This window comes from Haemaphysalis longicornis, unplaced genomic scaffold (assembly GCF_048455015.1).
Source record: "Haemaphysalis longicornis isolate Haplotype H1 unplaced genomic scaffold, Haemaphysalis longicornis Haplotype H1 scaffold_10, whole genome shotgun sequence".
NCBI classification, from domain to species: Eukaryota; Metazoa; Arthropoda; class Arachnida; order Ixodida; family Ixodidae; genus Haemaphysalis; species Haemaphysalis longicornis.
The window spans coordinates 31,537,323-31,609,411 of NW_027526204.1; the positions used below are offsets into that span (position 1 = coordinate 31,537,323).

Here is a 72,089-nt window from a genome sequence, read left to right on the forward strand (position 1 = left end):
TTTTGTTCTGTGAAGGTACTGCGCATCGAGTAATAATTTTTGGTACGGGCTTGGCAACGATTGTAAATGATAGTTTGTGTTGCTTGCCGATTACACAGTAAAGTGTAAGCAATGGCTCTTGCTGGAACACACCAAGAGAATGGATGGCAACCTTGGTCCTTTCTTGGAGGCATTACCAAAGACCCGGACGGATTATCAAATAGGCCTCGAAAAACTGAAGTCGACATGGGCGTTTGATCTTGGATCCGGATTCGTATATGAATGCCCTAGTCTGGTCTTGTGGATATGTTAATACCCTATCAAGCGTTCATAGTAGCTTATTCAGTTTTGTAGGTGACACATTTTAGGACATCGCCAACGTGGTACTACTACAAAGGGAGAGCCTAAGGGTGGCCATCATTGCGAAAAATATCGGGACAGCAACCAAGCGAAAAGGCAACATTATTTCCGCATCAACTGCGTGATTTAATAATTAAACCTTTCAGTAAAACGTGGAGAGCCATCGAACAAGGACGACAGAAGGACGACAGACAGGCGCTCACTCGCAAATAGTTTTTATAGGGATCATATCCTATATATGCACACAATATTTCCCGGAGCATGCGCAAAAGAATCCCCCAAAAACACTGGTGAGATAGCTGCAATCAGACAGCAGCTTCCAAAAAATGAAATTCGCTCACACGCAGTAATACTGATGTCTCACTAACGCATGGGTCGCTTTCTTCTTGATAGAAAAGGCTTCTAAAAGCTGCCTGGCAATTGTGTTTTCACTTCTGCCTAGAATAGTAATCGTCTCTAGGAAAGGTCTGCATTTCGACTGCAAAGGACTGAATGAGCTGAACTTATCACAATGCGCGGATAAATGCGCCCCCGTATTTTTTTCCAGTGACGAATTGTGCTCGCATACCGTATCATTGACGCATCAGCCCATCTGGCCTGTGGCCTCCCCGCATTAAAGCGGTATCTCGTACATCACTCCTGCGACCAGGGCACAATTCGCTTGCCGCGCTTGTTTTCGCACTTTTTCTTTTTTTGTTTGCCGTATATTTGCACACAATAATCACCAGGTTTGTGTGGAGCGGAAAACACCACAGGCACTTTGTGCCGTTCTGCCACCTTCTTCAGGTTGTGCATGACCCTATGCATAGAGGCCAGGACAATTGTCTTCGCCTCAGGCTGTTTTGACAGCTTTTGGTGAGCTTGGCCTTTGGCTTTTCTCAGCAAAGCCTTGTATCTGTCCTAGGGAAAAAGGACCGAAGTTCAGTCAAGAACGTAAGATACCCGCCCACAAGTTTCTCTCCTTCAATAGACAAATTGCATAAAAAGCAGGGGTTAAATATCAGGAAAGGTATCTTCGAGACGGTGTTGACAGCCTCCGCAGGACTTTCCGGAGCAGCAACGTCAGTGTTCACCGTTGAAGACAAAGTCCGCTGTAGAATACTTCAACGACTACGGGTTTCGCCTTCTTCTGAGCGAATTTGAGTGTGGTTTTGTCGCCATGCCTTCTGGAATTTACAATGTGAAGGCAATGCAAGCGATGTTGAAGAAATTCAAACGTCACAAGGCAAGTTCCGGAATATCAAAAGCAATATCTCCGGACTTGTCGGGAGCTTGAGTTACCCAACTTAGCAAAACCTGTGTACTAGCTAAAGTGATTTCCTGAGTGTGTTTTTACAGCAAAAACCATAAGACCTGGTGCCTTTTCGGTGTATTGTTAGCCAGTGGGGATCCCCGCAGTCACATAGTAGCATGTTTTACAAAAGCATCCAGATCACCTTATCATCAATCACCAATTTTTCACTAAGAGCTCACCGGATGTAATTGATTTTATTAAAAATGACAACTCGGTAAGGTATGCCTTTTCGGTTTATGTTCAAGATTTGATTGATTCAGTGCTTCATTCGGAGTTTTTCGCCTCTTTCAGGCAGTGCATTTACGCGAATTATGTGATAAACGTCCTGAATACATGCGGTTTGTCGGTGAATAGCTTCATGAATTTGTTAGAGTTTTACGTGGATGCTACCCAGAAACAAGGCAATTGTATCGGTTCCTGTGTCGTGTCAGTTTTGTGCGATATTTTTCTCGCGTGTGTTGATCGGGACTTCGTTTTCAAATTTGACAATAAGGATGTCCTTCGTGTTTTTAGATATGTGGACGATTTTTAGTTGTTTTAAAGAAACATTTTTCGCCTAACTTCACTGTGTCCGGCCAAACTAATTTTAGATTTTTGGAGGGCTCGGGAAGGGTGTTGCATTTACGCATGGATTGCCTTGCCATAACTCCATGCAGTTCTTAGATATCAATTTAGCATTTTCTTACGCCCATCTTTGTTAGATTTATTGCCCACGTGCCCGCAAACAGCTTCTACTATAAGCAACTGCCCACTCAAAGACAATAAAAAGGGCGATAGCGTCTTCCGTTCTGGAATCCGCACTGAAGAAGTCGGGGGTTCATACAGTATCTGAGAGCTTTGACTCTCAGCTACACATAATTCTGTCAATATGCTCCCGACCAGGGTGTAGGTTGGTGTTTCCGAGGCTTTGCTGACAACAGCCAAAGGCCAAACTTGCCAAAAGCTGTCAAAACAGCCTGAGGGGAAGCCAGTTGGCCTACCCTATATGCATAGGGTCATGCATAACCCGAAGAAGGTGGCAGAAAGGCACAAAGTGCCTGTGCTGTTTTCCGCTCCACACACACTCGGTCGCCTATGTGTGCAAATATCTGGCAAGCAAACAAAGAACAAGTGCGAAAACAAGCACTCTAAGTGAATTGTGCTCTGTGACGTAATAGTGCTGTACGAGATACCACTTTCATGAGGGGAGGCCTGGACAGGTTAGACGGGCTGTTGCGTCAATGATAGGGCACGCGATTATAAGTTTTCAGTAGACAAAAATACGGGCGTGCTTTTACCAGCGCATCGTGATAAGTGCAGGCAGTTCAGTCCTTTTCGGTCGAAATGCAGACCTTTCCTAAAGAAGATTACTATTCTAGGTAGAAGTGGAACAGAATGGCCAGGGAGCTTTTAGAAATCTCATATCAAGAAGAAACGGTACCAGTGCGTGAGTGAGACATCGGTATTACTGCATGCGAGTGAGTTTATTTTGTAGAAGCTGGTCCCTGATTGCAGCTTTTTCAGAAGTGATTTTCTTGGTGTTCTTGAGCGCATGCTGAGGGAAATTTTGTGTGTATCTACATGAGACGATGCCTCAAATAGAACTAGTTGTGAGTGAGTGCTTGTGCCTGTCGTCTTTCTGTCGACCTTGTTCAGTTGTGCTCTAACATTTACCAATTCGCACCAACTTTCCTAACATGCTATGCCAATAGGCTATGCCAGGATATACGTAGCGTGAGCTAAGGTTTAGCTGGTTATTCTGAGCTTTCCTGGTTGTCGAGGATTAGCGGATTAGCACGCTTACTGCTGCTTATCAAACAGTCAAAATCCTATCTAATCCTATCTAATCCCAACGCAATGCAAGCCCAGGCAAGTCAAGCCATTCTAATCCAATCCAATGCAATCCAATCCAATCCAATCCGATCCTCGCACTGAAATGTGGCAGTGGAACGCCGGCACGTGCGGGGAGAAAAGCAGAAAGAGAACAAAATTCCCGCTGGCGCTGTTTCAAGCAGGGGGCGCGCGAGCACTGCGAAGGCGGGAAATTTGACTAGCATGGGCTGGTAGCAGTAAGCGGATAACGGCGGTACTGCGCAATATGGCGAATCACTGCTCGGCACTTCGGACAGCTTTCACAATGAGTGGAACGGCTTTAATTTTTTTTCATGCTGCACGGTTTTCTCAAAATTTTCTAAACCAAATATTCGGCCCCAAAAAAGCGCCGTACCGAAGTGAACTTTCCTCCATTACCTGCCGTATCGTTCCAAATACCTGGCAACTTCCGTCGGTCCTTGATTATTGCATCCGACGACGATACAAAACCAGTGACATCTATATCCGTTTTCATCTTAGCTAAGTTCGTTGAAAGTATTGTAGGGAAACACTACAGAGCAAAAATACTGACCTCTGGAGAAATCCTTGTAGAAGTAAACTTCCCGGCACGATAAAAAAGCTCATTGAACAAACGCGTATCGGTGACCTGAAAATCATATTAACTCACCTTCGAGCACTCATTACGTCACAAAGTTTATTTACGCAGGCAATTGTTAGGCCTGTAGAAAGCACAGAACCCTGCTGAGTAAATGGCTGGTGCTTAGACGCTTTGTTGGCCTTTGCTACTAGTCTATAAGTGAACGATAAAAGAAAAGTCTAGAGTGAACGAGCCATTGTTGACCACCTACTGGATTACGTTTTGTGACAGGAGCAATGTGTGTCATTGTCCACCAGCAAATGGCCTCACAGCTGCATCTGCAGGGCGACCATAGTGTTTTTGTGGGGCTACGAGCTATATACAAATTTATATACCAATAAAATACAACTAGGCGACAATACAATGCAGTGAATGTTGTAGAAGTTTCGCAGAATATCTGTTTCACAGTTTCACTCCTCTGGAAATCAGAAAATTCTTGTTGCGTGGCTGCGCCAGCTACCGCTCATTCTCACGCCAGGATACCGGTGTGACTCCTTATAGAAGTTTTTTTTGCCTGTGTCGAAAAGCTTTCCCAAATTTATTTTGGCTCGTGTTGCTCCGTTGGACCATTACGGATAGCGGCAGGAGTACAGCGGCTGTCAGGAATAGTAAAGCGACCAACGCTCTGTCCTAGGGCTAGTACATCGGTCACAATAAGTACGCATCATCCTTGGCACTGCCGCCACTCTGTGTCAACCTACACATAACATAACAGTAAAGTTTTACTGGAGCAAAAACTTGCATATGATAATTGAGAACGCTGTACTCGTAACTTGTGTAAATTTTTTCCGAAAGTCCGTTCTTCAGAGGAGGCGTTCGCTACCCCACAGACCACGCTATCTCGGTCACCGTGTTCCGGCTCGGGTCGGTTTCATCGTCCTGCACTTTTTTACTGTGTCAATATATTTGGTACACCTTGCTGAGTTCGACAAAACCTAGAGCCTCCGAAATGGGAGGCAAGCCGCGAACACCTAAAACACTGAACCACGACGCTACACTTTGAATGCACAAATCAATAAAACTAGCTTGCTAAACTTTTGCAGCCTTTCACATAAGTAATGCGTGTTAGAGATGCGTTTTAGTACTAAATGAACAGTGGTAGCATGGTAATTACGCAAGTATCATTTTGGTTTCTATGATGGTATGTTCCGGCTCATAACTAATGTCTAGGTTAACAAGCACGATTATCCAAGCCTTAATACAGCACACGCTAGAAGAAGACAAGGACACATATACTAAACAGATAATAAAAACTGCTAGAAGATTACAAGTACCTAAATACTAAAAAGATAATAAACATGTGCTCCTTTAGACACGCGTTTGTGCAGGCACCACATATATAGTGCTTATACTGAGCGTGCTGCCTTCAGCTCGACACTTTTTCTACAAATTTTATCTGCATTGCATATGCAGATCGGCCATGTATATCCGAAATTCTACTCCGTCGTGACTGTTGCGGCTGCGACCAGTACGGTCCATTCAGCCGAGAGTAATTTCACGCGAGGACAACTATGAGGCTATTGGTACATACCGCTTTGCTCTCAATATCGAGGACGAAAAAGAAAAGTGCGTGCAATCGACAGCGGCACTGTGATAGCTGCCGTGTAAGCAGTGCCAATAGATCAATTATCGTTTTTATCCATTGCTCGTCTGAGCTTTGCCTTGTCGCCAAGTAACAATATAATATAACTAAATACCTCCGCAGGAAAACTGCAGAATTAAAAACGCCCGACAGCCGAACAATACGGGTCTACATGCATACGGGTCTACATATAAACCAACACTCCATCTTACTGTGTGTTCTCAGCTTTTAAAGTAAACTTGATAAAAGTGTGACTATTCGCAAAGCTTTCGAATCTTTCCACGCCTCGATTGACTGAGGACGTGGGCAACTTCCTTGGTTTGTGCTCAAATTTCTACCTTATAATCAAACGTAAGCAAACACCACGCGTCCCATCACGGGACTGCTACGCAAACATTGCTGATTTTTTGAAGCCGTTCCCAGTAGGAGTCATTTACTACACTTCTAGAGTCTGCATTAATGTCACGCATTGCACAGTTTAGACCTATTATCCCCAAAACTAATTCCATATTCCCGACTATTTCTTCGATATTCTTCAAGAGATATTGCCAACTCAAAATGGTGACATAGGAACCCAACAATACCCTCACAAAGCACAAGCTTGCTACTCTTGTGAGGGCATAGCAATGTTTTGTTGGTTTTCTTTTCATGTTTGATAAGTATTTTTGTTCCCAACTTAACTTGCTCCGGTAGACTATTCGGAGTGCCCCAGTGTGTTCAATAGGTTTTTCACTTGCATATTTATGCTGCAAAGTTATTCTAACATTTCTAATGTCCATGAACGCGATTGAGCATATATGCAATCTATAGAAATAACAGTTGCTGCCATTGCATACCCTATAAACAATCCAGAATTGACAATAATTCAACTACAGAAAGGAAGCGCTTTGCAGGCAACTAAATACCTATACCATCCCTTCCGCCAATCTTTAGTGTTGGGTCAGTTACCATCCGATTAGAAAATTAGGATAATACCTGTTAGTCAGGTGGCAAGAAGGACACGCCTAACAACTTTCTCCCCACATCTTTAGGCTACGTATACTGCAAAATGCTCTGACATAAAATTGCATCACACATTTTCACCCATCTCGAATCAAACCATTTCTTCGACGTTAACCAACATGGCTATAGGAAGGGTTCATCGTGCGACACCGACTTGTATGAAATCAATTTTGGTCTTCAACTTAACCTGGACAATACCTTTGAAACGACTTGTGTCTTTCTAAATTTGCGAAGGCATTGGACCGTGTAGCCCCTTGACGTGTAATATCCGCATTGTCAATTCTTTGCCTAAACTCCCAAACATTCTCTTGTCTTCGCTACTTCGTCATGTTTCGTCAGCACTTAGCTGTGGTCAGCAATGTTTCTTCTACACTTTTGGACGTAACATCTGGGGTGCCAAAAGGGAGCTTTTCAGGTTCTCTGCTCTTTCTAATATTCATCAACGACTCGGCAAATATTCTAACATCAATCCTGAGAGTATTTGCTGATGGTTACATCATTTACGAAAAAATTACTATATCTGGCGGCCACCTGGCCTATAAAAACATCTCTATGTAATTTCAACTTGGCGTGATACCGGGCTCATGTAAGGAAATTTGGATAAAGGTCAACTCAGGACTTTTAGCCGCAAACAGCTTAACTCGAATTTTCCGTATACTTTAAAAGATAACGCTCTAATGCGAACTTCGCCGCAGTACGATTTAGGCGTCATTTTCACTGGCAGTTTATCTTGGTCGATGCACATAATTAGCTTTGGCGTGAAAGCATCCAGCTCACTCGGTTGTTTGCGACGCAACTTCCGTGATTCACCGCCTACTCTCCGGTAACTTGTTTTTCTATCATTCGTTTCCACTCAACTAGAATTTGCTTCTTCTAAATGCCTCCGCATCAAAGCTGTTTTATTGACTAGACCGAATCGATTCAAACCCGTGCTGCCGGTTTCGTATCTAGCAGCTGAACTCAAGCACTACCAAGATAAAAAAGGAACACTATGCAATGCCTCCATACACGTCGCTCTTCGTGACTTTTATGCCTATTTCATAAGAATGTTTACCCCACGACTCTATCCTCGTTCAATCTTCGGCCCCAATTTACCACGCCACGTAAGCTGTACAGCTCCTTATCACACAATAATGGTTCCACAAGTTCTTGCAATTCTTCTGCCCTCCCAGGTGCAATTCGCTTCCGGAATGACCTCCCCGACGAAATCGCATCTGTTTTATCTTCTGAAACTTTTCGACGTCTCGTGTCTAATTATTACGCCCCATAATCTTTCTCACAGCTTCAATTTTTACGCAATTGTCATTATAATTTGTTTCTGGCTTTTGATAATATGTGCTATCACTTAACTGCCCATGTAGGCTTAGCGTGTATTTATGAAATTTTCTAATTTGCATATATACCTACACATATACCGCAGTTTTGATACCATGATTTCTTGCTTCATTTGGTGTTCATCAACTCCTGCTTTTTTGTTTTCTTTTTCATAGCGTTTGCTGCATTTTGTCTCCTTTTGTGTTATTTTCTGCGTTCTTGTACACTTTCTATTTCTGTTTTTGCTTTTTTGTTATCCCTTCACTTTGTAATTGCTGTGTTCCGCCTTACTCTATGCCATACCACGGCCTTAAATGGTCCCATGTATAAAAATATAGTGTTGTCCCAATCATTCTGGCCACGCCGAAATAGCAAAAAAACTAGGACTAAGGGTATATTGGGCAAGCGTATTTTTGTACGGTTCTGTACGAGCAGAAAACAATGAATTACACTGAGCTCCGCTGCTGGACCATCTGGGCACACGTACTAGTTCTGACATCTCATTTTGCGGCAAGTACTGACAGATCGATTAAATGCTTCACAACATTTAATAAGGTTGTCAAGATACCTTTCTATAAAATAAGGCTGGGATGGATTTTTAATTTCAGAGAGCCGAGGGAACAGAAAATAGCGAATTTTTGGAGCAGGTGCGTCGTGCCCTCACAGGATATCTATTACGTTTGAACTTTGTAGCGTCATGGAACGATAACTTGAACTGAAAAAAACAATGTGAGGAGAAATGCAGAAGTAGAACTGGCACCTTTTTTTGTACTGAAGACGAAATTTCCAAAAAATTCTATATGCACGAGAGCCGGCTTTAGTGTGAAATTTTGTGGCATTGTTTTGAAAGTTGTAGTTATACAGGGTGTCCCAGCTATCATGCACCAAGCTAAAAAAAAGAGCAATGGCGTTACTCGAAAAAAACCTAGTGCGTAACGTTTGCAGTAATGTGGAGAAGCGGGCAGTAATTTTTTCGTTAATGATACTTCACTAATTAATTGTAATTAATTTTTTAACTCGAGAAGTACTGTCCTAATCACTGAAGTGTCAAAGAGGCATTTGTAGGTACCCACGAAGGGCATCTAACTGCGGTATTTTCAGCGACGAACTAATTGCGTACTTATTTATTCGGACTGATAAAGAAAACCCGCGAAATATGAAAAATACCACGTGACGGAGCCTCCGCGCGCATTAGCGCGCATCGTAAAGCAATGCCCTCAAACAGGCGGCCTCCGAGTTAACCAGAATGAAATAAACAAAAGAAAGAAAGAAGAAATCGCGACCGAATTCGTGCCTTATCTACACACGTGCCCCGCGAATCTTGCTGTTGCTACTCTTTCGATGCATGCCATTATCAAGTTTATGCGCTGTCTCTTCAGGCGGGTGACAGGCGAAGCAGTTGCTTCCAATCAGCTTATTTGGGGACGCTGCTTTACAATGCGCGCGGAAGCGCCGTCAGGTGGTATTTTTCGTAATTCGCGGGTTTTCTTTATCAGTCAGAATAAATGAGTACACCGAAGTTAGATGCCCCTCGTGGGTACCTACAGGTGCCTCTTTGACACTTCAGTGATTGGGACAGTACTTCTCGAGTTAGATAATTAATTGTAATTAATTAGTGAAGTATCATTAACAAAAAAATTACTCTCCGCTTCTCCACAGTACTGCAAACATTACGCACTAGGTTTTCTTTGAGTAACGCAATTGCTCTTTTTTTAAATCTTGGTGCATGATAGCTGGGACACCCTGTATATTAGTTACTGTACGAGAGTCGTTAGGATGGTTCTTTTAAACCACAACAGTAGCGGCACCTATACATGTAAAATTTAGAAATGGCAATTGATAGCTACAGACTGCAATGATGGCCACCGGATTCGTCTCTTACATCTTGAAGAAGGCACTTTTTCTTCGCTGCCATGGCGAATTATTAGCGATGTCTCTTAAAAAACTGACTATTCTCTTCACTGGACCAAGTTTGTGAAGAGAATACGACCAATAGTTTTTCATTTTGTTCGTTGACTAGAACCTACGACGCGTATCCAGGGACGTAGCCAGAGGGGGGTTCGGGGTTTCAACCCCCTCGGAACGTTTTTTTACGCAACGCGTGAACAAGCCTTAGTTCTCCTTTTGTCAAATCTCCTTCCTTCTAATCACCCGACAATCTGAAAAAAATTCTGGTTACGGCCCTGCGCATATGGTCAGGCCGAGCGTGCTTCCTAGCCCCTGCGGCTCCAAGGTGATAATTTGGAACATTTCAAAGCGCGTAAGCCACGTTCCTAAAAGACTTTCGCGATTGTCGTTTCTGCTCAACCTGCATGGCGTGTGACAAACTGGTGACTGAATGACTGGCAATAGACATGATAGTGCGAAACACACTCGACGGAAAGCATCGCATTCACACACCCGAACGCTGTCAGGTTTATTAAAACAGCAGCTTCACAGAGCGGTGTGACCGGTGAATGTTTTTGTTGAACTGATTGTTGGTGTAGCTATGTTGGGTATATTTTTGTCTTGGTGCTACAAAATGTTTTAGTGAAGTTCAGTCCTCGTACTGCCTTCGGACATACTTGTCTTGTTTAAACTGCGCTGTGACAGTGAGCTCCTTCCTGAAACGTTCAGTATATAGGGAATCAGGAAAATACCGAGTTCATACGGATGCAGTGCGCCGAGCTAAAGTAACCGAAGCAATATTTTAAGAAACAGTGAAAGCACAGGATTTCTCACAATATTATCGCTTGGTACTGTTTCCGTGTTTCTATTGTGAGTTGGCAGGGTAGTCTTAATTTCACGTACACGCGAGCCCCATGTGGGATGCGGGTGTAAGAGCAGAGTCTTCCTTAAAAAAAGTTGGCTTGACAGCTTGTTCACGAAGAGCGCAAACGTCCGTGCAAATGAACTTTATTTACCCGTAAACATCCAGGGAAAGCAGGTTTCCCCCCGACCTCTCAAAAAGAAGTAGTATAACTCTAGGTGATGGTTTCAAAAACGAATGTATTAAACGGCATAATTTAAAGTTTACCGCAGATTGCACAAGAGATGTGAAAGGTTTTTACAATTACCAAAACATTCCGCAGGGCCTGGAACACGGAGATGTTGAGCTCTTCGGAAGCGACCATTTCTACACTAGTCGAGGTAGTCAGCCTTATCTGGCAAGAACAAAAAGTGGTGCAAAATATGGCTGTTGCGACTGCAATTTTTGCGCTTTACAAACAGCAAGTAGCAATTCTCAAATCGTTCTGCTCTCTTTGGCGGCAAATAAATGCTCTAAATATTTGCATTTGTGATAAAAAGTAAGAAGGCGCGCCATGAGTCTTAGCAAAAAAAGCCTGGCACGTACGATGTGCACATTTTCGGACAAAATTTGTACGTGATCGCACAACTCTGCCTCTGTACCTCAAAATATTGTTGTATTCAAGGTGATCCTTCGCAGCAGCAATATTTCAAGATATTTACCATTGGCCTATCAATAAAACTAGTACTCAAAGTTAACCTTATAAAAAAGGAGCTGGCAGTCACACGCTTAACATAGGTTTTATTCGAAATGGTGTAACTTGCTTATCCGCAAACACGTATCTTAAATATATTCTACTGCGAAATAAAAAGAAACCCATGCTCAGTAGATGAAGAACTATTGCACGTATTCGCTTAACAAACTTGGTTCAGACGACAGATTAGTCACTTTTGAAAGAGCAACTGCTATGGCTGGAAGAGCGAGTGCCTTCGTCAAGATGTAAGACAACAATACAGTGGTCACTATTGCTGTATCCATCTATCAATTCCCATTTCAAATTTTAACTTTGAGATGAGCTAATACAGTTGTGGCTTAAAATAGCCATTTTAACGAGTATCATACAGAAAATAATATGTAACTACAACTTTCAAAACAATGCCACAAAATGTCTTACTAATACCTGCTCTCTTGCGTATAAAATGTGTCGCGATTTTTAGAGAATATAAAATATCTTGCATATAAAATTTGGTTGCACTTGTGCGTCTCACATAACATTGTTTTTTCTAGTTCAAGTTATTTTACACGACGCTACAAAGTCCAAACGTAATAGATATGTTGTGAGGGCACGACGCACGTGCCCCAAAAATTGGCTAATTTATGTTCCCTGGGTTGTCCGCAATTAAAAATCTATCCAAGCTGAATTTTATAGAACGTACCTTGACAACCTTAATAAATGGTTTGAAGCATTTAATTTATCTGTCAGCAGTCCGCGGAAATAACATGTCAGAACTAGTACGTGAGCACAGATGGCCCAGCACCGGAGATCAGTGTGATTCATCGTTTTCTGCTCGGACGGAATCGTCAAAAAATACACTTGCCCAATACACCCTTAGTCTATGTTTGTTTATTTCGGCATGCGGAGAATGTTTGGGACAACGTTATTTTCTATTGAAGATACCTTTCAGGCGTGTGGTAGATGATGGTTGGATGTTAATGGCGAAAGGCCTACTGGGGCAAATAGCACCAGAACAGTGGTTATTATGAGGGATGAAGATCTAAACAGTAAAAGCACTCAACAAGAACGAAAGTAGAATCAGTAAACGACAATAGGCATGACTGGTGTAGAAGGGCAGATTTTGATTAAGTGTGATATGAAATTGGGTCTAAATATTTTGCTTCTCCAAAATTTAAAGACACACTGGACAGAAAACATAGGATCGTCCGAGAGAAATGGGCTGGGTGTAACAGGGTGCGTAGTCTGTACACTTGTGGGAAGTGTTTCCGTCGTGTGGTGTGAAGTGCTTTGCATTGAATGAGTATGTGAACTACAGATAAGGCCTCACCGCACTTGCCACACCGAGGTCTTGAAGACCCGGCGAGCAGATACGAGTGTGTTGCATCTGTGTATCCGTAGCCTAGCAAAAACAACTTCTGTGCAACTGCTGTGTGTATAAGTGGTGTATGGTCCCAAGGGTGGTTTTATTACGTGTAGTTTGTTGTATTTCTGTTCACTCCTGTGTGTTTGCCAGGCTTTTGGAAGTTGTTTTCTGACGTGTGGCTTCATGTTGGCGTATGGTACTGTTGTTAAGTCAACTGTGCTACTAAGGGCAGCAGCAGCGGCCATTTGATCTGTGGTCTTGTTCCCTGCGATCCCAGAGTGACCTGGCACCCAGCAGACGGTCACTTCAAGGTATAACGCATATAAAGACCTAATAGGCTAATTACAAAATTGACTACATTGTTTTCAGTTTTTGGGCTGACAATGACCCCACAACTCATAAGGAATGAGTATAGATTACGGACCGTGGAATGGTAGTAGGGAGGGTACGGTTCACGGCAAGTAGTATACCTTAAAGGAGCCATGAAGAGAAAACAAACGTTTGTTTTATTCGGAAGATTAGGTGTTTCATAGTACCCCAAACGCTTTCGCGGAAGCAAATGATGCTTTATTCACTGAGAAATAAGGTAATTTAAGCCAAAAGTTTAAATCTCCCGCTAAAATTGCACATTCCGTGACGTGAACAATGGCGCCATACGAGCCGGTCCATGAAACAGATACTTAGTATGTCGACTCCATATAGCACCCACAAGCGGGAGTCGACCGAGACGGCGGCCATTTTAAAAATACTAGTAAAACCTAGTGCACCCGCAGCCCTAGTCAAGGAATCGCCTGATCCGGAGAACGAGACTCTTGCCAAGAAGCTCGGGCTTGCATTTAAGAACCTCACACCACTTGAACGCTCAATGCTTCTAAGTGCACGAGCGGCAAGCGTTGTGGGATAAGCGGTGGACGGGAAAGCGACCATTCCGCGATAGCCACAACAGACGAACGCCCTGCCGTCGGCACCGCTGCCTCGTCAGTCCCGTCGCGACGGACGAATACAGACTGGTACGTATGTGCCGTATTTTTATTACGGTTGATAATAGTTAAATATTTCAGTCTCAGTATCGCTTATGCCAATTGGCCGGTGTCGTGTACGGAAAGCCGTTCGCGCGAGTTCTCTGCTTCGACCAGAAAGATACGAGCGTCAATGCGCGGTGTTTACGGCATTTTTCCCCCAAGGTCAGAGCGCTTTGACGGCGATATGAAGAAGTCGGCGACGAGCGCCAGCATGTCCCAGGAGTGAGCTAACGTAAGGGTCCCTGCCGTAATCACTTCCTCGGAAGTGAAGCGAGCACACTCGTACTTCCTTTAGGTCTCTTTCTCCTCCTTTTGCAAAGTTCACAAAACGTAGCCACTTGCTTCGCCGAGGTTCGTCGTTGGGCAGCACATGAAAGGAGATCTCCTCACAGGGGATGTCGCTTTTCAAAGGCAACAGGCGTTTACAACAAAGCTGTACACCTGCAACCCCCCGAACAGTTTCATCTTCATTGGCAAACACACCTAGGTGCCAAGAATACCCGTAAACACTGCATGCTTCGCCCCACACCAGGTTTTATGTTAGTGGAGATGGGCCGGGATTTTTTTTCTTTTGTGCTAAGCTTCCTTTCCCTTGAAAGATTTCAGAATCTAAGACAAGTCCTTGAGGGTTTGAGGGCCTGTCCTGTTGGCCTTCTGAAAAACGAACTGAATAGCTCAATACTTACCGAATAATGGTTTTTGGTGAATACTTTAGGCGAATATTTTTCATCCGCTTATCACAATACGCCTCAGCCTTTGAATGCGCAACTTTTTTTGCCCCGTGCTTCCCAATCTTTTTTTTTTGATTCCGGTTACACAAGAAGACGTGCTCGCGCTTGGCACGCTGAAAAATAGGAACCCAGGCCTAGAGAACATTTCAATTCGCCATTTGAAGTTAGTCGCTGATTTAATCATAACCACAATTAGCCATATATAATAACCTTGTCTTTAAGTTTGGTACTTTTTCATCTTAGCCCAGGCCTCGATAACATTTCTATTCGCCATTTGTTGTTAGTTGCTTATTTAATCATAACTACACTTAGCCATATAAGAAATCCTGTATCTGTTCGGTACTTTTCCATCGGTTCTAAACAAAGCTAAAATAATCTCTGTTTTGAAAAGGGGTGACCGACTATTAATATCTAATTACCGCCCAATTTCTATTTCGTATTGTCCTGGTAAACTAATTGAATAGATAGTTTCCCAACGTCTAAACAGCTACCTCAGTAAATTTTATCTACTGAATCCAAGTAAATTCTATTTCCGTTCTGACCGTTCCACCAACCTTTCAATAACAGACTTCAATAAAAAATCAATTGACACTTGAAATATTGTGGGTTCAGTTTTTCTAGATATTACAAAGGCATTCGATACGATTAATCATAATATCTTGCTTAAAAAATAAGAAGCTAACGGCATAACCCGTCCGCCACTAACTATTTGGAAAAACTGTTTACTTAAACGACAATATACCGTATGCGTGGCTGATAGTTTTTCTGAAACAAGAACATGTAATGAAAGTGTAGCTCAATGATCTATTCTCGGTCCGTTACTTTTCATATTGTATAATATTGATCTTCCGTATCGTCTTAATTCTTCTGTCTGCGTCTTGTATGCGGACGATAGAACCATTTCTTTATCTAATAATTCCATAATTTACCTTACCGCTGACTTGAATGTAGTACTTAACAACGTTGTAAAATGGCGCCGTGTCAACCAATAATTATTAACCCAGAAAAAACTAAATTTGTGGTCGTTAGATTTCATCAGAATACCATCGGTTTTCTTTCCGAATTACATTTTGGGCCACATTTAATCATATATTGCGACCACGTTACATTTCTTGGCATTCACCTCGACTCGCACCTTACATTTAGTTCTCCCTTTTCCAATCTAAAGTAAAAGACAGCTTTTGGGATTCGAGCTTTATTCAAGGCGCGGCGCTTTTTTCCTCACCAAGCCGTGTTGTCTTTATAGTTTGCTTTTCTACACAGCCATTTTCATTATGGTATTGGTTCATGGGGCAACACTTACTCCTCTCACGTTTTATTTGTCCAACATATACAAAACCATAGTATTCGCATTACAACATTTAGCCCAGGTCGTTCCTCCGCCTCAGGACTTCTACATCAGACTAATATATTATCCATTATGGGCTGTTTCAATATAATTTAGCATTGATTTTTACAACATATTACACTGTAAACCCCGTTATGATCTCTCTGATGTTACTGTTTTACGCAGTAAACGCATAACCAGGTTTTCAAGTAATAACAATTTCTTACTGCCAACCGTTCAACCTCATTACGGTAAGAAGACTTCTTCTTGTAGAGCTTTTCAATTTTGGAATAATTGTCCTACGGCTGTCAAATCATCACGGTAACTTGCTTGCTTTAAAAAAAAGCCTCAGAGGATTTCTTTTGCTGTAATTAGGATCTTGTTCCCTGTTTTATTCTTGCGTTATACTCAAGGCTCTCGTGGGCCTTTGCTTCCTTTGTGTCATTTACGAACTGATTGTACCACTTTTTATATTATATATCTAAAATTAAAGCAACCTTTCTGAGTGTGTGTACATAAAATGTTAATTTGCTATAACACCAATGCATATTCATTAGCTGTGCTTTTTCGCCAATTTGCTGCTTCTACGCAATTTATTTCATGTGTTTGTAATCGAAGGTCCTCTTTCAGTCAATTGACTCGGGGATTGTGGTGTGCATACTTAAATGTTTGCTTTCCTTTGTTGTAGTAAACTTTCTCTTTAACAAATGGAATTATTTGCTCGTCAACCCAGTGTTTCTAAGCACGGCAGTTTCAGACAGGCCTTTCTAATTATGTCACAGCGAGGTACACCCACACCCATGCACGCACGCACACCCACACACACGCACACGAACACACACGCGCACGCACGCGCGCACGCGCACACAAATATGCAAACACACGCACACGCACACGCACAGACACAGGCACACGCGCACACGTACGCACGAACGCGACACACACATACACTAAACACACACACATCATAACAGGCACTACACAGAAATACACACAAAACACACACATACACAAAACACGAACACAGCAGAGACACACAACACATACGCACACAACACACACACACTGTCTATGACATCAAGTTTCATGGTTTTTTTTTATTATTTGGTCCTAGTGTGCAGTACGTTACACGCCGCATAACTTTCCAACGAAATGTCTTAGCAAATCAACAATGACATCAGAAGTATCTCTGTACCCAAAGTCATATATTTAAAAATATTACTGGTTTTACTAAGCCTTGTCTGGGTTGTCAGGAGGATAAGCAACATCACAAGTCTCTGTCAAAACCCATCTCAGAACCCCCCCCCCCCCCAAAGTTATCGGTCAGGACATTCTAAATTATCAAAGAATGGAGTGTGTTTTTTGTGTTGCGCTCAGCCTTAACTCACTCTTGCGACCATACTGTGGATGAGAGCTTCGAAGGTGAATGAAAGAGGCTCTAGGCGCGATGTTACTTTAGGGCAGCGCTCTGGAGCTGTGGTAACAAGTTAATGAGGTATGTAAAATCTCGTGGGCACCCCGATGAGAAAAGGAAAAAGACGGATGGAAGTAAACTGGCCGTTATACCCTATGTGTATCATACGTCGCATGGTTTGAATAATGTTGCCAGTCGGTATGGTGTCATGGTGGTTTTTTTCGTCCCACCTAAATTGTAGGGAAGGTGCGCCACAGTACAAAGAAAAGCTTCGTCGGCAGAAAGGGGAGTGAAATCAGGGTGTGGCAGAGAGCATAACCACACGTATGTGGACTGCCAAAGCGGCGTCGTGTGCGAATTCCCTCTTTCGTGCGGCGCGTCATACATAGGGCAGACTGGTAGGTGTGCTAATGTTAGATTGCGAGAGCATGCGCTCTCGTTTCACAAACGTCCCCGACCGCCTTTGCTCTCACACGGCCACACGTGCGGCTGCCAACCCGATTTTTAAGGAAGCTGATGTTGTTACCAAGCACCCGAAGCAGTTAAAACGAGAGATACTTGAAGCCTATCACATTAGCAAGAAGGGCGAGCAGTGTGTGAGCAACCCTTCAGTGGTGCTTACTGATAAAGAGGTCCAGTCATGGATAACGACAAATAAGTCATGTTCCCCTTTTTCATTTCCCTGGTTTTTTTTTGTATGCTTCTTTCACACGTGCGGCGTTGTTTTCCTTCGTTATAAATAAATGTGGCGGCTTTTCGTTAAATTCAGTTGAGAGTCCACACCTGTCCTGTTGTTATTCTACTGTCTGTCCCGACTTTCTCACTGTGATTAGGTATGAACACGTACCAACTCGCCCGACTTGCAACCGTTGTCAAATATGAGTCACAAAGACATCATTTTAAAATATGCATGCGGGAACATTTGAGGGACGAGATTCACCTTGGCATAGACATTGTCAGTTAGCGAATTCCAGTGGACCCTTGTAAAAACAATCTGACTACGTCTGAACTTTCATTTTCTCCGTCAAATGTTTTTGTGTCGACATGCGCCATAAGACCCTAAATGAAAGCATTTAATTGCGTAAAAAAGAAACAAGAAGTTTTCTTTCCTCGCGAAAATTGATCCCGCAATGCTACAGTTTCAAAGCGGCTTGCAAAAAAACACACCAAATGAATTTTCTACCGGAGTAATTTTTCCTGCTGCGGACTCATGCCTAATTGGATATCATAGATATAAAAATATAATGAGAATTCCTGGATACTTAGAAGTATGGTGTTGCCGCAGCTGGGTTTTATTCCAGCAATGAATGGGTGGAAATTGGAATGATTGCCTTCTATCACGTGTCCAGTAACAGTGCTTGTGAGTGCTTTAAAAGACGGTCACCTGAGATCTCCAGCAGTCATCCAGGCTTGGCCATTCGACGTTCAGACTTTCAGTGACGGCAACGTCTCTGCGGTAAGCTGACAAAATGTTTCTTCTGATTACTGTAATCTTGTTGTCTGTACAAAGTTCCGTGTATAGTTGTCAATGAACATTGCTTCCTATTGCAGAAGCCAACGTAAAGTTGTGAACATTTCGTGAAAATATTGGGCTTCACCAGGGCATTTTATGAAACAGTTCTTTTTTACGGGTAATTTTAGTTCAAGAAGGCACAAATACCAAGTAATTTTGATGAGACATGCAACGCCCTCGCCCCCCTCCCCCGAGGAATCAGACTGTTCTCTTCCAGGGATACAAAGAAACATGCGCTTTACAAATGCTGCCTCGTGCACTACTTCCTATATTATTGGGTGCCTATGCTAAAATTTTTTCAAGCGCTTCTTTTCTTCATTTCCCTTTTGCCTTTAAATCTGATTGCTTGCTGTAACTCTTCTTGTTTCATGACGTAAACTCCTGTCTTGGCTGTATGCTCACAGTATGAATAAATAAAAATATACATTTTTTTCTCGCTGAGGAAATAACTGAACTCTATACTAGAGAATAAGCTGTCAGTGAAATGCTAATTTAAGAGCTACAAGCAAGTATTATTTAAAAGAAATATTCACAGACATTCTATTTCATTCTCTTTACTGAAAAATGAAAGTCCAATATGTAAAAAAAATTGTTTTTTACAGATTCCGCAATTTAGAATGGGATTGTTCTCACTGGTAAGGCATTGTTTTCAATCTGATGCACGTAGCATTCCATTTTACAACTGTCTAGGTAAGGGGTAAGGCCTGGAATAGAAAAAATAATAAAATTATTCAGCAGGTAGGCTGAGCAACGCCGGGAGAATCATACTGGGAACCGAAAAATCACAACCCTTAAAATGTATACTTTATTTATTTATTTATTCCTTTATTGATACCGCAATCCCCATTACGGGGATTTTAGCAGGTTGATTACAGACAATTTTTTACTACGAATTAAGGACAGAAAGTTGGGCTAGTTGGTTAGACAATAATGGGTACGTTTTACTAGCGCAAAAGATGGACCACACGAATAAGAAAAACACCGGACGAATGCTAGTACTAGAAAGCACCACATTCAGGACGGAAAGTCGTGCAGACAATAATGGGTACATTTTACTAGCTCAAAAGACGGACCACACGAGTAAGAAAAGCACCGGATGAACATTTGTACTAGAAAGCAACGAATTAAGGACGGAACGTTGGGCTAGTTGGATAGACGATGATGGGTACCTTTTACTAGCGCAAAAGACGGACCACACGAGTAAGAAAACACACGACGAACGCTAGTACTATACAGCAACGAATTAAGGGTGGAAATTTGGGCTAGTTGGTTAGAGGATAATGGGTACATTTTACTAGCGCAAAATACAGACCACACGAGTAAGAAAAACACAGGACGAACGCTAGAACTAGAAAGCAACGAATTGAAGACGGACGAGGAGGAGGCTAAACATCTTTATTGTGTTGTCGCGACGGCGACAGAGAGATGAGAAGACACACGTCTGCACGCTACAGCGCCGTGGACCCAAACTGGAGGCCCCGCTTTATTCCACGCTCGTGCCCAGCGCGCACCGCAAGCGCGTGGTCAGCACTCGCCACTCGTGGCTCAGCCCCAGCGTCATCGTTCCTGGAGCGTTCCCGTTTGTGGCAGCAGACGACGCTAGCTGCTGGGGCGCCGCCACAGTGTAATAAATTTGCGTGACGTCTTCAGGAGGTGGACTCCTCAGTCCAGGATCCCATATGCTTTGCCAGCCCTTACAGCCCGCTCCACCAGTCGAAGCTCGTCGGACAGGCATGAGCTGGACAGGCCGCGCCTCCAGAGCTCGTGAGACTTGTACGGATTCGGTTTGGGGAGAGGGTGGGAGGGGCATCCACAAACCATATGGAAAAGAGTACAGTCTGCTCCGCAGAAGGGGCACCTAGGGGACGTATGTGTTCAGAGTAGTGGCAGACTCTTTTTGGGTGGGGAAAGGTGTTTGTTTGCAAGGCACGGTAGTGGTGTGCCTGCTCTATAGATAGGTGTTGGTGGGGTGGGGGAAAACTAGCCCAAATTTTCGTCCTTAAGTTGTTGTTTTCTAGTACTAGTGTTCGTTCGGTGTTTTTCCTAATCGTGTGATGCAGTGTTAATTAAGCGAAACGACTGCTCACTACAGCAGCGCCAAAACTGCGAGGTCAACTGCGTGGACAGTAGATTTCACTTCATGCTCTCAAAGAGTGTCAAGTTAGGTATTTACCCGAAGTTACTAAGTTGTAGAAACTTGTCAATTGCAGATTTTTCATTCGAATGCAATACAAGAAACAATACATCTGGCATGAGTTGCCTTGTTTAATGTGGTAAATACAACCAATATACACATGGCTAAGCCGAAAATGTATTTTTTGTTATGCCTAACATAGGTTATTATAATAGCAACACCATTATACCCTTACCACGCGCGGGATAGTTTTACGACGCCTGGCGTGTTAAATTAGGCCATGTTGCATTTCGTTTGCCTACCAAATATTATGTGTCTCTGGTTTTTCAAAACATAACTTTCGTAACCTCAGCGCAGATGAACAGCATCGAATGCAACACGTAACGAATATAAACCTTGCTCCAGATTTTCAGATTCCATGTCGCCATGGCATTTGTATTCCTGGCACAAATGGCTGTAGACGTTGTGGCGGGTTGTGGCGGCCAATGGGTAAGATCATTGAATAGCATGCCGAATTATGTTGTTCACTCCGGCTCTGATTACACATCGTTTATTTATATACAATGCCTTAAACTAAGATAAATGAAAAGTACAATGACATCGTTTAAAAGTTGACTTCTCCTGATTAGGAGAGACAGCTCATGCTGAAGCACTTGAAAGGGAGTAGCCAACGTTGCAATCGGAATCAGGGAGTGAGCCGTTCGTAGAATAAAGCGACATCTGCAGCATTGTGAAAAAGGAATCGCAGGGGATCACTGTCAGAAGAGTGACCAAAACTTCAAAAAAGAATGTTATGCTGTTGAATTTATGTGGATTTCTTGTACCTTCTTTCCCGTCATACTGAACTTGAAAACGTCGATAAAGTGAATTGAATTTATGACATAAACAGGTCTCCCACAAAAGTTATCCCCCTGAAAACGTTTCCGATTAGAGTACTCAAATGTCCCCAATATTAAGTGGTGTGAAGTCTCGGTTTCCTGTTAGGTTTTTTCGTGTGATAGTAGAAAGATATTTGCAGTCACTAGCTGTTTTACGATTTCTTGCACGATTTCCAAGAGAGTGTAGTGTGATACCTAAGCAGCTTGTTGATGGTATATACTCAAAGCAAGAAAAAGCTGATGCAGATGAGTTTGTCTGCGAATTAACCAACCAGAGTTCCACTGTAACTTGTGTGAAAAAGCGACAAATGCCTAAAAGGAGTGGCAATTATACAACTTCACATTTTTTGACAAGCTTAGGTATGGCAATGTATATTATAAGCACAAACACTGGGACTAGTGTGCGACACTCACGAAAAAGTGCACTGCTTCGTGGTGTTTGCGTGAGAAGTTTTGTTAAAATGATACTTTTAGCGAGGACCTCGTGTTTGTTCCTCGTCTGTGCATTGTGCGTTTTCTTGCATTTCCGGTTTCTTACGTTGGTGCAGAAACTGGTGGTACTCGAAAGCGCACTTTTCCTATTAATAATGTTTTTGTCCTTTCCTTTTCGCGTCTTTTTATTGGCTTGGTGTCATTTATTACAAAGCCGCATTCGCATCGCAAATTAGGGATAAAATCGACGGCGGCAATTTTTCGCTACTCTTCAAGGGCTGAATGTGGGATTCCTTTGCATGTCTTAAGTGGTGCAGCGTGTCCGGCCGTACCCTATGCGTTTCATCCAGCAGCGGTGCAGAGGTCCTTGTATGCCGCCGAGTGCGCAGTGACTGCTCGTTCGTGTACGCCAGCCCCCCCATACAAGCATGAAGAGTCGGCCGCCCGTGATATTCTTATTCCGGGGGGGGGGGGGGGGACGGAAAAACTAGCCAAAAGTCTCAACGAGGAGGCTTTCCAGTAGAAGGCAATTTGGGCGTACTTATTTAGCACTTTGTAGATATAATATTACCAAGGAGTAAAAAAACACTCCGCAACATTCGGAATTGAAATGCGATGGATGAGGTAACAGCGGAACTGGTAATATCCACGGGCTCTATCTCGGCTTCGATTACGTTACCTCTTTCTTAAAAAAAAGATGGTTAAAAAAGAATCTTACTCCTTACAAAATCAGTTTAAACAAACTCCACATTTTACCTCCCGAAAATCGAAATAATACTGCCAAAATGAGTAGCCAAAGCCCACTTGAACTCCTTGAAAGTCCAAAGTCAACAACCACGCTACAAACTGAAGAGAACTGCGGTTTGCCCCGAATCTGCTCTTTGCGCCACCGAATAGACACCGGTTTCATAATGTTGTGTCTTAGTAGACGGAGGTGTAGACAGCAGGATGGCGATGTACCTTTTTACTAGGCGTAGCGCTACACCGAAGAGTACAGGCAGCACGGCGAGTCTCAGCGAAGATGGCTGAATCAGTCTGGCCCGCGAGCGGTGGACCCACACATCTACGTCGTCGTCTTCGAACACCTGGCTGGCCGAGAAGCAGGGAACGTAGCACTCTTGCGGATTGAACTCTGCACGGCGAACGCACACACCGTAAGCAGGGAATCGCGACTTGACAAATATCCACGTGACAATGAGTCTAGAGATGCAGGTCCAATTCCGACCACGGGAAGCATTTTTTTTCTTTGAAGCGCGCTGTCCACAAACCTGCTCGTGGGCTTCTGGCCTCCTCGCCACTTTCCCTTGCACTTTTTGCCCTAGCATTTTCTTCCTGCGCACTTCGCCGACAATAATTTCCTGTTAGCAATACACACACACGAAAGAACGCTTCAGCCGCTTCGGTGTAAAACGATACACCCGCGTGTCCTAATTTCGGAACAGATAACACAGCGCTTGTGTTTGCCGTGCGTTTCCACATAAATTCGGCTGTTTTGGCATGTTTTGCACAGGTGCAGCATCACCTCGTACGAACACTAACATAAAATTTTCAAACGTTCTACCGTTACTTTTGAGATGCTCGGTATTGTGTTGTTCCCCTGCTAGTTTGTGGCATGCGGGGGGTGTTACAAAAGAGGCCGTAGTATTGACAAAACTGCACGGGACAATTTCGGACGACTATTTCCTGATGCTTGTAACAAATCTTTGCAAATGGTTTCTTTGTTCGGTAATTGTGGTGTTTTTGCGTATAATACAATAGCCTATTATTTCCGCGAACGACGACTGTCTACAAATGAAGTTTCGTTGTCTCTTTCAGTGTACCAGCTTTGACAAACCACCTTGCTGCAGCGGCTTTTTCTGCATGCCTGTCGGATTTGGATCTGGCGTCTGCGCACCAAATAACCCGTAACGAAGTTCGAACCCGATGTAATTAACGGCATTCATAGACTCTCCCAACCGCGAAAATTTCTACGACAAATACGGAAATAAATCTCAAGCATGAATGAATCATAGTAACTTCGTGCTAGCAGACCAAAAAACAAAAGCGCGTATAGAAGAATACCTGGGACCACTTGGTGTCATTCGGCGGATCACAAATTTCGCTTACTGCGTCCCACTTTTGTGTCACGGGCGCAAGCACTGTGGTATACCGGCCGACCACAGACTTCATTCGCGCAGCACAGCCGCGAAGCGACAACAATAATCGGTGTATTTGGCAAGGAGTCTCTAAATATTACTTTTGTGTGTGGAAAAGTTGATGCGACTTAGTCACTAAACACTGTAAATTGAACTAAGCTTCTTAGCGCTCTTTTACCCAGATGTAATAAATAAAATCATATTTCAGTTTTAGGAGAGACGACGCGCCGAAACAAGCGCCGATGCATTGAGGCCTGGCGCAGTTGAAGGCTCCGTTATCGTTTCGGCCACCTGGCGTTCTCGAACGTACGCTACAATCGAACCAGCCGTTGTTAGTTTTCGCATACATCTTAAAAGGAAGGAATGCGGCCACGATGGAACTCCCGTCATTGGCATCAGCAGCACCTGATTTTGCCACTGATCCACCGCGGAAGGTGTAACTCAACACCAGAATTTTACACCGGAGGGGCCACTCAAAGGAGGTTACACTGATGGCGGGCTCTCACTGCTGGTCAGGTGTACAAGGAAGCGTGTGAACCTATTTTTTTTTTCCGATAAACCAGTTGGATATGAACAAGTTTTGGTAGTTCAAAATGTACCTAAAAACTGACTTAGGCTGAATCAGCGTCTAATGTTAGAAATGTCCGTATCTGTGCACGCCATCCCCCCTTCGGTGTTCAGTCGTTCTAGTATTTCCCCCAAATATATGATGAAAAAATTCGCAAGCGTGACGAGTATGCTTAATAAAAACACCGTTTGAAGATTTGTCGATATGATATTCTTGCGAAGACATACAACCTGCAGTCGTCTTCAAGGCAAAATAAGGATTACTTCACGTTATCCAGCAATATTTCACAAGACGATGTCCCCTTCCACTCTAAATAGTATTTGACGTTGAGATGGCAGCTGAAAGCTGTCGTCGTGTACAGTTTCCGTTTTTAAACAATACATTGAATACAACGTGTAGCTGCCTACTGGTATTACCTGCATTGCCGGTATTACCGGTATTATGGTGGTTTCCACAAGACCCATGCAGTCCATCTTCCCATAATAGGTTTAATGAATCAAAAGCAAACTGGAGTACATTCACAGAAACATCTAAACTACACCACTCAACCATAAAACACCTACACGTGGAGGAAGCATCCCAACTCGTCACGGCACACATACTCGACGCCGCCGAAAAGTCCATGCCACAGGCCTCCAGTGCGTCCTGCAACCCAAGGAAGGCCTGGTGGAACGAGGACTGTAGGCGGGCGCGAGAGGCCCAGAACAAGGCGTGGGGTGTCCTTCGCCGGTACCCCACGTCATATAACCTCATTTCTTTTAAACGGGCAAAGGCTTTTGGGAAGCGAGTGCGTCGTGAGGCGAAAAGGGAGAGTTGGCACACCTTCCTCACATCCATCAACTCATAAACTGACACACACAAATTCTGGACACGAATACGAAAACTAAAAGAACAACAGACACAAAGCCTGCCCCTGGTTAGTACAACAGGGGACACACTGGAAGACCAGGCCAACATGCTTGCACAACACTTCGAACACGTGTCCAGCTCAGCACACTGCACAAACACTTTCATCAAACACAAAACATCTGCGGAGAAGAAGTCACTGCGTGATAGCAACAAGTCGCACACTTCTTACAATTCTCCTTTTTCAATTTATAAGCTGAAGCCTGCTTTGACCACATGTAAAGCTTTAGCTCCAGGTGCAGATAAGATTACTTACACAATGATACAATTTTTACACTCAGACACCCTTGAAACACTCCTACACCTGTACAACAAAATATGGCTTTCGGGGCACATTCCACGCTCATGGAGGGAGCCCATTGTAGTGGCTGTCCTAAAGGAAGGGAAGGACCCTTCCTCTCCCGCCAGTTATCGCCCCATTGCCCTGACAAGCTGCCTGTGTAAGCTCTTTGAGAAGATGATAAACAGGAGACTGGTGTACTTAGAGTACAATGGTCTTCTCGAGAGTTGCCAGGCAGGCTTCAGGTCGGGGCGATCTACGAACGACCAACTCGTTGCATTAGAGGCGTATATAAAAGATGCTTTCCTCCATAAGCAGTACTGTACGACAGTATTCTTTGATCTAGAAAAGGCGTATGATACTGCTTGGAGGTATGGTATCCTCATCGACCTGAAGTCCTTTGGCATAACGGGTAATAGGATGAACACGCTTTCTAGTTACATGTCCAAAAGGACGTTTCGCGTGCGACTTGGAACTGCACTCTCTGGGGTGCATGTGCAGGAAAACGGAGTGCAACAAGGTGGAGTTTTAAGTTGCACCCTTTTTATTGTAAAAATGAATTCCCTCAGGAAGGCATTGCCACCGTCGATTTGCTGCTCCGTTTATGTAGACGACGTACAATTATCCTTTAAGTCTTGTAACCTGTCTGTCTGCGAGTGCCAAGTCCAGCTTGGTGTTAACAAGCTAGCTGGTTGGGCAGACAGCAATGGTTATAAATTTAATCCAGGGAAGTGCACTTGTGTCTTGTTTTCCAAGAGGCGTGGCATCCGGCCGGATCCAGACATTCATCTCAATGGTGTCTCGATTCCTGTCAAGAAAGAACACAAGTTTTTAGGTATAATCTTTGACGAAAAGCTCACGTTTACCCCACACATAAAACAACTAAAACATAAATGCTTGAAAACAATGAATATCCTGAAGGTTCTGTCGCACATTTCTTTTGGTGCTGACAAACAACTGCTTTTACGTGTTTTTACAAGCTTGATAGGCTCACGACTGGACTATGGTAGCGTTGTCTATGGGTCAGCCACTAAAACACCCCTCAGAATGCTGGACCCTGTGCTTCATCTAGGGCTCCGCTTGTCGTGTGGTGCCTTTCGGACTAGTCCAGTCGAAAGTCTGTATGTAGAGATCAACAAATGAAGCCTAGAACGTCAGCGAGCCTACACAGACCTGCTTTATGCTTTTAAAATCTCATCAATGCCTCACCATCCTTTTACGTCAGTTTTTTATCATACATCCATACCTCAACTTCTTACTAATCGCCCATCAGTCTCTGCTCCCTTAGCTTTCGGAGTAAGAGAAGAAGCGGCACAACTTGATGTCATGTTCTCAGACACCATTAAAACCTCCGGTACTGAACTTCTAGTACCGTGGCAGCTTCGCCCGATATCATGTGATGTATCTATTACAAGTGTCGAGAAAAACAGAGTGCCTAGAAGCGCGATCATGCAGCATTTCTTGTGCCTGCAGCACAAATACAAGTGTGCTGAATTTTACACAGATGCTTCAAAAACTGCCACAACTGTTTCCTGTGCTGCGCATGGTGGTGGTACCTTTAATGTCTGTAGAACTATGAATAGAAATACAAGTATCTTAACGGCAGAGGCCTATGGCATACTTCTTGTAGTTAAACATATTGTTCTAAGTCGAATTCCGAAATCTGTAATTTATACTGATTCTTTAAGTGTTGTGCGTACATTATCCTCACAGAAGTCTAAAAACCATGTGGTCAATGCTCTCATTAGTACTATTATGTCTGTGCATGCGTTAAACCTTGAGGTGACCGTGTGCTGGGTGCCAGGGCACTCTGGAATTCCAGGTAATCAGACCGCAGACCGAATGGCGGCCGCTGCTGCCCTTACAACTACAGTTGACATAACAACAATACCCTACACCGACCTGAAATCACACATCAGACAACACCTTCGCACAACATGGCAAGCGCACTGGAATCAGCAGACTGACAACAAACTACACATTATAAAGCCACTCTTGGGAGCATACACCACTGATACTCACAACAGACACAACGAAGTTACCCTGGCTCGATTATGGATAGGCCACACGCATGCAACACATTCCCACCTGCTCACGGGATCTCCAAGACCCCTGTGTAGCAGGTGCGGGGAGGGCCTATCCGTAGTCCACATACTAATAACATGCAAGGCACTTCACACAACACAACACAAACACTTCAGAGAACTCTACAGACAACATATCCCACTACACCCATCGCTGTTTCTAGGTGACGATGCCAGTGTTTCTATAAAACGTGTGTTTGATTATTTGTCAGATGTTAAGTTTTTAAACCTTATCTCATATCACGCATAATCGAATCTGGCCCTATAACCAGCCATCACCATTACGTTTAATTGATTTTACTATGTCCCATTTACATGTTTTATACCTACCTTTTTATGGTAATCACTTCGCTTCATTATATAACTTCTTTTCTGGCGCTCTTTGCCCTCGCTGGCCTTGCGCCATGAAACACCAACTATCATCAAAACGTGGAGAGCAATTGAACAAGGACGACAGAAAGACGACAGACAGGCGCTCACTCGCAAATTGTTTTTATAGGGATCATATCCTATATATGCACACAATATTTCCCGGAGCATGCGCAAAAGAACCAACCCCCAAAAAACACTGGTGAGATAGCTGCAATCAGAGAGCAGCTTCCAAAAAATGAAATTCGCTCACACACAGTAATACTGATGTCTCACTAACGCATCGGTCGCTTTCTTCTTGATAGAAAAGGCTTCTAAAAGCTGCCTGGCCATTGTGTTTTCACTTCTGCCTTGAATAGTAATCATCTCTAGGAAAGGTCTGCATTTCGACTGCAAAGGACTGAATGAGCTGAACTTATCATGCGGCCCCGTATTTTTTTCCAGTGACGAATTGTGCTCGCATGCCGTATCATTGACGCATCAGCCCATCTGCCCTGTGGCCTCCCCGCATTAAAGCGGTATCTCGTACATCACTCCTACGACCAGGGCACAATTCGCTTAGCGCGCTTGTTTTCGCACTTTTTCTTTTTTTGCTTGCCTTATATTTGCACACATTAATCACCAGGTTTGTGTGGAGCGGAAACCACCCCAGGCACTTTGTGCCGTTCTGCCACCTTCTTCAGGTTGTGTATGACCCTATGCATAGAGGTTAGGACAATTGCCTTCGCCTCAGGCTGTTTTGACAGCTTTTGGTGAGCTTGGCCTTTGGCTTTTCTCAGTAAAGCCTTGTATCTGTCCTAGGGAAAAAGGACCGAAGTTCTGTCAAGAACGTAAGATACCCGCCCACAAGTTGCTCTCATTCAATAGACAATTTGCAGAAAAAGCAGGGGTTGAATATCAGGAAAGGTATCTTCGAGACGGTGTTGACAGCCTCCGCAGGACTTTCCGGAGCAGCAACGTCAGTGTTCACCGTTGAAGACAAAGTCCGCGGTAGAATACTTCAACGACTACAGGTTGCGCCTTCTTCTGAGCGAATTTTAGTGTGGTTTTGTCGCCATGCCTTCTGGAATTTACAATGTGAAGGCAATGCAAGCGATGTTGAAGAAATTCAAACGTCACAAGGCAAGTGCCCAAATATCAAAAGCAAGATCTGCGGACTTGTCGGGAGCTTGAGTTACCCAACTTAGCAAAACCTGTGTACTAGCTAAAGTGATTTCCTGAGTGTGTTTTCACAGCAAAAACCCATAAGACCTGGTGCTTTTTCGGTGTATTGTTAGCCAGTGGGGATCCCCGCAGTCACATAGTAGCATGTTTTACAAAAGCATCCAGATCACCTTATCATCAATCACCAATTTTTCACTAAGAGCTCACCGGATGTAATTGATTTTATTGAAAATGACAACTCGGTAAGGTATGCCTTTTCGGTTTATGTTCAAGATTTGAATTATTCAGTGCTTCATTCGGAGTTTTTCGCCTCTTTCAGGCAGTGCATTTACGCGAATTATGTGATAAACGTCCTGAATACACGCGGTTTGTCGGTGAATAGCTTCATAAATTCGTTAGAGTTTTACTTGGATGCTACTATTGACAAGGCATTTGTATCGGTTCCTGTGTCGCGCCAGTTTTGTGCGCTATTTTTGTCGCGTGTGTTGATCGGGACTTCGTTTTCAAATTTGACAATAAGGATGTCCTTCGTGTTTTTAGATATGTGGACGATTTTTAGTTGTGTTAAAGAAACATTTTTCGCCTAACTTCACTGTGTCCGGCCAAACTAATTTTAGATTTTTTGAGGGCTCGGGAAGGGTGTTGCATTTACGCATGGATTACCTTGCCATAACTCCCTGCAGTTCTTAGATATCAATTTAGGATTTTCTTACGCCCACCTTTGTTAGATTTATCGCCCACTTGTCCGCAAACAGCTTCTACTATAAGCAACTGCCCACACAAAGACAATAAAAAGGGCGATAGCGTCTTCCGTTCTGGAATCCGCACTGAAGAATTCGGGGGTTCATACAGTATCCGAGAGCTTTGACTCTCAGCTACACATAATTCTGTCAATATGCTCCCGACCAGGGTGTCGGTTGGTGTTTCCGAGGCTTTGCTGACAACAGCCAAAGGCCAAACTTGCCAAAAGCTGTCAAAACAGCCTGAGGAGAAGCCAGTTGGCCTACCCTATATGCATAGGGTCATGCACAACCTGAAGAAGGCGGCAGAAAGGCACAAAGTGCCTGTGCTGTTTTCCGCTCCACACACACTCGGTCGCCTGTGTGTGCAAATATCTGGCAAGCAAACAAAGAACAAGTGCGAAAACAAGCACGCTATGTGAATTGTGCTCTGTGACGTAATAGTGCTGTACGAGATACCACTTTCATGAGGGGAGGCCTGGACAGGTTAGACGGGCTGTTGCGTCAATGATAGGGCACGCGATTATAAGTTTTCAGTAGACAAAAATACGGGCGCGCTTTTACCAGCGCATCGTGATAAGTGCAGGCAGTTCAGTCCTTTTCGGTCGAAATGCAGACCTTTCCTAAAGAAGATTACTATTCTAGGTAGAAGTGGAACAGAATGGCCAGGGAGCTTTTAGAAGTCTCATATCAAGAAGAAACGGTACCAGTGCGTGAGTGAGACATCGGTATTACTGCATGCGAGTGAGTTTAATTTTGTGGAAGCTGGTCCCTGATTGCAGCTTTTTCAGAATTGATTTTCTTGGTGTTCTTGTGCGCATACTGAGGGACATTTTGTGTGTATCTACATGAGACGATGCCTCATATAGAACTAGTTGGGAGTGAGCGCTTGTGCCTGTCGTCCTTCTGTCGACCTTGTTCAGTTGTGCTCTAACATTTACCAATTCGCACCAACTTTCCTAACATGCTATGCCCATAGGCTATGCCAGGATATACGTAGCGTGAGCTATGGTTCAGCTGGTTATTCTGAGCTTTCCTGGTTGTCGAGGATTAGTGGATTAGCACGCTTACTGCTGCTTATCAAGCAATCAAAATCCTATCCAATCCTATCTAATCCCAACCCAATCCAAGCCCAGGCAAGTCAAGCCAATCTAATCCAATCCAATGCAATCCAATCCAATCCAATCCTCGCGCTTAAATGTCGCAGTGGAACGCCGACACGTGCCGGGAGAAAAGCAGAAAGAGAACAAAATTCCCGCTGGCGCTGTTTCAGGCTGGGGGCACGCGAGCGCTGCGAAGGCGGGAAATTTGACTAGCATGGGCTGGTAGCAGTAAGCGGATAACGGCGGTACTGCGCAATATGGCGAATCACTGCTCGGCACTTCGGACAGCTTTCACAATGAGTGGAACGGCTTTAATTTTTTTTCATGCTGCACGGTTTTCTCAAAATTTTCTAATCCAAATAATCGGCCCCGAAAAAGCGCCGTACCGAAGTGAACTTTCCTCCATTACCTGCCGTATCGTTCCAAATACCTGGCAACTTCCGTCGGTCCTTGATTATTGCATCCGACGACAATACAAAACCAGTGACATCTACATCCGTTTTCATCTTAGCTAAGTTCTTTGAAAGTATTGTAGGGAAACACTACAGAGCAAAAATACTGACCTCTGGAGAAATCCTTGTAGAAGTAAACTTCCCGGCACGATAAAAAAGCTCATTGAACAAACGCGTATCGGTGACCTGAAAATCATATTACCTCACCTTCGACCACTGATTACGTCACAGAGTTTATTTACGCAGGCAATTGTTAGGCCTGTAGAAAGCACAGAACCCTGCTGAGTAAATGGCTGGTGCTTAGACGCTATGTTGGTCTTTGCTACTAGTCTATAAGTGAACGAAAAAAGAAAAGCCTAGAGTGAACGAGCCATTGTTGACCACCTACTGGATCACGTTTTGTGACAGGAGCAATGTTTGTCATTGTCCTCCAGCAAATGGCCTCACAGCTGCATGCGCAGGGCGACCATAGTGTTTTTGTAGGGCTACGAGCTATATACAAATTTATATACCAATAAAATACAACTAGGCGACAATACAATGCAGTGAATGTTGTAGAAGTTTCACAGAATATCTGTTTCACAGTTTCACTCCTCTGGAAATCAGAAAATTCTTGTTGCGTGGCTGCGCCAGCTACCGCTCATTCTCACGCCAGGATACCGGTGTGACTCCTTATAGAAGTTTTTTTTTGCCTGTGCCGAAAAGCTTTCCCAAATTTATTTTGGCTCGTGTTGCTCCGTTGGACCATTACGGATAGCGGCAGGAGTACAGCGGCTGTCAGTAATAGTAAAGCGACCAACGCTCTGTCCCAGGGCCCGTACATCGGTCACAATAAGTACGCATCATCCTTGGCACTGCCGCCACTCTGTGTCAACTTATACATAACACAGCAGTAAAGTTTTACTGGAGCAAAAACTTGCATATGATAATTGAGAACGCTGTACTCGTAACTTATGTAAATTTTTTCCGAAAGTCCGTTCTTCAGAGGAGGCGTTCGCTACCCCACAGACTACGCTATCTCGGTCACCGTGTTCCGGCTCGTGTCGGCTTCATCGTCCTGAACTTTTTTACTGTGTCAATATATTTGGTACACCTTGCTGAGTTCGACACAACCTAGAGACTCCGAAATGGGAGGCAAGCAGCGAACGCCTAAAACACTGAACCACGACGCTACACTTTGAATGCACAAATCAATAAAACTAGCTTGCTAAACTTTTGCAGCCTTTCAAATAAGTAATGCGTGTTATAGATGCGTTTTAGTAATAAATGAGCAGTAGTAGCATGGTAATTACGCAAGTATCATTTCGGTTTCTATGATGGTATGTTCCGGCTCATAACTAATGTCTAGGTTAACAAGCACGATTATCCAAGCCTTAATACAGCACACGCTAGAAGAAGACAAGGACACGTATACTAAACAGATAATAAAAACTGCTAGAAGATTACAAGTACCTAAATACTAAAGAGATAATAAACATGTGCTCCTTTAGACACGCGTTTGTGCAGGCACCACATATATAGTGCTTAGACTGAGCGTGCTGCCTTCAGCTCGACACTTTTTCTACAAATTTTATCTGCATTGCATATGCAGATCGGCAATGTATTTACGAAATTCTACTCCGTCGTGACTGTTGCGGCTGCGACCGGTACGGTCCATTCAGCCGAGAGTAATGTCACGCGAGGACAACTATGAGGCTATTGATACATACCGCTTTGCTCTCAATATCGAGGACGAAAAAGAAAAGTGCGTGCAACCGACAGCGGCACTGTGATAGCCGCAGTGTAAGCAGTGCCAATAGATCAATTATCGTTTTTATCTATTGCTCGTCTGAGCTTTGCCTTGTCGCCAAGTAGCAATATAATATAACTAAATACCTCCGCAGGAAAACTGCAGAATTGAAAACGCCCGACAGCTGAACAATACGGGTCTACATGCATACGGGTCTACATATAAACCAACACTCCATCTTACAGTGTGTTCTCAGCTTTTAAAGTAAACTTGATAGAAGTGTGACTATTCGCAAAGCTTTCGAACCTTTTCACGCCTCGATTGACTGAGGACGTGGACAACTTCCTTGGTTTGTACTCAAATTTCTACCTTATAATCAAACGTAAGCAAACACCACGCGTCCCATCACGGGACTGCTACGCAAACATTGCAGATTTTTTGAAGCCGTTTCCAGTAGGAGTCATTTACTACACTTCTAGAGTCTGCATTAATGTCACGCATTGCACAGTTTAGACCTATTATCCCCCAAACTAATTCCATATTCCCGACTATTTCTTCAATATTCTTCAAGAGATATTGCCAACTCAAAATGGTGACATAGGAACCCAACAAAAACCTCACAAAGCACAAGCTTGCTACTCTTGTGAGGGCAATAGCAATGTTTTGTTGGTTTTCTTTTCATGTTTGATAAGTATTTTTGTTCCCAACTCAACTTGCTCCGGTACACTGTTCGGAGTGCCCCAGTGTGTTCAACAGGTTTTTCACTTGCATATTTATGCTGCAAAGTTATTCTAACATTTCTAATGTTCATGAAAGCGATTGAGCATATATGCAATCTATAGAAATAACAGTTGCTGCCATTGCCTACCCTATAAACAATCCAGAATTGACAATAATTCAAGTAAAGAAAGGAAGTGCTATGCAGGCAAATAAATACTTATACCATCGCTTCCGCCAATCTTTAGTGTTGGGTCAGTTACCATCCGATTAGAAAATTAGGATAATACCTGTTAGTCAGGTGGCAAGAAGGACACGCCTAACAACTTTCTCCCCACTTCTTTAAGCTACGTATACTGCAAAATGCTCTGACATATAATTGCATCACACATTTTCACCCATCTTGAATCAAACCATTTCTTCGACGTTAACCAACATGGCTATAGGAAGGGTTCATCGTGCGACACCGACTTGTATGAAATCACATTTGGTCTTCAAATCTAACATGGACAATACCTTTGAAAGGAGTTGTGTCTTTGTAAATTTGCGAAGGAGTTGGACCGTGTAGCCCCTTGACGTGTAATATCCGAATTGTCATTTCTTTGCCTAAACTCCCAAACATTCTCTTGTCTTCGCTACTTCGTCATGTTTCGTCAGCACTTAGCTGTGGTCAGCAATGTTTCTTCTACACTTTTGGACGTAACATCTGGGGTGCCAAAAGGGAGCTTTTCAGGTTCTCTGCTCTTTCTAATATTCATCAACGACTCGGGAAATATTCTAACATCAATCCTGAGAGAATTTGCTGATGGTTACATCATTTACGAAAAAATTACTATATCTGGCGGCCACCTGGCCTTTAAAAACACCTCTATGTAATTTCAACTTGGCGTGATACCGGGCTCATGTAAGGAAATTTGGATAAATGTCAACTCAGGACTTTTAGCCGCAAACAGCTTAACTCGAATTTTCCGTATACTTTAAAAGATAACGCTCTAATGCGAACTTCGCCGCAGTATGATTTAGGCGTCATTTTCACTGGCAGTTTATCGTGGTCGATGCACATAATTAGCTTTGGCGTGAAAGCATCCCGCTCACTCGGTTGTTTGCGACGCAACTTCCGTGATTCACCGCCTACTCTTCGGTAGCTTGTTTTTCTATCATTCGTTTCCACTCAACTAGAATTTGCTCCTTCTAAATGCCTCCGCATCAAAGCTGTTTTATTGACTAGACCGAATCGATTCAAACCCGTGCTGCCGGTTTCGTATCTAGTAATTGCAGCTGAACTCAAGCACTACCAAGATAAAAAAGGAACACTATGCAATGCCTCCATACACGTCGCTCTTCGTGACTTTTATGCCTATTTCATAAGAATTTTTACCCCACGACTCTATCCTCGTTCAATCTTCGGCCCCAATTTACCACGCCACGTAAGCTGTACAGCTCCTTATCACACAACAATGGTTCCACAAGTTCTTTCAATTCTTCTGCCCTTCCAGGTGCCATTCGCTTCCGGAATGACCTCCCCGACGAAATCGCATCTGTTTTATCTTCTGAAACTTTTCGACGTCTCGTGTCTAATTATTACGCCCCGTAATCTTTCTCACAGCTTCAATTTTTACGCAATTGTCGTTCTAATTTGTTTCTGGCTTTTGATAATATGTGCTATCACTTAACTGCCCATGTAGGCTTAGCGTGTATTTATGAAATTTTTAATTTGCATATATACCTACACACATACCGCAGTTTTGATACCATGATTTCTTGCTTCATTTGGTGTTCATCAACTCCGGTTTTTTTGTTTTCTTTTTCATAGCGTTGCTGCATTTTGTCTCCTTTTGTGTTATTTTCTGCATTCTTGTACACTTTCTATTTCTGTTTTTGCTTTTTTGTTCTCCCTTCACTTTGTAATTGCTGTGTTCCGCCTTACTCTATGCCATACCATGGCCTTAAATGGTCCCATGTATAAAAATATAGTGTTGTCCCAATCATTCTGGCCACGCCGAAATAGCAAAAAAACTAGGACTAAGGGTATATGGGCAAGCGTATTTTTGTACGGTTCTGTACAAGCAGAAAACAATGAATTACACTGAGCTCCGCTGCTGGACCATCTGGGCACACGTGCTAGTTCTGACATCTCATTTGGCGGCAAGTACTGACAGATCAAATAAATGCTTCACAACATTTAATAAGGTTGTCAAGATACCTTTCTATAAAATTAGGCTGGGATGGATTTTTAATTTCAGAGAGCCGAGGGAACAGAAAATAGCGAATTTTTGGAGCACGTGCGTCGTGCCCTCACAGGATATCTATTACGTTTGAACTTTGTAGCGTCATGTAACGATAACTTGAACTGAAAAAAACAATGTGAGGCGAAATGCAGAAGTAGAACTGGCACCTTTTTTTGTACTGAAGACGAAATTTCCAAAAAATTCTATATGCACGAGAGCCGGTTTTAGTGTGAAATTTTGTGGCATTGTTTTGAAAGTTGTAGTTATATATTAGTTACTGTACGAGAGTCGTTAGGATGGTTCTTTTAAACCACAACGGTAGCGGCACCTGTACATGTAAAATTTAGAAATGGCAATTGATAGCTAGAGACTGCAATGGTGGCCACCGGATTCCTCTCTTACATCTTGAAGAAGGCACTTTTTCTTCGCTGCCATGGCGAATTATTAGCGATGTCTCTTCAAAAACTGACTATTCTCTTCACTGGACCAAGTTTGTGAAGAGAATACGACCAATAGTTTTTCATTTTGTGCGTTGACTAGAACCTACGACGCGTATCCAGGGATGTAGCCAGAGGGGGGTTCGGGGTTTCAACCCCCTCAGAACGTTTTTTAACGCAACGCGTGAACGAGCCTTAGTTCTCCTTTTGTCAAATTTCCTCCCTTTTAATCACCCGTCCATCTGAAAAAAATTCTGGTTACGGCCCTGCGCATATGGCAGGCCGAGCGTGCTTCCTAGCCCCTGCGGCTCCAAGGTGATAATTTAGAACATTTCAAAGCGCGTAAGCCACGTTCCTAAAAGACTTTCGCGATTGTCGTTTCTGCTCAACTTGCATGGCGTCTGACATACTTGTGACTGAATGACTGACAATACAGATGGTAGTGCGAAACACACTCGACGGAAAGCACACCCGAACGCTGTCAGGTTTATTAAAACAGCAGCTTCACAGAGCGGTGTGACCTGTGAATTTTTTTTATTGAACTGATTGTTGGTGTAGCTATGTTGGGTATATTTTTGTCTTGGTGCTACAAAATGTTTTAGTGAAGTTCAGCCCTCGTACTGCCTTCGTACATCCTTGTCTTGTTTAAACTGCGCTGTGACAGTGAGCGCCTTCCTGGAACGTTCAGTATATAGGGAATCAGGAAAATACCGAGTTCATACGGATGCAGTGCGCCGAGCTAAAGTAACCGAAGCAATATTTTAAGAAACAGTGAAAGCACAGGATTTCTCACAATATTATCGCTTGGTACTGTTTCCGTGCGTCTATTGTCAGTTGGCAGGGTAGTCTTCATTTCACGTACACGCGAGCCCCATGTGGGATGCGGGTGTAAGAGCAGAGTCTTCCTTAAAAAAAGTTGGCTTGACAGCTTGTTCACGAAGAGCGCAAACGTCCGTGCAAATGAACTTTATTTACCCGTAAACATCCAGGGAAAGCAGGTTTGCCCCCGACCTCTCAAAATGAAATAGTATAACTCTAGGTGATGGCTCCAAAAACGAATGTATTAAACCGCATAATTTAAAGTTTACCGCAGATTGCAGAAGATATGTGAAAGGTTTTTACAATTACCAAAACATTCCGCAGGGCCTGGAACATGGAGATGTTGAGCTCTTCGGAAGCGACCATTTCTACACTAGTCGAGGTAGTCAGCCTTATCTGGCAAGAACAAAAAGTGGTGCGAAATATGGCTGTTGCGACTGCAATTTTTGCGCTTTACAAACAGCAAGTAGCAATTCTCAAATCGTTCTGCTCTCTTTGGCGGCAAATAAATGCTCTAAATATTTGCATTTGTGATAAGAAGTAAGAAGGCGCGACATGAGTCTTAGCAAAAAAAGCCTGGCACGTACGATGTGCACATTTCCGGACAAAATTTGTACGTGATCGCACAACTCTGCCTCTGTACCTCAAAATATTGTTGTATTCAAGGTGATCCTTCGCAGCAGCAATATTTCAAGATATTTACCATTGGCTTATCAATAAAACTAGTACTCAAAGTTAACCTTATAAAAAGGAGCTGGCTGTCACACGCTTAACATAGGATTTATTCGAAATGGTGTAACTTGCTTATCCGCAAACACGTCTCTTAAATATATTCTACTGCGAAATAAAAAGAAACCCATGCTCAGTAGATGAAGAACTATTGCACGTATTCGCTTAACAAACTTGGTTCAGACGACAGATTAGTAACTTTTGAAAGAGCAACTGCTATGTCTGGAAGAGCGAGTGCCTTCGTCAAGATGTAAGACAACAATACAGTGGTCACTATTGCTGTATCCATCTATCAATTCCCATTTCAAATTTTAACTTTGAGATGAGCTAATACAGTTGTGGCTTAAAATAGCCATTTTAACGAGTATCATACAGAAAATAATATGTAACTACAACTTTCAAAACAATGCCACAAAATGTCTTACTAATACCTGCTCTCTTGCGTATAAAATGTGTCGCGATTTTTAGAGAATATAAAATATCTTGCATATAAAATTTGGTTGCACTTGTGCGTCTCACATAACATTGTTTTTTCTAGTTCAAGTTATTTTACACGACGCTACAAAGTCCAAACGTAATAGATATGTTGTGAGGGCACGATGCACGTGCCCCAAAAATTGGCTAATTTATGTTCCCTGGGTTGTCCGCAATTAAAAATCTATCCAAGCTGAATTTTATAGAACGTACCTTGACAACCTTAATAAATGGTTTGAAGCATTTAATTTATCTGTCAGCAGTCCGCGGAAATAACATGTCAGAACTAGTACGTGAGCACAGATGGCCCAGCACCGGAGATCAGTGTGATTCATCGTTTTCTGCTCGGACGGAATCGTCAAAAAATACACTTGCCCAATACACCCTTAGTCTATGTTTGTTTATTTCGGCATGCGGAGAATGTTTGGGACAACGTTATTTTCTATTGAAGATACCTTTCAGGCGTGTGGTAGATGATGGTTGGATGTTAATGGCGAAAGGCCTACTGGGGCAAATAGCGCCAGAACAGTGGTTATTATGAGGGATGAAGATCTAAACAGTAAAAGCACTCAACAAGAACGAAAGTAGAATCAGTAAACGACAATAGGCATGACTGGTGTAGAAGGGCAGATTTTGATTAAGTGTGGTATGAAATTGGGTCTAAATATTTTGCTTCTCCGAAATTTAAAGACACACTGGACAGAAAACATAGGATCATCCGAGAGAAATGGGCTGGGTGTCACAGGGTGCGTGGTCTGTACACTTGTGGGAAGTGTTTCCGTCGTGTGGTGTGAAGTGCTTTGCATTGAATGAGTATGTGAACTACAGATAAGGCCTCACCGCACTTGCCACACCGAGGTCTTGAAGACCCGGCGAGCAGATACGAGTGTGTTGCATCTGTGTATCCGTAGCCTAGCAAAAACAACTTCTGTGCTACTGCTGTGTGTATAAGTGGTGTATGGTCCCAAGGTGGTTTTATTACGTGTAGTTTGTTGTATTTCTGTTCACTCCTGTGTGTTTGCCAGGCTTTTGGAAGTTGTTTCCTGACGTGTGGCTTCATGTTGGCGTATGGTACTGTTGTTAAGTCAACTGTGCTACTAAGGGCAGCAGCAGCGGCCATTTGATCTGTGGTCTTGTTCCCTGCTATTCCAGAGTGACCTGGCACCCAGCAGATGGTCACTTCAAGGTATAACGCATATAAAGACCTAATAGGCTAATTACAAAATTGACTGCATTGTTTTCAGTTTTTGGGCTGACAATGACCGCACAACTAATAAGGAATGAGTATAGATTACGGACCGTGGAATGGTAGTAGGGAGGGTACGGTTCACGGCAAGTAGTATACCTTAAAGGAGCCATGAAGAGAAAACAAACGTTTGTTTTATTCGGAAGATTAGGTGTTTCATAGTACCCCAAACGCTTTCCCGGAAGCAAATGATGCTTTATTCACTGAGAAATAAGGTAATTTAAGCCAAAAGTTTAAATCTCCAGCTAAAATTGCACATTCCGTGACGTGAACAATGGCGCCATACGAGCCGGTCCATGAAACAGATACTTAGTATGTCGACTCCATATAGCACCCACAAGCGGGAGTCGACCGAGACGGCGGCCATTTTAAAAATACTAGTAAAACCTAGTGCACCCGCACCCCTAGTCAAGGAATCGCCTGATCCGGAGAACGAAACTCTTGCCAAGAAGCTCGGGCTTGCATTTAACAACCTCACACCACTTGAACGCTCAATGCTTCTAAGTGCACGAGCGGCAAGCGTTGTGGGATAAGCGGTGGACGGGAAAGCGACCATTCCGCGATAGCCACAACAGACGAACGCCCTGCCGTCGGCACCGCTGCCTCGTCAGTCCCGTCGCGACGGACGAATACAGACTGGTACGTATGTGCCGTATTTTTATTACGGTTGATAATAGTTAAATATTTCAGTCTCAGTATCGCTTATGCCAATTGGCCGGTGTCGTGTACGGAAAGCCGTTCGCGCGAGTTCTCTGCTTCGACCAGAAAGATACGAGCGTCAATGCGCGGTGTTTACGGCATTTTTCCCCCAAGGTCAGAGCGCTTTGACGGCGATATGAAGAAGTCGGCGACCAGCGCCAGCATGTCCCAGGAGTGAGCTAACGTAAGGGTCCCTGCCGTAATCACTTCCTCGGAAGTGAAGCGAGCACACTCGTACTTCCTTTAGGTCTCTTTCTCCTCCTTTTGCAAAGTTCACAAAACGTAGCCACTTGCTTCGCCGAGGTTCGTCGTTGGGCAGCACATGAAAGGAGATCTCCTCACAGGGGATGTCGCTTTTCAAAGGCAACAGACGTTTACAACAAAGCTGTACACCTGCAACCCCCCGGACAGTTTCATCTTCATCGGCAAACACACCTAGGTGCCAAGAATACCCGTAAACACTGCATGCTTCGCCCCACACCAGGTTTTATGTTAGTGGAGATGGGCCGGGATTTTTTTTCTTTTGTGCTAAGCTTCCTTTCCCTTGAAAGATTTCAGAATCTAAGAAAAGTCCTTGAGGGTTTGAGGGCCTGTCCTGTTGGCCTTCTGAAAAACGAACTGAATAGCTCAATACTTACCGAATAATGGTTTTTGGTGAATACTTTAGGCGAATATTTTTCATCCGCTTATCACAATACGCCTCAGCCTTTGAATGCGCAACTTTTTTTGCCCCGTGCTTCCCAATCTTTTTTTTTGTTTCCGGTTACACAAGAAGACGTGCTCGCGCTTGGCACGCTGAAAAATAGGAACCCAGGCCTAGAGAACATTTCTATTCGCCATTTGAAGTTAGTCGCTGATTTAATCATAACCACAATTAGCCATATATAATAACCTTGTCTTTAAGTTTGGTACTTTTTCATCTTAGCCCAGGCCTCGATAACATTTCTATTCGCCATTTGTTGTTAGTTGCTTATTTAATCATAACTACACTTAGCCATATAAGAAATCCTGTATCTGTTCGGTACTTTTCCATCGGTTCTAAACAAAGCTAAAATAATCTCTGTTTTGAAAAGGGGTGACCGACTATTAATATCTAATTACCGCCCAATTTCTATTTCGTATTGTCCTGGTAAACTAATTGAATAGATAGTTTCCCAACGTCTGAACAGCTACCTCAGTATATTTTATCTCCTGAATCCAAGTAAATTCTATTTCCGTTCTGACCGTTCCACCAACCTTTCAATAACAGACTTCATTAAAAAATCAATTGACACTTGAAATATTGTGGGTTCAGTTTTTCTAGATATTACAAAGGCATTCGATACGATTATTCATAATATCTTGCTTAAAAAATAAGAAGCTAACGGCATAACCCGTCCGCCACTAACTATTTGGAAAAACTGTTTACTTAAACGACAATATACCGTATGCGTGGCTGATAGTTTTTCTGAAACAAGAACTTGTAATGAAAGTGTAGCTCAAAGATCTATTGTCGGTCCTTTACTTTTCATATTGTATAATATTGATCTTCCGTATCGTCTTAATTCTTCTCTCTGCGCCTTGTATGCGGACGATAGAACCATTTCTTTATCTAATAACTCCATAATTTACCTTACCGCTGACTTGAATGTAGTATTAACAACGTTGTAAAATGGCGCCGTGTCAACTAATAATTATTAACCCAGAAAAAACTAAATTTGTGGTCGTTAGATTTCATCAGAATACCATCGGTTTTCTTTCCGAATTACATTTTGGGCCACATTTAATAATATATTGCGACCGCGTTACATTTCTTGGCATTCACCTCGACTCGCACCTTACATTTAGTTTTCCCTTTTCCAATCTAAAGTAAAAAACAGCTTTTGGGATTCGAGCTTTATTCAAGGCGCGGCGCTTTTTTCCTCACCAAGCCGTGTTGTCTTTATAGTTTGCTTTTCTACACAGCCATTTTCATTATGGTATTGGTTCATGGGGCAACACTTACTCCTCTCACGTTTTATTTGTTCAACATATACAAAACCACAGTATTCGCATTACAACATTTAGTCCAGGTCGTTCCTCCGCCTCAGGACGTCTACATCACACTAATATATTATCCATTATGGGCTGTTTCAATATAATTTAGCATTGATTTTTACAACATATTACACTGTAAACCCCGTTATGATCTCTCTGATGTTACTGTTTTACGCAGTAAACGCACAACCAGGTTTTCAAGTAATAACAATTTCTTACTGCCAACTGTTCAACCTCATTACGGTAAAAAGACTTCTTCTTGTAGAGCTTTTAAATTTTGGAATAATTGTCCTACGGCTGTCAAATCATCACGGTAACTTGCTTGCTTTAAAAAAAAACCTCAGAGGATTTCTTTTGCTGTAATTAGGATCTTGTTCCCTGTTTTATTCCTGCGTTACACTCAAGGCTCTCGTGGGCCTTTGCTTCCTTTGTGTGATTTACGAACTGATTGTACCACTTTTTATATTATATATCTAAAATTAAAGCTACCTTTCTGAGTGTGTGTACATAAAATGTTAATTTGCTATAACACCAATGCATATTCATTAGCTGTGCTTTTTCGCCCATTTGCTGCTTCTACGCAATTTATTTCATGTGTTTGTAATCGAAGGTCCTCTTTCAGTCAATTGACTCGGGGATTGTGGTGTGCATACTTATATGTTTGCTTTCCATTCTTGTAGTAAACTTTCTCTTTAACAAATGGAATTATTTGCTCGTCAACCCAGATGTTTGTAAGCACGGCAGTTTGAGACAGGCCTTTCTAATTATGTCACAGCGAGGTACACCCACACCCATGCACGCACGCACACACGCACACACGCACACGAACACACACACGCACGCACGCGCGCACGCGCACACAAATATGCACACACGCACACGCACACGCACAGACACAGGCACACGCGCACACGTACGCACGAACGCGACACATACATACACTACACACACATCATAACAGGCACTACACAGAAATACACACAAAACACACACATACACAAAACACGAACACAGAGAGACACACAACACATACGCACACAACACACACACACACTGTCTATGACATAAAGTTTCATGTTTTTTTTAATATCTGGTCCTAGTCTGCAGTACGTTACACGCCACATAACTTTCCAACGAAATGTCTTAGCAAATCAACAATGACATCAGAAGTATCTCTGTACCCAAAGTCATATATTTAAAAAAATTACTGGTTTTACTAAGCCTTGTCTGGGTTGTCAGGAGGATAAGCAACATCACAAGTCTCTGTCAAAACCCATCTCAGAAACCCCTCCAAAGTTATCGCTCAGGATATTCTAAATTATCAAAGAATGGAGTGTGTTTTTTGTGTGGCGCTCAGCCTTAACTCACTTCTGCGACCATACTGTGGATGAGAGCTTCGAAGGTGAATTAAAGGGGCTATAGGCGCGATGTTACTTTAGGGCAGCGCTCTGGAGCTGTGGTAACAAGTTGATGAGGTATGTAAAATCTCGTGGGAACCCCGATAAGGAAAGGAAAAAGCCGGATGGAAGTAAAGTGGTTGTGATACCTCACGTTTATCGTACGTTGCATGGTTTGAACAATGTTGCCAGTCGGTATGGTGTCATGGTGGGTTTTTTCGCCCCACTTAAATTGGAGGGAATGTGCGCCACAGTACAAAGAAAGGCTTCGTCGGCAGGAAGGGCGGTGATATCAGGGTGTGGCAGAGAGCATGACCACACGTATGTAGACTGCCAAAGCGGTGTCGGGTACGAAGTCCCTCTTTCGTGCGGCGCGTCATACATCGGGCAGACTGGTAGGTGTGCTAATGTTAGATTGGGAGAGCATGCGCTCGCTTTTCACAAACGTCCGCGACCGCCTTTGCCCTACCCTGCCACACGTGCGGCTGCCACCCAGATTTTAAAGGAAAGTGATGTTGTTACCAAGCATCCGAAGCAGTTAAAACGAGAGATAGTTGAAGCCTATCACATTAGCAAGAAGGGCGAGCAGTGTGTGAGCAACCCTTCAATGGTGCTTACTGATAAAGAGGTCCAGTTCATGGATAATGACAAATAAGTCATGTTCCCCTTTTTCATTTCTCTGGTTTTTTTTTGTATGCTTCTTTCACACGTGCGGCGTTGTTTTCCTTCATTATAAATAAATGTGGCGGCTTTTCATTAAATTCAGTTGAGAGTCCACACCTGTCCTGTTGTTATTGTACTGTCTGTCCCGACTTTCTCACTGTGATTAGGTATGAACACGTACCAACTCGCCCAACTTGCAACCGTTGTCAAATATGAGTCACAAAGACATCATTTTAAAATATGCATGCGGGAACGTTTGAGGGACGAGATTCACCTTGGCATAGACATTGTCAGTTCGCGAATTCTAGTGGACCCTTGTAAAAACAATCAGACTACGTCTGAAATTTCATTTTTTCCGTCAAATGTTTTTGTGTCGACATGCGCCATAAGACCCTAAATGAAAAGCATTTAATTGCGTAAAAAAGAAACAAGAAGTTTTCTTTCCTCGCGAAAATTGATCCCGCAATGCTACAGTTTCAAAGCGGCTTGCAAAAAAAACATACCAAATGAATTTTCTACCGGAGCAATTTTTCCTGGTGCGGGCTCATTCCTAATTGGATATCTTAGATATAAAAATATAATGAGAATTCCTGGATACTTAGAAGTATGGTGTTGCCGCAGCTGGGTTTTATTCCAGCAATGATTGGGTGGAAATTGGAATGATTGCCTCCTATCACGTGTCCAGTAACAGTGCTTGTGAGTGCTTTAAAAGACGGTCACCTGAGATCTCCAGCAGTCATCCAGGCTTGGCCATTCGACGTTCAGACTTTCGGTGACGGCAGCGGTAAGCTGACAAAATGTTTCTTCTGATTACTGTAATCTTGTTGTCTGTACAAAGTTCCATGTATAGTTTTCAATGAACATTGCTTCCTATTGCAGAAGCCAACGTAAAGTTGTGAACATTTCGTGAAAATATTGGGCTTCACCAGGGCATTTTATGAAACAGTTCTTTTTTACGGGTAATTTTAGTTCAAGAAAGCACAAATACCAAGTAATTTTGATGAGACATGCAACGCCCTCGCCCCCCTCCCCCGAGTAATCAGACTGTTCTCTTCCAGGGATACAAAGAAACATGCGCTTTACAAATGCAGCCTCGTGCACTACTTCCTATATTATTGGGTGCCTATGCTAAAATTTTTTCAAGCGCTTCTTTTCTTAATTTCCCTTTTGCCTGCAAATCTGATTGCTTGCTGTAACTCTTCGTGTTTCATGACGTAAACTCCTGTCTTGGCTGTATGCTCACAGTATGAATAAATGAAAATATACATTTTTTTCTCGCTGAGGAAATAACTGAACTCTATGCTAGAGAATAAGCTGTCAGTGAAATGCACATTTAAGAGCTAGAAGCAAGTATTATTTAAAAGAAATATTCACAGACATTCTATTTCATTCTCTTTACTAAAAAATGAGAGTCCAATTTGTAAAAAAAATTGTTTTTTACAGATTCCGCAATTAGGATGGGATTGTTCTCACTGGTAAGGCATTGTTTTCAATCTGATGCACGTAGCATTGCATTTTACAACTGTCTAGATAAGGGGTAAGGCCTGGAATAGAAAAAATAATAAGATTATTCAGCAGGGCGGCTGAGCAACGCCGGGGGAATCATAATGGGAACCGAAAAATCACAACTCTTAAAATGTATACTTTCTTTATTTATTTATTCCTTTATTGATACCGCAATCCCCATTACGGATATTTTAGCAGGTTGATTACAGACACTTTTTTACTACGAATTAAGGACAGAAAGTTGGGCTAGTTGGTTAGATGAGAATGGGAACGTTTTACTAGCGCAAAAGATAGACCACACGAATAAGAAAAACACCGGACGAATGCTAGTACTAGAAAGCACCAAATTCAGGACGGAATGCCGGGCAGACAATTATGGGTACATTTTACTAGCTCAAAAGACGGACCACACGAGTAAGAAAAGCACCGGACGAATGTTTGTACTAGAAAGCAACGAATTAAGGACGGAACGTTGGGCTAGTTGGTTAGACGATGATGGGTACATTTTACTAGCGCAAAAGACGGACCACACGAGTAAGAAAACACACGACGAACGCTAGTACTATACAGCAACGAATTAAGGGCGGAAATTTGGGCTAGTTGATTAGAGGATAACGGGTACATTTTACTAGCGCAAAAGACAGACCACACGAGTAAGAAAAACACAGGACGAACGCTAGAACTAGAAAGCAACGAATTGAAGACGGACGAGGAGGAGGCTAAACATCTTTATTGGGTAATAAATTTGTGTGACGTCTTCAGGAGGTGGACTCCTCAGTCCAGGACCCCATATGCTTTGCCAGCCGCTACAGCCCGCTCCACCAGTCGAAGCTCGTCGGACAGGCATGAGCTGGACAGGCCGCGCCTCCAGAGCTCGTGAGACTTGTACGGATTCGATTTGGGGAGAGGGTGGGAGGGGCATCCACAAACCATATGGAAAAGCGTACAGTCTGCTCCGCAGAAGGGGCACCTAGGGGACGTGATGTGTTCAGAGTAGTGGCAGACTCTTTTTGGGTGGGGAAAGGTGTTTGTTTGCAAGGCACGGTAGTGGTGTGCCTGCTCTATAGATAGGTGTTGGTGGGGTGGGGGAAAACTAGCTCAAATTTTCGTCCTTAAGTTGTTGTTTTCTAGTACTAGTGTTCGTTCGGTGTTTTTCTTAATCGTGTGATGCAGTGTTGATTAAGCGAAACGACTGCTCACTACAGCAGCGCCAAAACTGCGAGGTCAAACTGCGTGGACAGTAGATTTCACTTCATGCTCTCAAAGAGTGTCAAGTTAGGTATTTACCCGAAGTTACTAAGTTGTAGAAACTTGTCAATTGCAGATTTTTCATTCGAATGCAATACAAGAAACAATACATCTGGCATGAGTTGCCTTGTTTAATGTGGTAAATACAACCAATATACACATGGCTAAGCAGAAAATGTATTTTTTGTTATGCCTTACGTAGGTTATTATAATAGCAGCCCCATTATACCCTTACCACGCGCGGGATAGTTTTACGACGCCTGGCGTGTTAAATTAGACCATGTTGCATTTCGTTTGCCTACCAAATATTATGTGTCTCTGGTTTTTCAAAACATAACTTTCGTAACCTCAGCGCAGATGAACAGCATAGAATGCAACACATAACGAATATAAACCTTGCTCCAGATTTTCAGATTCCATGTCGCCATGGCTTTTGTATTCCTGGCACAAATGGCTGTAGACGTTGTGGCCGGTTGTGGCGGCCAATGGGTAAGATCATTGAATAGCATGCCCAATTATGTTGTTCACTCCGGCTCTGATTACACATCGTTTATTTATATACAATGCCTTAAACTAAGATAAATGAAAAGTACAATGACATCGTTTAAAAGTTCACTTCTCCTGATTAGGAGAGACAGCTCATGCTGAAGCACTTGAAAGGGAGTAGCCACCGTTGCAATCGGAATCAGGGCAGTGAGCCGTTCGTAGAATAAAGCGACATCTGCAGCATTGTGAAAAAGGAATCGCAGGGGATCACTGTCAGAAGAGTGACCAAAACTTCAAAAAAGAATGTTATGCTGTTGAATTAATGTGGATTTCTTGTACCTTCTTTCTCGTCATACTGAACTTGAAAACGTCGATAAAGTGAATTGAATTTATGACATAAACAGGTCGCCTACAAAAGTTATCCCCCTGAAAACGTTTCCGATTAGAGTACTCAAATGTCCCCAATAATAACTGGTGTGAAGTCTCGGTTTCCTGTTAGGTTTTTTGTGTGATAGTAGAAAGATATTTGCAGTCACTAGCTGTTTTACGATTTCGTGCACGATTTCCAAGAGAGTGTAGTGTGATACCTAAGCAGCTTGTTGATGGTATATACTCAAAGCAAGAAAAAGCTGATGCAGATGAGTTTGTCTGCGAATTAACGAACCAGAGTTCCACTGTGACTTGTGTGAAAAAGCGACAAATGCCTAAAAGGAGTGGCAATAATACAACTTCACATTGTTTGACAAGCTTAGGTATTGCAATGTATATTATAAGCACAAACACTGGGACTAGTGTGCGACACTCACGAAAAAGTGCACTGCTTCGTGGTATTTGCGTGAGAAGTTTTGTTAAAATGATTCTTTTAGCGAGGACCTCGTGTTTGTTCCTCGTCTGTGCATTGTGCGTTTTCTTGCATTTCCGGTTTCTTACGTTGGCCCAGAAACTGGTGGTACTCGAAAGCGCACTTTTCCTATTAATAATGTTGTTGTCCTTTCCTTTTCGCGTCTTTTTATTGGCTTGGTGTCATTTACTATAATGCCGCATTCGCATCGCCAATTAGGAATAAAATCGACGGCGGCAATTTTTCGCTACTCTTCAAGGGCTGAATGTGGGATTCCTTTGCATGTCTTAAGTGGTACAGCGTGTCCGGCCGTACCCTGTGCGTTTGATCCAGCAGCGGTGCAGAGGTCCTTGTATGCCGCCGAGTGCGCAGTGACTGCTCGTTCGTGTACGCCAGCCCCCCCATACAAGCATGAAGAGTCGGCCGCCCGTGATATTCGTATTCCAGGGGGGGGGGGGGGGGGGACAGAGAAACTAGCCAAAAGTCTCAACGAGGGGGCTTTCAAGCAGAAGGCTATTCGGGCGTACTTATTTAGCACTTTGTAGATATAATATTACCATGGAGTAAAAAAACACTCCGCAACATGCAACATTCGGAATTGAAATGCGATGGATGAGGTAACAGCGGAACTGGTAATATACACGGGCTCTATCTCGGCTTCGATTACGTTACCTCTTTCTTAAAAAAAGATGGTTAAAAAGAGAATCTTACTCCATACAAAATCAGTTTAAACAAACTCCACATTTTACCCCCCTAAAATTGAAATAACACTGCCAAAATTAGTAGCCAAAGCCCACTTCAACTCCTTGAAAGTCCAAAGCCAACAACCACGTTACGAACTGAAGAGAACTGCGGTTTTCCTCGAATCTGCTCTTTGCGCCACCGAATAGACACCGGTTTCATATTGTTGTGTCTTAGTAGACGGAGGTGTAGAGAGCAGGATGGCGATGTACCTTTTTACTAGGCGTAGCGCTACACCGAAGAGTACAGGCAGCACGGCGAGTCTCAGCGAAGATGGCTGAATCAGTCTGGCCCGCGAGCGGTGGACCCACACATTTGCGTCGTCGTCTTCGAACACCTGGCTGGCCGAGAAGCAGGGAACGTAGCACTCTTGCAGATTGTACTCTGCACGGCGAGCGCACACACCGTAAGCAGGGAATCGCGACTTGACAAATATCCACGTGATTGTGAGTCTAGAGATGCAGGTCCAATTCCGACCACGGGAAGCATTTTTTTCTTCGAAGCGCGCTCTCCACAAACCTGCTCGTGGGCTTCTGGCCTCCTCGCCACTTTCCCTTACACTTTTTGACCTAGCATTTTCTTCCTGTGCACTTCGCCGACAATAATTTCCTGTTAGCAATACACACACACGAAAGAACGCTTCAGCCGCTTCAGTGTTAAAACGATACCCCCGCGTGTCCTAATTTCGGAACATATAACACAGCGCTTGTGTTTGCCGTGCGTTTCCACATTTATTCGGCTGTTTTGGCATGTTTTGTTCAGGTGCAGCATCACCTAGTACGAACACTAACATAAAATTTTCAAACGTTCTACCGTTAATTTTGAGATGCTCGGTATTGTGTTGTTCCCCTGCTGGTTTGTCGCATGCGGGGGGTGTTACAAAAGAGGTCGTAGTATTGACAAAACTGCACGGGAAAATTTCGGACGACTATTTCCTGATGCTTGTAACAAATCTTTGCAAATGGTTTCTTTGTTCGGCAATTGTGGTGTTTTTGCGTATAATACAATAGCCTATTATTTCCGCGAACGACGACTGTCTACAAATGAAGTTTCGTTGTCTCTTTCAGTGTACCAGCTTTGACAAACCACCTTGCTGCAGCGGCTTTTTCTGCATGCCTGTCGGATTTGGATCTGGCGTCTGCGCACCAAATAACCCGTAACGAAGTTCGTACCCGATGTAATCAACGGCATTCATAGACTCTCCCAACCGCGAAAATTTTTACGACGAATACGGAAATAAATCTCAAGCATGAATGAATCATAGTAACTTCGTGCTAGCAGACCAAAAAACAAAAGCGCGTGTAGAAGAATACCTGGGACCACTGTGTGTCATTCGGCGGATCACAAATTTCGCTTACTGCGTCCCACTTTTGTGTCACGGGCGCAAGCACTGTGGTATACCGGCCGACCACAGACTTCATTCGCCCAGCACAGCCACGAAGCGACAACAATAATCGGTGTGTTTGGCAAGGAGTCTCTAAATATTACTTTTGTGTGTGGAAAAGTTGATGCGACTTAGTCACTAAACACTGCAAATTGAACTAAGCTTCATAGCGCTTTTTTTACCCAGACGCAATAAATAAAATTATATTTCAGTTTTAGGAGAGACGACGCGCCGAAAAAAACGCCTATGCTTTGAGGCCTGGCGCAGTTGAAGGCTCCGTTATCGTTTCGGCCACCTGGCGTTCACGAACGTACGCTACAATCGAACCAGCCGATGTTAGTTTTCGCATACATCTTAAAAGCGAGCAATGCGGCCACGATGGAACTCCCGGCATTGGCATCAGCAGCACCTGATTTTGCCACTGATCCACCGCGGAAGGTGTAACTCAACACCAGAATTTTACACCGGAGGGGCCACTCAAAGGAGGTTACACTGATGGCAGGCTCTCACTGCAGGTCAGGTGTACAAGGAAGCGTGTGAATCTATTTTTTTTTCGATAAAGCAGTTGGATATGAACAAGTTTTGGTAGTTCAAAATGTACCTCAAAACTGACTTAGGCTGAATCAGCGTCTAATGTTACAAATGTCCGTATCTGTGCACGCCATCCCCCCTTCGGTGTTCAGTCGTTCTAGTATTTCCCCCAAATATATGATGAAAAAATTCGCAAGCGTGACGAGTATGCTTAATAAAAACACCGTTTGAAGATTTGTCGATATGATATTCTTGCGAAGACATACAACCCGCAGTCGTTTTCAAGGCAAAATAAGGATTACTTCACGTTATCCAGCAATATTTCACAAGACGATGTCCCCCTCCACTGTAACTGGTATTTGAGGTTGAGATGGCAGCTGAAAGCTGTCGTCGTGTACAGTTTCCGTTTTTAAACAATACATTTAATACAACGTGTAGCTGCCTACTGGTATTACCTGCATTACCGGTATTACCGGTATTATGGTGGTTTCCACAAGACCGAAGAAGTCACTGATATCTTCGATAAACCAAAGAAAATCAAAATTTAAACCAACTCATACAGTTTTACTAAAAATTTGACTGCACAGGTAAAATAATTTTGAATTCTAGATTGGAGTGTTTTTATGACAAAAATGTTTTATAGGTGAAAAGCTTCAATACCATCGCATCAGCCGCAGAGGTGTCTCCCATGCAACTGCACTACAAATCGTATTTGATATAGAGAGGGTGGGTGAAACCTGTCGTCGTGTACTGCTTCAGTTTTTAAACAATACATTAGGACGTGTAACTGCCTACTGGTATTACCTAAATATATAGGCGGTGGTTTCCACAATACAGAAGTCACAAATATCTTCGATACAACGAAGAAAATTAAACTTTAACCCACCTCATACAGTGTTACTAAAGTTTTACTACGCTGGTAGAATAATTATGAATTCTACATTCGACTGTTTTTATGAACAAAAGTTATTTTATAGGTGAGAATCTTCAACACCATCACATCAGCCGCAGAGGTGTCTCCCTTGCAACTGCACTACAAATGGTATTTGATATAGAGAGGGTAGGTGAAACCTGTCGTCGTGTACTGCTTCAGTTTTTAAACAATACATTAGGACGTGTAGCTGCCTACTGGTATTACCTAAATATATAGGCGGTGGTTTCCACAATACAGAAGTCACAAATATCTTCGATACAACGAAGAAAATCAAACTTTAACGCACCTCACACAGTGTTACTGAAGTTTTACTACGCTGGTAGAATAATTATGAATTCTGCATTCGACTATTTTTATGAACAAAAGTTATTTTATAGGTGAGAATCTTCAACACCATCGCAACAGCCGCAGAGGTGTCTCCAACAGAACTGCAAGACAAGAGAATCGCCGCGTCGAATATGCGCTAGAACCAGAACCCTATGCTCCCAATATTTCATCAAATCATTATTGCTGCGGCCTAACAAAACTCTAAAGATATAATGATATTAAACATTTTTGTACGCTACTCTAGTATTTTCGCATAAGAGTCCTACAACGAATTGACAAAGGTTTTGCTTAGTGTACGCTGCCTGTGGCAGCAGGCTGTTTTGCATCCGCAACTGATATCCTGAACATTACACCCAAACACTCCGAACACGATAAAGGTGCCTATTGCAGTGGCCGTACGACGGCCTGCGCAGTCAGTTGTATGCCACTTCTCCATAAGGGCAGATTGTTTTGTTCTGTGAAGGTACTGCGTATCGAGTAATAATTTTTGGTACGGGCTTGGCAACGATTGTAAATGATATTTTGTGCTGCTTGCCGATTACACAGTAAAGTGTAAGCAATGGCTCTTGCTGGAACACACCAAGAGAATGGATGGCAACCTTGGTCCTTTCTTGAAGGCATTACCAAAGACCCGGACGGATTATCAAATAGGCCTCGAAAAACTGAAGTCGACATCGGCGTTTGATCTTGGATCCAGATTCGTATATGAACGCCCTAGTCTGGTCTTGTGGATATGTTAATACCCTATCAAGCGTTCATGGTAGCTTATTCAGTTTTGTAGGTGACACATTTTAAGACATCGTCAACGTGGTACTACTACAAAGGGAGAGCCTATGGGTGGCCATCATTGCGAAAAATATCGGGACAGCAACCAAGCGAAAAGGCAACATTGTTTCCGCATCAACTGCGTGATTTAATAATTAAACCTTTCGGTAAAACGTGGAGAGCCCCCGCACGGGGCACCTTGAGCAATCTTGGTGACGGTACTGGCGATACCGCGGACCCCGAGCCCCCAAACATAAGCTGGATCCAACCGTGGCGATGTGTTTATAGGTGGAGGGTTAGAAACCACGAACGGTGGCCGTCGGAGCCTTGGTCAAGCTCCGGCCGATGGGCTCCCTGCCTGTCTACCAGGCAGGGAGCTCCGGGACCTCTTTGACTAACAGGGTAAGGTCAAAGGAGAAAGTACCCCAGTCTCCCTGCTTTTATAGTATGCCCTATGGTACTTACAAACCCCCCCCCCAAACGTGATCAGTCCCTGAAAAGGGGCCGCACCGAAGTATCTTTTCCTTTATTGCCATCTTTAACATTTCCTAAACCGGATAATTTTTCAGAGATTTCTTGTGATGGAATCGCTCAACCCAACCCAACCTCTTGTATCGCAGTCAGTCTTCTTGATCGCAAAATCTCTTGAAGCCATAGTAGGAAAATCATATAAGTGCAAACAACAAAGGACTGGTGAACTACTAATCGAGGTAAATGAAAAACTGCAGTCCACGAAGCTTCTAGCTCAGACTAGACTGGCTCATCTAGACATCAGGGTCACACCACATCGGAGCCTCAACAGCTCGCAAGGTGTGATATCCGAGGCGGATCTCTTGAACGAAACAGATGCGGATCTCCTTGCCGGCTTGAAGGATCAGGGCGTCACTGCCGTGAGACGCATCACTATCCGCAGAGACGACAAGGAGATTCCCACCAAGCACATTATCTTGACGTTTGACCGCGCAGTTCTTCCACAACACATCAATGCAGGTTTTAACCGTTGCTCCATCCGTCCGTACATCCCGAACCCGCGGCGCTGTTTTAAGTGCCAGCGGTTCGGGCACGGTACAAACTCCTGCCGTGGCCGAACGACGTGTGCAAAATGCGCGTCGCATGACCATCCGAGTGACAACTGTACATCCGACACCCTCTCTTGTGTGAACTGCGGGGGGGGGGGGGGGGGCGGGGGGCGCATGCAGCCTACTCCCGCAAGTGCGGAAAATTTCAAACTGAAAAAAAGATAATCAACATCAAGGTAACTGAGAACATCACCTTCCCAGAGGCGAGGAAGAGGTTCGCCTCTTTCCCCCTGGGGAGGTACGCCGACGCAGCTCGCCGGGGGGCGGAGCGGCGTCTCGTTTCCACAGGGACCCAGTTCAGCGAGTCTGACCTGGTCCCTCCACCGCCCCCCCCCTGGGTTGCCTCTGGCAGCCCAACCCACCACCACGCCGCTTGCTGAGGCAGCAGCGGTTGTGGTGGCAACCTCTTCCGTCGGGACCGGTGCCGCTCCCGCCTCTGTCTCCCCGTCCTCCAGTGCGTTGGAGGGTACCGAGGTGATGGACACCACGGGCCCCGCACCGGTTCCCACCGCCACCGCACCGCCCGTGCCACCTCTGGCGCCCCGGACGCCCTCGGCGGTGGCGGCCCAAACGAAGGGCTCCCGAGGGGGGGCCAAGTCTGGGGGGCCTGACCCATCGGGCACCCCTCGGACATCCGACGAAAAGATGGATGTCGGGCCATTCCTGCCTGCAACGCAGCGCAAGGAACGCGTCCCGACGCCAAAGCCTCCCGACAAGCCAAAAAAGGCGAGAGTCACAGCCCCGAAAGACGACACATAAACAAACACACACACTCTAGTAGCTCTCACACTAAATAATGGGAAGAGAAAACATAATTCAATGGAACTGTAGAGGCCTTCTTAAAAATCTTGACGATGTATACGAAATACTGCATGCTAATCAGCCATGTGTAATGTGTGTTCAGGAAACACATTTGAATTCCAAGCACACAAATTTCTTGAATAGTTACATGGTCTTCAGAAAGGACAGGGATGGCTGCACACACTCTTCTGGCGGTGTGGCCATAATTGCCCGGAAATCCTTAGCCTGCCAACCTGTCACTCTGAACACTGTCCTTGAGGCTGTAGCAATCCGTAGGATAATATTTAATAGGTTGATAACTGTATGCTCCATTTACATTCCTCCTGATTTTGCACTTCTGAGCTCTGATTTCGAGGCACTGGTTGACCAGCTGCCCGAACCATACATACTAACAGGCGACCTTAATGCGCACAACTCTCTTTGGGGCTCCTCCAGAACGGATGCCCGAGGTCGCCTGATAGAGAAGTTTCTTACATCCTCCGGAGCATGCCTTTTCAACAAAAAACAGCCTACATACCATAACCTAGGATACAATACATACTCGCATCTTGACCTGGCGATTGGTTCCGCATTTCTCTTTCCATGTCTTGAGTGGGGTGTGGGCACAGACTCATATGGTAGTGACCATTTCCCCACTTCCCTAACGTACATAGGTAAAGGCCCATGCAGTCCATCTTCCCATAATAGGTTTATTCAATCAAAAGCCAACTGGAGTACATTCACAGAAACATCTAAACTACACCACGCAACCATAAAACACCTACACGTGGAGGAAGCATCCCAACTCGTCACGGCACACATACTCGACGCCGCCGAAAAGTCCATGCCCCAGGACTCCAGTGTGTCCTGCAACCCAAGGAAGGCCTGGTGGAACAGGACTGTAGGCGGGCGCGAGAGGCCCAGAACAAGGCGGGGGGTGTCCTTCGCCGGTACCCCACGTCATATAACCTCATTTCTTTTAAACGGGCAAAGGCTTTTGGGAAGCGAGTCCGTCGTGAGGCGAAAAGGGAGACTTGGCACACCTTCCTCACATCCATCAACTCATACACTGACACACACAAAGTCTGGACACGAATACGAAAACTAAAAGGACAACAGACACACAGCCTGCCCCTGGTTAGTACAACAGGGGACACACTGGAAGACCAGGCCAACAAGCTTGCAAAACACTTCGAACACGTGTGCAGCTCAGCACACTACACAAACACTTTCATGAAACACAAAACATCTGCGGAGAAGAAGTCACTGCGTGATAGCAACAAGTCGCACACTTCTTACAATTCTCCTTTTTCAATTTATGAGCTGAAGGCTGCCTTGACCACATGTAAAGCTTCAGCTCCAGGTGCAGATAAGATTACTTACACAATGATACAATTTTTACACTCAGACACCCTTGAAACACTCCTACACCTGTACAACAAAATATGGCTTTCGGGGCACATTCCACGCTCTTGGACGGAGGCCATTGTAGTGGCTGTCCTAAAGGAAGGAAAAGACCCTTCCTCTCCTACCAGTTATCGTCCCATTGCCCTGACAAGCTGTCTGTGTAAGCTCTTTGAGAAGATGATAAACAGGAGACTCGTGTACTTAGAGTACAATGGTCTTCTCGAGAGTTGCCAGGCAGGCTTCAGGGCGGGGCGATCTACCCACGACCAACTCGTTGCATTAGAGGCGTATATAAAAGATGCTTTCCTCCATAAGCAGTACTGTACGACAGTATTTTTTGATCTAGAAAAGGCGTATGATACTGCTTGGAGGTATGGTTTCCTCATCGACCTGAAGTCCTTTGGCATAACGGGTAACATGATGAACACGCTTTCTCGTTACATGTCCGAAAGGACGTTTCGCGTGCGACTTGGAACTGCACTCTCTGGGGTGCGTGTGCAGGAAAATGGAGTGCAACAAGGTGGAGTATTAAGTTGCACCCTTTTTATTGTAAAAATGAATTCCCTCAGGAAGGCATTGCCACCGTCGATTTGCTGCTCCGTTTATGTAGACGACGTACAATTATCCTTTAAGTCTTGTAACCTGTCTGTCTGCGAGTGCCAAGTCCAGCTTGGTGTTAACAAGCTTGCTGGTTGGGAAGACAGCAACGGTTTTAAATTTCATCCAGGGAAGTGCACTTGTGTCTTGTTTTCCAAGAGGCGTGGCACCCGGCCGGATCCAGACATTCATCTCAATGGTGTCTCGATTCCTGTCAAGAAAGAACACAAGTTTTTAGGTATAATCTTTGACGAAAAGCTGACGTTTACCCCACACATAAAACAACTAAAACATAAATGCTTGAAAACAATGAATATCCCGAAGGTTCTGTCGCACATTTCTTTTGGTGCTGACAAACAACTTCTTTTACGTGTTTTTACCAGCTTGATAGGCTCACGACTGGACTATGGTAGCGTTGTCTATGGGTCAGCCACTAAAACATCCCTCAGAATGCTGAACCCTGTGCTTCATCTAGGGCTCCGCTTGTCGTGTGGTGCCTTTCGGACTAGTCCAGTCGAAAGTCTGTATGTAGAGTGCAACAAATGAAGCCTAGAACGTCAGCGAGCCTACACAGACCTGCTTTATTCTTTTAAAATCTCATCAATGCCTCACCATCCTTTTACGTCAGTTTTTTATGATAAATCCATATCTCAACTTCTTACTAATCGCCCATCAGTCTCTGCTCCCTTCGCTTTTGGAGTAAGAGAAGAAGCGGCACAACTTGATGTCATGTTCTCAGACACCATCCAAACCTCCGGTACTGAACTTCTAGTACCGTGGCAGCTTCGCCCGATATCATGTGATGTATCTTTTACAAGTGTCGAGAAAAACAGAGTGCCTAGAAGCGCGATCGTGCAGCATTTCTTGTCCCTGCAGCACAAATACAAGTGTGCTGAATTTTACACAGATGCTTCAAAAACTGCCACAACTGTTTCCTGTGCTGCGCATGGTGGTGGTACGTTTAATGTCTGTAGAACTATGAATAGAAATACAAGTATCTTTACGGCAGAGGCCTATGGCATACTTCTTGTAGTTAAACATATTGTTCTAAGTCGAATTCCGAAATCTTTAATTTATACTGATTCTTTAAGTGTTGTGCGTACATTATCCTCACAGAAGTCTAAAAACCATGTGGTCAATGCTCTCATTAGTACTATTATGTCTGTGCATGCGTTAAACCTTGAGGTGACCGTGTGCTGGGTGCCAGGGCACTCTGGAATTCCAGGTAATGAGACCGCAGACCGAATGACGGCCGCTTCTGCCCTTACAACTACAGTTGACATAACAACAATACCCAACACCGACCTGAAATCACACATCAGACAACACCTTCGCACAACATGGCAAGCGCACTGGAATCAGCAGACTGACAACAAACTACACATTATAAAGCCACTCTTGGGAGCATAGACCACTGATACTCACAACAGACACAACGAAGTTACCCTGGCTCGATTACGGATAGGCCACACGCATGCAACACATTCCCACCTGCTCACGGGATCTCCAAGACCCCTGTGTAGCAGGTGCGGGGAGGGCCTATCCGTAGTCCACATACTAATAACATGCAAGGCACTTCACACAACACAACACAAACACTTCAGAGAACTCTACAGACAACATATCCCACTACACCCATCGCTGTTTCTAGGTGACGATGCCAGTGTTTCTATAAAACGTGTGTTTGATTATTTGTCAGATGTTAAGTTTTTAAACCTTATCTCATATCACGCATAATCAAATCTGGCCCTATACACCAGCCATCACCATTACCTTTAATTGATTTTACTATGTCCCATTTACATGTTTTTATACCTACCTTTTTATGGTAATCACTTCGCTTCATTATATAACTTCTTTTCTGGCGCTCTTTGCCCTGGCTGGCCTTGCGCCACGAAACACCAACCATCATCAAAACGTGGAGAGCAATCGAACAAGGACGACAGAAGGACGACAGACAGGCGCTCACTCGCAAATAGTTTTTATAGGGATCATATCCTATATATGTACACAATATTTACCGGAGCATGCGCAAAAGAACCCCCAAAAAACACTGGTGAGATAGCTGCAATCAGAGAGCAGCTTCTAAAAAATGAAATTCGCTCACACGCAGTAATACTGTTGTCTCACTAACGCATCGGTCGCTTTCTTCTTGATAGAAAAGGCTTCTAAAAGCTGCCTGGCAATTGTGTTTTCACTTCTGCTTAGAATAGTAATCGTCTCTATTAAAGGTCTGCATTTCGACTGCAAAGGACTGAATGAGCTGAACTTATCACAATGCGCGGATAAATGCGCCCCCGTATTTTTTTCCAGTGACGAATTGTGCTCGCATGCCGTATCATAGACGCATCAGCCCATCTGCCCTGTGGCCTCCCCGCAATAAAGCGGTATCTCGTACATCACTCCTACGACCAGGGCACAATTCGCTTAGCGCGCTTGTTTTCGCACTTTTTCTTTTTTTGCTTGCCTTATATTTGCACACATTAATCACCAGGTTTGTGTGGAGCGGAAAACACCACAGGCACTTTGTGCCGTTCTGCCACCTTCTTCAGGTTGTGCATGACTCTATGCATAGAGGTTAGGACAATTGGCTTCGCCTCAGGCTGTTTTGACAGCTTTTGGTGAGCTTGGCCTTTGGCTTTTCTCAGCAAAGCCTTGTATCTGTCCTAGGGAAAAAGGACCGAAGTTCCGTCAAGAACGTAAGATACCCGCCCACAAGTTGCTCTCCTTCAATAGACAAATTGCAGAAAAAGCAGGGGTTGAATATCAGGAAAGGTATCTAAGAGACGGTGTTGACAGCCTCCGCAGGACTTTCCGGAGCAGCAACGTCAGTGTTCACCGTTGAAGACAAAGTCCGCGGTAGAATACTTCAACGACTACGGGTTGCGCCTTCTTCTGAGCGAATTTGAGTGTGGTTTTGTCGCCATGCCTTCTGGAATTTACAATGTGAAGGCAATGCAAGCGATGTTGAAGAAATTCAAACGTCACAAGGCAAGTGCCGAAATATCAAAAGCAAGATCTGCGGACTTGTCGGGAGCTTGAGTTACCCAACTTAGCAAAACCTGTGTACTAGCTAAAGTGATTTCCAGAGTGTGTTTTCACAGCAAAAACCGATAAGACCTGGTGCTTTTTCGGTGTATTGTTAGCCAGTGGGGGTCCCCGCAGTCACATAGTAGCATGTTTTACAAAAGCATCCAGATCACCTTATCATCAATCACCAATTTTTCACTTAGAGTTCACCGGATGTAATTGATTTTATTGAAAATGACAAGTCGGTAAGGTATGCCTTTTCGGTTTATGTTCAAGATTTGATTTATTCAGTGCTTCATTCGGAGTTTTTCACCTCTTTCAGGCAGTGCATTTACGCGAATTATGTGATAAACGTCCTTAATACATGCGGTTTGTCGGTGAATAGCTTCATGAATTTGTTAGAGTCTTACTTGGATGCTACCCAGAGACAAGGCGGTTGTATCGGTTCCTGTGTCGCGCCAGTTTTGTGCGATATTTTTCTCGGGTGTGTTGATGGGGACTTCATTTTCAAATTTGACAATAGGGATGTCTTTCGTGTTTTTAGATATGTGGACGATTTTTAGTTGTTTTAAAGAAACATTTTTCGCCTAACTTCACTGTGTCCGGCCAAACTAATTTTAGATTTTTTGAGGGCTCGGGAAGGGTGTTGCATTTACGCATGGATTGCCTTGCCATAACTCCCTGCAGTTCTTAGATATCAATTTAGCATTTTCTTACGCCCACCTTTGTTAGATTTATTGCCCACGTGCCCGCAAACAGCTTCTACTATAAGCAACTGCCCACTCAAAGACAATAAAAAGGGCGATAGCGTCTTCCGTTCTGGAATCCGCACTGAAGAAGTCGGGGGTTCATACAGTATCTGAGAGCTTTGACTCACAGCTACACATAATTCTGTCAATATGCTACCGACCAGGGTGTAGTTTGGTGTTTCCGAGGCTTTGCTGACAACAGCTAAAGGCCAAACTTGCCAAAAGCTGTCAAAACAGCCTGAGTAGAAGCCACTTGGCCTACCCTATATGCATAGGGTCATGCACAACCTGAAGAAGGTGGCAGAAAGGCACAAAGTGCCTGTGCTGTTTTCCGCTCCACACACGCTCGGTCGCCTATGTGTGCAAATATCTGGCAAGAAAAAAAAGAACAAGTGCGAAAACAAGCACGCTAAGTGAATTGTGCTCTGTGACGTAATAGTGCTGTACGAGATACTACTTTCATGAGGGGAGGCCTGGACAGGTTAGACGGGCTGTTGCGTCAATGATAGGGCATGCGATTATAAGTTTTCAGTAGACAAAAATACGGGCGCGCATTTACCAGCGCATTGTGATAAGTGCAGGCAGTTCAGTCCTTTTCGGTCGGAATGCAGACCTTTCCTAAGGAAGATTACTATTCTAGGTAGAAGTGGAACAGAGTGGCCAGGGAGCTTTTAGAAGTCTCATATCAAGAAGAAACGGGACCAGTGCGTGAGTGAGACATCGGTATTACTGCATGCGAGTGAGTTTAATTTTGTGGAAGCTGGTCCCTGATTGCAGCTTTTTCAGAAGTGATTTTGTTGGTGTTCTTGTAAGCATGCTGAGGGAAATTTTGTGTGTATCTACATGAGACGATGCCTCAAATAGAACTAGTTGTGAGTGAGCGCTTGTGCCTGTCGTCTTTCTGTCGACCTTGTTCAGTTGTGCTCTAACATTTACCAATTCGCACCAACTTTCCTAACATGCTATGCCAATAGGCTATGCCAGGATATACGTAGCGTGAGCTAAGGTTCAGCTGGTTATTCTGAGCTTTCCTGGTTGTCGAGGATTAGCGGATTAGCACGCTTACTGCTGCTTATCAACCAATTAAAATCCTACCCAATCCTATCTAATCCCAACCCAATCCAAGCCAAGGCAAGTCAATCCAATCTAATTCAATCCAATGCAATCCAATCCAATCCAATCCAACCCTCGCGCTGAAATGTGGCAGTGGAACGCCGACACGTGCGGGGAGAAAAGCAGAAAGAGAACAAAATTCCCGCTGGCGCTGTTTCAGGCAGGGGGCGCGCGAGCACTGCGAAGTCGGGAAATTTGACTAGCATGAGCTGGTAGCAGTAAGCGAATAACGGCGGTACTGAGCAATATGGCGAATCACTGCTCGGCACTTCGGACAGCTTTCACAATGAGTGGAACGGCTTTAATTTTTTTTTCATGCTGCACGGTTTTCTCAAAATTTTCTAAACCAAATATTCGGCCCCAAAAAAGCGCCGTACCGAAGTGAACTTTCCTCCATTACCTGCCGTATCGTTCCAAATACCTGGCAACTTCCGTCGGTCCTTGATTATTGCATCCGACGACAATACAAAACCAGTGACATCTACATCCGTTTTCATCTTAGATAAGTTCTTTGAAAGTATTGTAGGGAAACACTACAGAGCAAAAATACTGAACTGTGGAGAAATCCTTGTTGAAGTAAACTTCCCGGCACGATAAAAAAGCTCATTGAACAAACGCGTATCGGTGACCTGAAAATCATATTAACTCACCTTCGACCACTGATTACGTCACAAAGTTTATTTACGCAGGCAATTGTTAGGCCTGTAGAAAGCAGAGAACCCTGCTGAGTAAATGGCTGGTGCTTAGACGCTATGTTGGTCTTTGCTACTAGTCTATAAGTGAACGATAAAAGAAAAGCCTAGAGTGAACGAGCCATTGTTGACCACCTACTGGATCACGTTTTGTGACAGGAGCAATGTGTGTCATTGTCCTCCAGCAAATGGCCTCACAGCTGCATGTGCAGGGCGACCATAGTGCTTTTGTGGGGCTACGAGCTATATACAAACCTATATACCTATAAAATTCAACTAGGCGACAATACAATGCAGTGAATGTTGTAGAAGTTTTGCAGAATATCTGTTTCACAGTTTAACTCCTCTGGAAATCAGAAAATTCTGGTTGCGTGGCTGCGCCAGCTACCGCTCATTCTCACGCCAGGATACCGGTGTGACTCCTTATAGAAGTTTTTGTTGCCTGTGCCGAAAAGCTTTCCCAAATTTATTTTGGCTCGTGTTGCTCCGTTGGACCATTACGGATAGCGGCAGGAGTACAGCGGCTGTCAGGAATAGTATAGCGACCAACACTCTGTCCAGGGCCCGTACATCGGTCACAATAAGTACGCATCATCCTTGGCACTGCCGCCACTCTGTGTCAACTTATACATAACACAACAGTAAAATTTTACTGGAGCAAAAACTTGCATATGATAATTGAGAACGCTGTACTCGTAACTTATGTAAATTTTTTCCGAAAGTTCGTTCGTCAGAGGAGGCGTTCGCTACCCCACAGACTACGCTGTCTCGGTCACCGTGTTCCGGCTCGTGTCGGTTTCATCGTCCTGCACTTTTTTACTGTGTCAATATATTTGCTACACCTTGCTGAGTTCGACACAACCTAGAGCCTCCGAAATGGGAGGCAAGCCGGGAACACCTAAAACACTGAACCACGACGCTACACTTTGAATGCAGAAATCAACAAAACTACCTTGCTAAACTTTTGCAGCCTTTCACATAAGTAATGCGTGTTAGAGATGCGTTTTAGTACTAAATGAGCAGTGGTAGCATGGAAATTACGCAAGTATCATTTCGATTTCTATGATGGTATGTTCCGCTCATAACTAATGTCTAGGTTAACAAAGACGATTACCCAAGCCTTAATACACGCTAGAAGAAGACAAAGACACATATACTAAACAGATAATAAAAACTGCTAGAAGATCACAAGTACCCAAATACTAACGATATAATAAACATGTGCTCCTTTAGACACGCGTTTGTGCAGGCACCACATATATAGTGCTTAGACTGAGCGTGCTGCCTTCAGCTCGACACTTTTTCTACAAATTTTATCTGCATTGCATATGCAGATCGGCAATGTATATGCGAACCTCTACTCCGTCGTGACTGTGGCGGCTGCGACCGGTACGGTCCATTCAGCCGAGAGTAATGTCACGCGAGGACAACTATGAGGCTATTGATACATACCACTTTGCTCTCAATATCGAGGACGAAAAAGAAAAGTGCGTGCAACCGACAGCGGCACTGTGATAGCCGCCGTGTAAGCAGTGGCAATAGATCAATTATCGTTTTTATCCATTGCTCGTCTGAGCTTTGCCTTGTCGCCAAGTAGCAATATAATATAACTAAATACCTACGCAGGAAAACTGCAGAATTGAAAACGCCCGACAGCCGAACAATACGGGTCGACATGCATACGGGTCTACATATAAACCAAGACTCCATCTTACTGTGTGTTCACAGCTTTTAAAGTAAACTTGATAAAAGTGTGACTATTCGCAAAGCTTTCGAATCTTTCCACGCCTCGATTGACTGAGGACGCGGACAACTTCCTTGGTTTGTGCTCAAATTTCTACCTTATAATCAAACGTAAGCAAACACCACGCGTCCCATCACGGGACTGCTACGCAAACATTGCAGATTTTTTGAAGCCGTTCCCAGTAGGATTCATTTACTACACTTCTAGAGTCGGCATTATTGTCACGCATTGCACAGTTTAGACCTATTATCCACAAAACTAATTCCATATTCCCGACTATTTCTTCAATATTCTTCAAGAGATATTGCCAACTCAAAATGGTGACATAGGAACCCAACAATACAAAGCACAAGCTTGCTACTCTTGTGTGGGCAGTAGCAATGTTTTGTTGGTGTTATTTTCATGTTTGATAAGTATTTTTGTTCCCAACTCAACTTGCTCCGGTACACTATTCGGAGTGCCCCAGTGTGTTCAGCAGGTTTTTCACTTGCATATTTATGCTACAAAGTTATTCTAACATTTGTAATGTCCATGAACGCGATTGAGCATATATGCAATCTATAGAAATAACAGTTGCTGCCATTGCATACCCTATAAACACTCCAGAATTGACAATAATTCAAGTACAGAAAGGAAGCGCTATGCAGGCAACTAAATACCTATACCATCCCTTCCGCCAATCTTTAGTGTTGGGTCAGTTACCATCTGATTAGAAAATTAGGATAATACCTGTTAGTCAGGTGGCAAGAAGGACACGCCTAACAACTTTCTCCCCACTTCTTTAAGCTACGTATACTGCAAAATGCTCTGACATATAATTGCATCACACATTTTCACCCATCTTGAATCAAACCATTTCTTCGACGCTAACCAACATGGCTATAGGAAGGGTTCATCATGCGACACCGACTTGTATGAAATCACATTTGATCTTCAACTAAACATGGACAATAGCTTTAAAACGAGTTGTGTCTTTCTAAATTTGCGAAGGCATTGGACCGTGTAGCCCCTTGACGTGTAATATCCGAATTGTCATATCTTTGCCTAAACTCCCAAACATTCTCTTGTCTTTGCTACTTCGTCATGTTTCATCAGCACTTAGCTGTGGTCAGCAATGTTTCTTTTACACTTCTGGACGTAGCATCTGGGGTGCCAAAAGGGAGCTTTTCAGGTTCTCTGCTCTTTCTAATATTCATCAATGACTCGGGAAGTATTCTAACATCAATCCTGAGAGTATTTGCTGATGGTTACATCATTTACGAAAAAATTACTATATCTGGCGGCCACCTGGCCTTTAAAAACATCTCTATGTAATTTCAACTTGACGTGATACCGGGCTCATGTAAGGAAATTTGGATAAATGTCAACTCAGGACTTTTAGCCGCAAACAGTTCAACTCCAATTTTTCGTATACTTTGAAAGATAACGCTCTAATGCGAACCTCGCCGCAGTACGATCTAGGCGTCATTTTCACTGGCAGTTTATCTTGGTCAATGCACATAATTAGCTTTGGCGTGAAAGCATCCCGCTCACTCGGTTGTTTGCGAAGCAACTTCCGTGATTCATCGCCTACTCTTCGGTAGCTTGTTTTTCTATCATTCGTTTTCACTCAACTAGAATTTGCTTCTTCTAAATGCCTCCGCATCAAAGCTGTTTTATTGACTAGACCGAATCGATTCAAACCCGTGCTGCCGGTTTCGTATCTTGTAATTACAGCTGAACTGAAGCACTACCAAGATAAAAAAGGAACACTATGCAATGCCTCCATACACGTCGCTCTTCGTTACTTCTATGCCTATTTCATAAGAATGTTTACCCCATGACTCTATCCCCGTTCAATCTTCGGCCCCAATTTACCACGCCACGTAAACTGTACAGCTCCTTATCACACATTAATGGTTACACAAGTTCTTTCAATTCATCTGCCCTCCCAGGTGCCATTCGCTTCCGGAATGACCTCCCCGACGAAATCGCATCTGTTTTATCTTCTGAAACTTTTCGACGTCTCGTGTCTTATTATTACGCCCCGTAATCTTTCTCACAGCTTCAATTTTTCCGCAATTGTCATTCTAATTTGTTTCTGGCTTTTGACAATATGTGCTATCACTTAACTGCCCATGTAGGCTTAGCGTGTTTTTATGAAATTTTCTTATTTGCATATATACCTACACACATACCGCAGTTTTGATAACATGATTTCTTGCTTCATTTGGTGTTCATCAACTCCGGTTTTTTTGTTTTCTTTTTCATAGCGTTGCTGCATTTTGTCTCCTTTTGTGTTATTTTCTGCATTCTTGTACACTTTCTATTTCTGTTTTTGCTTTTTTGTTCTCCCTTCACTTTGTAATTGCTGTGTTCCGCCTTACTCTATGCCATACCATGGCCTTAAATGGTCCCATGAATAAAAAAATAGCGTTGTCCCAATCATTCTGGCCACGCCGAAATAAAAAAAAACTGGGACTAAGGGTATATTGGGCAAGCGGATTTTTGTACGGTTCTGTACGAGCAGAAAACAATGAATTACACTGAGCTCCGCTGCTGGACCATCTGGGCACACGTACTAGTTCTGAAATCTCATTTTGCGGCAAGTACTGACAGATCGATTAAATGCTTCACAACATTTAATAAGGTTGTCAAGATACCTTTCTATAAAATTGAGCTGGGATGGATTTTTAATTTCAGAGAGCCGAGGGAACAGAAAATAGCGAATTTTTGGAGCACGTGCGTCGTGCCCTCACAGGATATCTATTACGTTTGAACTTTGTAGCGTCATGGAACGATAACTTGAACTGAAAAAAACAATGTGAGGCGAAATGCAGAAGTAGAACTGGCACCTTTTTTTGTACTGAAGACGAAATTTCCAAAAAATTCTATATGCACGAGAGCCGGTTTTAGTGTGAAATTTTGTGGCATTGTTTGGAAGTTGTAGTTATATATTAGTTACTGTACAAGAGTCGTTAGGATGGTTCTTTTAAACCACAACGGTAGCGGCACCTATACATGTAAAATTTAGAAATGGCAATTGATAGCTCGAGACTGCAATGGTGGCCACCGGATTCCTCTCTTACATCTTGAAGAAGGCACTTTTTCTTCGCTGCCATGGCGAATTATTCGCGATGTCTCTAAAAACTAAGTATTCTCTTCACTGGACCAAGTTTGTGAAGAGAATACGACCAATAGTTTTAAGTGCGAATGCACTTCTTAAGCGAGCCTGAATCGTCCGCCGCCGTAGTCCGCATAGCAACAGCTGCAGGTGCGCGCGCTCCTCGTCTTCCTCCTCGTCTTCCCTAGCAACGGGGGGAGATGGGCGCGCGCTACTCTCCTCCTCCTCTCTCCGCTCAGTGACTGCGGGTGTTGGGCGCCTCCTGATGGCACATACCCACGTGAGGGATTGACCAGGAATCGGGCGTGAGAAGGGCTAATGCACCCGCCTAGAGGAGTACTTACACGAAATTTCAAAGCTGAGATAACTATGTAAAACGCTTGCTATGTAAAACGCTTCCCCCAACCTCTCGCGCGAAGCGGTCCTCCAGTACGTGGACGCGGCCATGGAGAGCGTCTGCGCGCGTTCCAAACACTCGGATCCCGTAGTCTTGGTCGGCGACTTCAACGTCGACGTCCGCAAGGATGGAGAGTGGTTGGTCGACTACATGCACGCCACGCACTCCATGTCGTGCGTACCCCTCGACTCGCCCACCACCATCAAGGGCGGTTTCATCGACCTGGCCTTTGCGAGAAACTGCCAAGTCCGCACCGTCCTCCAGGACCCTTTGACGGTCCATTTCACGGACCACAAAGCGATCCTTCTAGCAATCAAGTACAACGACAACACAAATAGGTGTCTGTGAATAAATGCATCTTTCTTTTCAGTGCGAATGCAACCGTGCATTCGCACTTACACATTCTCCCCCTCGGGGAAGTGCGAGGGAATTTTTTTCATTTTGTGCGTTGACTAGAACCTACGACGCGTATCCAGGGACGTAGCCAGAGGGGAGTGCGGGGTTTCAACCCCCTCGGAACGTTTTTTAACGCAACGCGTGAACGAGCCTTAGTTCTCCTTTTGTCAGATCTCCTCCCTTCTAATCACCCGTCCATCTGAAAAAAATTCTGGTTACGGCCCTGCGCATATGGTCAGGCCGAGCGTGCTTCCTAGCCCCTGCGGCTCCAAGGTGATAATTTGGAACATTTCAAAGCGCGTAAGCCACGTTCCTAAAAGACTTTCGCGATTGTCGTTTCTGCTCAACCTGCATGGCGTGTGACAAACTGGTGACTGAATGACTGGCAATAGACATGATAGTGCGAAACACACTCGACGGAAAGCATCGCATTCACACACCCGAACGCTGTCAGGTTTATTAAAACAGCAGCTTCACAGAGCGGGGTGAGCGGTGAATTTTTTTTGTTGAACTGATTGTTGGTGTAGCTATGTTGGGTATATTTTTGTCTTGGTTCTACAAAATGATTTAGTGAAGTTCAGTCCTCGTACTGCCTTCGGACATCCTTGTCTTGTTTAAACTGCGCTGTGACAGTGAGCTCCTTCCTGAAACGTTCAGTATATAGGGAATCAGGAAAATACCGAGTTCATACGGATGCAGTGCGCCGAGCTAAAGTAACCGAAGCAATATTTTAAGAAACAGTGAAAGCACAGGATTTCTCACAATATTATCGCTTGGTACTGTTTCCGTGTTTCTATTGTCAGTTGGCAGGGTAGTCTTCATTTCACGTACACGCGAGCCCCGTGTGGGATGCGGGTGTAAGAGCAGAGTCTTCCTTAAAAAAAGTTGGCTTGACAGCTTGTTCACGAAGAGCGCAAACGTCCTTGCAAATGAACTTTATTTACCCGTAAACATCCAGGGAAAGCAGGTTTCCCCCCGACCTCTCAAAATGAAGTAGTATAACTCTAGGTGATGGCTTCAAAAACGAATGTATTAAACGGCATAATTTAAAGTTTACCGCAGATTGCACAAGAGATGTGAAAGGTTTTTACAATTACCAAAACATTCCGCAGGGCCTGGAACATGGAGATGTTGAGCTCTTCGGAAGCGACCATTTCTACACTAGTCGAGGTAGTCAGCCTTATCTGGCAAGAACAAAAAGTGGTGCGAAATATGGCTGTTGCGACTGCAATTTTTGCGCTTTACAAACAGCAAGTAGCAATTCTCAAAGCGTTCTGCTCTCTTTGGCGGCAAATAAATGCTCTAAATATTTCGATTTGTGATAAGAAGTAAGAAGGTGCGACATGAGTCTTAGCAAAAAAAGCCTGGCACGTACGATGTGCACATTTCCGGACAAAATTTGTACGTGATCGCACAACTCTGCCTCTGTACCTCAAAATATTGTTGTATTCAAGGTGATCCTTCGCAGCAGCAATATTTCAAGATATTTACCATTGACCTATCAATAAAACTAGTACTCAAAGTTAACCTTATAAAGAAGGAGCTGGCTGTCACACGCTTAACATAGGTTTTATTCGAAATGGTGTAACTTGCTTATTTGCAAACACGTCTCTTAAATATATTCTACTGCGAAATAAAAAGAAACCCATGCTCAGTAGATGAAGAACTATTGCACGTATTCGCTTAAAAAACTTGGTTCAGACGACAGATTAGTCACTTTTGAAAGAGCAACTGCTATGGCTGGAAGAGCGAATGCCTTCTTCAAGATGTAAGACAACAATACAGTGGTCACTATTGCTGTATCCATCTATCAATTCCCATTTCAAATTTTAACTTTGAGATGAGTTAATACTGTTGTGGCTTAAAATAGCCATTTTAACGAGTCTCGTACAGAAAATAATATGTAACTACAACTTTCAAAACAATGCCACAAAATGTCTTACTAATACCTGCTCTCTTGCGTATAAAATGTGTTGCAATTTTTAGAGAATATAAAATTTCTTGCATATAAAATTTGGTTGCACTTGTTTGTCTCGCATAACATTGTTTTTTCTTGTTAAAGTTATTTTACACGACGCTACAAAGTCCAAACGTAATAGATATGCTGTGAGGGCACGACGCACGTGCCCCAAAAATTGGTTAATTTATGTTCCCTGGGTTGTCTGCAATTAAAAATCCATCCAAGCTGAATTTTATAGAACGTACCTTGACAACCTTAATAAAGGGTTTGAAGCATTTAATTTATCTGTCAGCAGTCCCCGGAAATAACATGTCAGAACTAGTACGTGAGCACAGATGGCCCAGCACCGGAGATCAGTGTGATTCATCGTTTTCTGCTCGGACGGAATCGTCAAAAAATACACTTGCCCAATACACCCTTAGTCTATGTTTGTTTATTTCGGCATGCGGAGAATGTTTGGGACAACGTTATTTTCTATTGAAGATACCTTTCAGTCGTGTGGTAGATGATGGTTGGATGTTAATGGCGAAAGGCCTACTGGGGCAAATAGCGCCAGAACAGTGGTTATTATGAGGGATGAAGATCTAAACAGTAAAAGCACTCAACAAGAACGAAAGTAGAATCAGTAAACGACAATAGGCAGGACTGGTGTAGAAGGGCAGATTTTGATTAAGTGTGGTATGAAATTGGGTCTAAATATTTTGCTTCTCCGAAATTTAAAGGCACACTGGACAGAAAACATAGGATCGTCCGAGAGAAATGGGCTGGGTGTAACAGGGTGCGTGGTCTGTACACTTGTGGGAAGTGTTTCCGTCGTGTGGTGTGAAGTGCTTTGCATTGAATGAGTATGTGAACTACAGATAAGGCCTCACCGCACTTGCTACACCGAGGTCTTGAAGACCCGGCGAGCAGATACGAGTGTGTTGCATCTGTGTATCCGTAGCCTAGCAAAAACAACTTCTGTGCTACTGCTGTGTGTATAAGTGGTGTATGGTCCCAAGGGTGGTTTTATTACGTGTAGTTTGTTGTATTTCTGTTCACTCCTGTGTGTTTGCCAGGTTTTTGG

At 43.7% G+C, this 72,089-nt stretch overlaps 1 long non-coding RNA gene across 2 annotated transcripts; it reads left to right on the forward strand.

Annotated features, from left to right (window-relative positions):
• Positions 1-18,632: 18,632 nt before the first annotated feature.
• Positions 18,633-51,293, forward strand: LOC144158343 (uncharacterized). 2 transcript variants are annotated; one of them, XR_013320021.1, is made up of 4 exons: positions 18,633-18,757; positions 46,657-46,688; positions 48,373-48,456; positions 51,103-51,293. It is a non-coding gene; the product is annotated as an uncharacterized LOC144158343 (long non-coding RNA). The 2 variants fall into 2 exon arrangements; XR_013320022.1 differs by lacking the exon at positions 18,633-18,757 and adding an exon at positions 45,878-45,997.
• The last annotated feature ends 20,796 nt before the right edge of the window (positions 51,294-72,089 follow it).